Source organism: Primulina tabacum, chromosome 4, assembly GCF_025594145.1.
Source record: "Primulina tabacum isolate GXHZ01 chromosome 4, ASM2559414v2, whole genome shotgun sequence".
NCBI lineage: Eukaryota > Viridiplantae > Streptophyta > Magnoliopsida > Lamiales > Gesneriaceae > Primulina > Primulina tabacum.
In genome coordinates, this window is record NC_134553.1 from 7,444,754 (window position 1) to 7,516,842 (window position 72,089).

Here is a 72,089-nt window from a genome sequence, read left to right on the forward strand (position 1 = left end):
TTTGTGTGGTTTTGTGACACAAGTTGATTTTTATGAAAATATCTCTATCAATGAATTCAAACTCACATTATCTCTTCAAATTAATATCCACTTTCTTTAAATTAAATTACATATTTATCATAACTATATCTTTGTGATCCAAATAGTAATTAAATATAATAAATATCACAAATCCTAAAAAAAAAATTCTACTCCGAAATTTGAAATATGATTGATTATGTAGTAGTAGTAGTAAAGTGATTGAAATATTAAACTGGAGTATTAGTAATTTGTAGAGTGCAAGTATAATCTCCAAGTACACCCACCTTTATCTACGTGACGTTGAAGTTGGATTGTTAGGTTAAAATTTGTCTCGCATGCAATTTAGTCTTCATTCTACACCATATCAATTAGAGTTGGAGCCAGCATTGACTTAATTTGATTGATTATAACATGAGAATATAAATATTTTTATTTTTAATAAACTAATATTTAAACATAGTAAATAATCTTTTTTTGCTAATTTTTTTCTAAATCCTTTATATATGTAGTGATTTACTTAGTGTTCTAAACGATATCGCTTTAGACCACCTAGGCACTGGATGGATCACCCACCAGTGATTTCGAAACAAAATACACAAATTAAGGAGCACTGAAATTAACATAATATTTGCCAGTTTGTCGAGGAGTATGTCTCTTGTGAGACGGTCTCACAAATCTTTATCTGTGAGACGGATCAACCTTATCGAAATTCATAATAAAAAGAAATACTCTTAGCATAAAAAATAATATTTTTTCATGGATGACTCAAATAAGAAATCCGTCTCACAAAATACGATCCGTGACACCGTTTTTACATAAGTTTTTGCTTTTCTCAAGATATAAGGAAGGAAAACTATATGAAATTAACGAAGATATATGGTCTTATTCTAGCTAAAATAATTAGTAAAACGTTATTCATTCACATAATTATTATATATATTATATTGAAATCTCATTCGAAATTTGTATCGAATTGTAACTCAAGCTACCAACCCCCCGAATTAATTTGAAACGATTAATTTGTAATTATTGGTTTTTGTTGGTCTTTAAACGTGACACATTATGTTCCATTTGATTGATCAACTCACGCGGTAATGCATGCAGGTCAAGCACGATATATCGGGAGTTGGTGGCAAATTGACTGAGGCGGATTCGGAAGCTTCGGCTGGGGTCCTTGAAATAGTGGGCCTAATTTTTTTTTTATTTTTTTTTTCAACATAAAAAAAGATTTTTGTTCTAGAAGTCCACTCACCTACTCACAGTCTGATAATTTCAATTCATGACGTAAAAGTAATTTTTCATATTTGGCTATTGATCATAACTTATCTTAAATTTTGTTTTATTTTTTAAAAAAAACATTTTTATATTTTATTTTATAAACAATGGTGCATTTTGGTAAATTATGAGAATTAAATGGAGTACGTTTAGTACTATAATTAGAATTTCACATGTACTTGTATTGCATATGAATATGGTTGCAAGTTCGACCTTGTTCGAGCCCTTCTGGGCCAAACAATTTTCATTTTATCTGTTATACACGAATCACGGTGATAACTTTTGATTGGAGTAGCCAAAATATGTTTTATTTATATTTATAATTTTGTTATAGTTCACAAAAAAAAAAAAAAAAAAACTTTATCATTATTGGTGTAATGGAAAAACTTGTTTTTATCTTGATTGAATAAATTTAAAGAATTATATTTTAAAATATTTCTATAAAAAATGTTATTTCTGAGATGTACGAGCTGGTGGTAAAACAAAAAATTTAAAAGAGATTCGAGATATCATATATTTATTTCTTGCACTTATTGTATATGTATATGTTAGAGTAGGTGACCAACAAACTAAATTATGACTTGAGTTTTATTGATTCTTGCATAAAAAGCAATCATTATTTTAATAATATTTTATAATTTTATCAAATTATGATATTTATTTTATTTGTATACCCAAACAAGCTATATAGATAAAATAATTGAATACAGTTTAGTACCATACCGAGGCACAGAGGGGGCGCAGCGGCAACATCAAGGTCCACAACTCATGAAATTCATTATATATGTACTCTATATATTCTAAACTTATTCATAATAAATTCAATTGTATAAAATAAGGATAAAATTCACTCGAACTCAAAACTGGATTATGTGATGTTAAAGTCATGTTTCATTATTATGGACATAGAGATATCGAAATATACAGATGAGTGATCATATGATCAGGACTCATTGAACAACTCTCCATCAGACTTTCCAAGTGGTTATCACTTATCGAGTGAATTAAGTATGTGGTTATGGTTGTTGACTATTAGTCATTTAACATGGGACAAGATAGAGATTCTACATACTATTGCTGCACTTTGACTTGTTTATCGACTCCATGAGGGTCACCAGGTAATGAGATTGAGTGTAGTTTCGACATTTATAGAAGCCGATGCATTGTAGTCGTAAATTCACCGCTCAACTACGGGTATTAATATAATATGTGATATGATGATTTAATAGAGCAAGAAAACTCTGGCCAGAGTGTTGGGTGTAATAATTATCCCTGCTTGGTAGAGCGATCGAACCGTGGTGTTTGAGCTAGTGTGCGATTTAAAAGATTTGAGTTGCACAATTACTACCAGCTATAGCTTTTGGCCTAGTGGTAAGCGCTTGATCCTAACACAAAGTATGAGTTGTGCTTCAATGAAAATTTTTTCCTTAGTTACACACATGATGTCATTATGATTACTCAAAGATAAATCACATCGTTATCGAATTCATATGCAACTATCTATTTATCAATGGTTGCAGATTCGATCGGATATATGAGTTGAATGGATTTTACTGTACGGTAACAATAATCTATTAGTTCTTGCAGGAACTATCAATGATACCTGGAGAATCATGGGCGATGCTACTTGACATTTTTACCATGATCCGATATGTGCAATTAGACTTGAGTTTTGACGTTCTTCTTATCAACGAGTTGACGCACAAAATATGGCTAAAAAGAGTAATCTCGTATGAAAGATAAATGTCATCTCGAATCACACGAGTTGTTAACTCACAACTAGTTGTATCCCTAAACTATTGAGGGTCACATAAGTATTGGATTCTGTGATAAAGTTTAGATAGCTTAATTCAAAGAGTTGAATTCGATTTTTGATTTTCGAAATTTTTACTTTGCATCATAACGAGTTTTGCCATCGTGACATCGACGATGTTTGATCGTCAATTGAGATTATTATGAAACCATAATCATATATTGTTTGATTGATTAAACTTGGAGTTTCCAAGTCAAACATTGATTAGTGAATTTCTAATTAGCCAAATCATCCAAGGAGAAATCTAGAACGTTAAAGAATCTCATGGATTTATAAATATTTATCTAATACTATCAAATCTTCTCAAAAGTTGGTAAGATAAATATAGGAGATTTGACAATGGAGAGCCTCTTAGTTCTAGAATGATCTCTGTACAAGTGAGAGACGTTTAATATATATTATCAACAGTCGATAACACACAATACAATCAAATTTGTATATTTTCTTTCTTTGCTCTCCTCTCCAAAAACTCGACCACCACCACCTTTTGAAGGTATCCATGGCCGAGCACCTACCTTCCACCGTTATGTGGCATCGCTTCCCAGCCGTTGTACCGTCATCGGATTTCGGCGCCATCTGGTTGTTGATTCTCAACGCAAACTTATTCTATAGTTTCTAGTGCTAATTAGAATATGAACATATTCTTCGATCGTGAGCTTAATAGGGCGATTGAAGAACGAAATATGATATAGTTGAATGTTCATAGAAATTTACAAAAAGAGTTATCTCCGCTTAAAATTCGGAATAGTTGGAGACGAGCGTTAATCGCAAAAGATAAATAATTTAAACATCCTACATATGGATTTATAAATCATATGACACTCAAGTCAAGTTTTTGAATGCCAAAATCAAAAATTTTAAAATTTCGAAGTATCTTATATGCGAGAAAACGATACATCAAAATAACCACCAAATTATATTTAGTAAAAAAAATATTAATTACACGTTAAAGTACGAGGGACAATATTCTATTTGTCAATGTTAAATTCGACCCCGTTGAACATAAGTATTCAATGTAAAAGAAAAATCAATTGGTAAATATACTCAAACAAATTAAATTTATCTCATTTCAGATAAGATCATAAATATGAATTTAACTTTAATTTATTTTGCAAATACATGTTCCAAATTAACGCATCACGGCTGGATATTAAATAAGTAATAAAGTAGTGTCCAAGCTGGTAGTAAAGTAGGTGAATATTTGATTAATATCCAGGAGTTCGATTACTTCAATCAATATTTTTTCGGCTGAGCTTTTCACACAGAACTTGTCATGTGTAGTTTACCTTATTAATGTGGTTTGCAGGCTATCACGTTAAATTGAGAGTTTAAGCAGTGCATACTGAAAAAATAGTTGTCAGTTCTCACATCACAAAAAAATTTATATATATATAAATTCTACCAAAAATAAAATACAAGCATTTTTCCGCCCAAAATTCCTTTCCAAAAATAGTAAAGACATAATATTAAATATATTGAGATCAACAAAAATATTTACAAGACAAATTCAATGACTTCATATAATAATAATAATAATAATAATAGTGATAATAATATTAGTAGTACTAATAATAATAATCATCATCACCAGCAACGTCTATATATAAAAATCAGAAAAGTCTGTAAAAAAAAAAAGAATAATGTCAATCTTTTCCGCCAAAACAAAATTATTAAAACTATAAAGCAATATATAATCTATGGTGAATATGTAATTAGTCATTAAATTTCTGTAGAAATAAATCGTAGGCAATTGTACTGTGCATATTCCAAAACAATAAATGAGTGTTTTCGATTTCTGCATATATTGTCTATAATTATTATTTTTATTTTTAAAAGAGAGAAGTGATACATTGAAAAACAAAAATCTGCTAAAAATTGAAAATCACATAAACCATGACAAAAACATTGAAATTCATTAAATTGGAGAACACAAATTATGGACAATCGCACGGTATATAGTCCAAAACAAAATTATTATGTGTTTTCAGTTTCTGCATATATTATCCGCGAGTAGGTTTCTTGTGAGACGGTTTCACAAATCTTTATCTGTAAGACGGGTTAACTCTACCGATATTCACAATAAAAAGTAATTGTTCGTTTCACAAAATACGACCCGTGAGACCGTCTCACATAAGTTTTTGTCATTGTCCGCTAAATTTTTTAAAAAATGCTATTTTAACTGCACAAACTAGATAACAAAATAAAGATAATGATTAAGTTTAATTACAACAAGGCATCTTAAATTTTAATTACAAACTTTTCAACTTATTTGTCTGCTAACTCGATAAATTTCTTTAATGGAAGTAATTAAATTTTAATTACACTGTCGAACACCAATAAGTTTAAATTTTCAGATTATTAAAATATTGATGCTATTTTGCGTGTGTTTATATATATATATATATATATATATAGACACACACACACATATATCCAATAGCAAAAAAAAAAAAAAACTCATTGAGTTTATTTTTCAAATACACCCGGCCATAATATTATTTTCGCACATAAAATATATTAATAATCATCAGATTAGTTTGTATTTACGTTTGTGCTGAGAAAATTTCACGTTATATACACAGGATATAATCAGTGCACGACACGTGTGAGATAATTAAATATGTAATAATTAAAATAATTAATGGCTAATTAGCGCGTACATTTTTCCACGAGGCAATTAGACCTTTTGGCAGTTAGCATTTAGTAAAGGAGTTGTTGAATGAGCGCGCACATTCCCAACCTAATTTTCTGTACTTGGGGTTATCTTGTGGGAGAAGTAAAATTAATTTAAAATTTATATAAATTACGGACTATCGACTGACCATATATTTTGTATCTCACTTTAATATCCGTAATTGACCTCTTTGCTTTAAAAAATTTCGTCAAAAAATAACACATCTTATGTAACTGAAATTGACAATAACAGCCAGTCGTAGAATATAATTTGGATTCTGAAATAAAAATCCAATTTCATAAGAATAAGATTCTTAAATTTTTTCTCATTCAGTGTTTGCCTCGAGTTCTAAGATAACTACGTTGCAGTGGAATAATTGACCCTGCTACGAGAGATATTGATACATGATGTTTAAGTCGCGATAAGTTTAAAAAAAATTGGAATTATACTATTATTATCACCTATAATTTTTGATATGACAGCAATCTCTCGTTCACACAAATTGCAGTTAAAAATAAAAGACAAAAACTTGTGTGAGACGGTCTCACGGCTTGTATTTTGTGAGATTGATCTCTTATTTGAGTTATCATTGAAAAAATATTATTTTTTATGCTAAAAGTATTACTTTTTATTGTGAATATCGGTAGGGTTGACACATCTCACAGATAAAGATTCGTGAGAACGTCTCACAAGAGACCAACTCAAAATAAAATGGAAGCTAGTTATGTTCCAATATTTTAGCATGTATTGTGTTAATAATAATTAATTAAAAGTAATTAAAGCACCAATAAACTTAGTTTTGACATGTAAATTGACCGAAACGAGCAAGGAAATAGGGTAATTATATAAGATTTTTAAAAATATATTATTTTATTTTATTTGAACATCTAATCAGTTGTTCGTAAGTCAAAAATTATAATAATAAAAAATTTCAATAAAATAACCGATTGATTGAAAAACAGAACCTTTGAATGAACAAATGTGGAATTCCTTCTTTTTTTTTTCCTTCTTTTCTTTTTTTTACTTCGTAGTAACAATTATTTTTCCACATTCGTCAGAAAAATTTTACAACGACCCGGGCCCATAGACTTGACTACTGTGGATTTACGTAATCGGAGGAGACGCGGAAATAAACCGAGAAAAAGTCGATTATTTTTTAACATTTATAATATATATAGTTTTATATGTTTTTCACCCATCTTATTTATAGAATATCAATGGATCTGGGTATTAGACCCGCAATGAACCCGTCCCATCTAGAGCGGGTTTGAGCATATCAAATGGGTCATAAGACGGGTCGTGGGCACAATTTTTCAGACTCATTTGGGCATGTACGGGTCATGAGACCTATAATATCCGCTTCATATTCGGTCCATATATCTGCATATAAATACTTTAGGATTTTAGTTTTATTAATGTCTATTTAGGATGTCAATATTTTTTGGAAAGCTACTAACTATTTTTTATGTAATTCATTATGTCGTGAAGATACTTTTTTTTTATCATTATTAAGTGCGGTCGAAGACATGAATTAGTTTTCTATTGTATTATATTTAGAAGCTTCTTTGTTTTATAATTCAATAATGTGTGAAGAAAATTAATATTTACATTAAAAAAAATCAGGTATCACAGGTTACAGGTCTAAGCGGCCCCATTTTATATTCGGGGTGGGACGAGTCCGAAGAATATTTAAGCAAAGTGGACAAGTAATGAGTCAAAGTTTTCTTCATGACAGGTCGTCTTTGGTCTATCCATACCCATCTCATATCCGTCTCATTGATATATGTACTTGTTGATAATATGACACTGATCTATTGTATATAAAATTTGAATATATTCACATTAACAGATGAATGTCACATAATTATTTGACACGAAGATGAATAAGATGAGTCAGGTGAGTGAACATAGTACATACATACATGCAATAGAAAATTTGGATATGTTTCCGATCTGCCGTGGCTCATCAACCCCGTTTGCATGTGTCACCCGTAGATTTGAATCTCTCAATCAACTTAACCACTTTGCTTTCTCTTCCATAAAAAAAACTATATTAATTCACACAGAAATTCAAACAAAAAGCCTCAGTTTTAGTCTCAGGTCCCCCTTTCTTCTGCACCATATAATGTCTTTTTTTTTTCCCCTTTTTAACACCACCTAGCTCCGCGTTGCATGTCGTTTTACACAGATTCTCGACGCGCTTCGGTTCCACTCCTTTTTAAATCCATATATGCCTCTGTTTACTCTTTCTTCTCACCCAACACACTGATCCCATTTTCTGGTTAAATGGGAGGTACCGGAAAATATGATAGCCGATGGGATTCTGAAGCTGTGACCGCCAGGAATTCGGAAGGGTCTTCGCCGGTGGTGGAGTATTCTAGAGCTTCGTCAACGCACTCGGCCGAGGAGTTTGTGGAAGTGACGCTTGATCTTCAGGATGACGATACGATTATACTGCGTAGTGTTGAGCCGGCCACGGTTATTACCATCGATAGCAATGACGTCATTGCTGGGATCGCTGGGATTGAAACTCCGGTGCCTTCGTCGACTTCGAGATCGCCCACAATGCGCCGGAGCTCTTCTAATAGACTGTTTCAGTTTTCTCAGGAGTTAAAGGCCGAAGCGGTGGCGAAGGCAAAGCATTTCTCGCAGGAGCTGAAAGCGGAGCTGCGGCGATTCTCCTGGAGTCACGGGCATGCGTCGCGTATACTGTCTACTGCTGGTGGGGTCGGCGGTAACGGTTTGGAATCTGCGCTGGCGGCGCGGGCGATGCGTCGCCAACGTGCGCAGCTGGATCGCACCCGCTCAGGCACCCAGAAAGCACTGAGAGGTTTGAAATTCATCAGCAAAAGCAAGAACAACAGCGTTGATGCCTGGGAAGAGGTCGAGAAAAACTTCCAGAAGCTCGCCAGGGACTGCTTTCTTTACCGTGCAGATTTCGCACAATGCATAGGTTAATTGTTTTCAAATTCATAGTGGCAACAAACCCTCCAAAATTTGGAATTAATCCCAGAGTCTTTATGCAATTAATTAATAATTATTTATGCGCTGAAAATTTCATTCTGATTCAGTGGTGGAGTATATACTTTCACAGGGATGAAAGATTCCAATGAATTTGGGTTGGAATTATTCGATGCATTGAGCAGAAGGAGGAGATTGAAGTTCGATAAGATTTCGAGAGACGAGCTTTACGAATTTTGGTTGCAAATTACAGATCAAAGCTTCGATTCCAGGCTTCAGATTTTCTTCGACATGTATGCATTTATTTAGCTGTTTCCCATTCTCCTTTTTACTTAAATAACTCCCTTTACCAAAACAGGAGAGGATATATGTACACTTACATTGCAAGAATTCACAACTGGTTTCTTCTTTATTATCAAAAAAACTTATTATAGTTCCATCTCTAAATAATGATAATATATATATATATAATAAATGCACGTAAAATAACCAAATATTAAAATTGACAGAGATTATCTTAACAAAACTAACTAATTAAATTACCGGTTAATTTATTAATTTACAGTAAAAGTGAAACTGGAGAATCATCTATTATTACTGTTATTTTCTTTATTATTATTTATTTATATATTGATGCAGGGTAGACAAGAATGAGGATGGTCGGATCACCGAAACGGAAGTCAAGGAGGTAACGTGATTTATTTTATCTGATTTGATTAATTAATGAATAAATCATATTCAGTACTACTAAAAAGTAGGTAATGATTAATCTCTTTGTTTTAAAAATTAATTAATTAATGTAATCATGATTATGAGATACGTACAGTCTGGCAGATTCTTCACCATAAAAAAAAATTCATTGGCGCGTCGTACAGGTTTACGAATTTAGTTGTTAATTTTTATAAATAAAAATAATATTTTTCTATGAATCGATTTAGTTTAAATATTTATTTTAAAAAATGACATAAATAATTGTAGATACCGCGATTCTAGATTAAAGGATAGTAAAATCAGAGATGAATTTTGTTTTTATATCCGCAAGCTATAAATCCAAACAACTAAATATATTAATCATTTAAAATAATAGATTTTAAAAAACATTCTTCAAAATTTTGGGAATTTAAAATATGCAGGAGGGGGTAAGGCGTGATGGGCGACTGTATTAGGAAAAAATAAAAAATTTGGTCGTAACGACTCCAATTTATATTGTCCAAATCTCAAAATTTATTTTATTTTTCTGTCCAACACGTAATCTGTCGTGGCTAAAATTAATATTCCAAAGTGCGTCCATTAGTGCACAACACTAGTTTTGGTTGTCTTTGTCAACTTATTTTACGTTGAAACTAAACGTATCTTTAAATATTCCTCGAATTTGAGGGGTTGGTGGGTCTATAATTCCCAATAATTCGACCAAGCAATTAATTTCTTTTCAATTTTCAAGTATTTAATTTTATTTATTTTTTTATTGTAGATTATTATGCTCAGTGCTTCTGCAAACAAGTTATCGAGACTAAAAGAACAAGCAGAAGAATATGCAGCTTTAATAATGGAAGAATTGGACCCAGAGAGACTTGGCTACATTGAGGTTATTATTATTATTATTATTAATTAATTAATTAATTAATTAATTAATTAATTGAGTTTTCTAATTATGCACAACCACAACACTTGTTCTAACATAGAATGGAAAATGGTTACAACTAAAATTATAACATTTCACTTTTCTCATCATAAAGTTGGTCGTTAGATGACAAATGACTGACTTGATCTTACATACATGATTAAATTTTTTTAATTAATAATAAATAAACAAGTTCAAATATTTGATCTTTGAAGTTCATTTCCTTTGTTTTAGTCAAATAAATTTTGTATAAATTTAAAAGATTAAGTAAATTAATAAAAGCATATATAATCAGATAGAAATAGTCTATTGTTGGTCAGCACCATATACCTACTATATATTTCAATAACTGGTAATTCAAGTTTCAAGTTACCTAAAGTTGATGCTATGCATAAATAAAAATTAAATTTATACCTAGTAGCAAGTTCAATAAATAATAATAATAATAATAATAATAATAATAATAATAATAATGAAAATCTGGGTGTAGATTTCATATTAAATGTGTAAATGATAAATAAAGTTCAGATGAAGAAACTGATTGGTTAGAGTTTATAAAAATTTGGTCAAATCTTTGGTAGTGCAGCAGTAGCTTTCTGAATAAAGGTTTTATTACCTAATTCCTGTTGGTTGAGCTCAAAGAGAAGACTTGGTTCAGATCATAATATGAAAAACACATTTAAATGAAACTTCATTAATTAATTAATTTGTCATGCTCATGCCTAGGCGAATTAATGAAGTTTCTTTAATTAAGACAACTGTCATGTCTTACATTGGTAAGTTCTGAGAATCTCCAACTAAGGATATGCATATCTATGTATAATTTAGATGATTGACTGAAGTTTAAGATGAGTTGATGGACTATTTAAATAAATGTGCCGCTAAGATATAATTAAGAGTAATCCGAAGGAGATATTTAAAATGTTTGGAAATAAAAATTAATTTGTTTTCAAAGGAGTTGAGAAATCATGTGGTTTTTCTAATCAAGAACTTCTGGCCAAAAACTTGCGAGTGAACTTCAACATTTTCATCATTCGATATTCTCATGTGACCACGATGACTTTTGAGCTCACAGAATCCTTCCCATGTGGAGGTTTTTGTTAAAGGGCAGCAAATGCGTGTTTTCAGCACTCAACAAACGAACATCGAAACAGTTTGGTCCACAATAATTTCATCGACCCATTTAAGGAGAAATTAAAGCGCACGATCCATCTTTCCTGATCGTATCTCATGTATGTCGGTTGTGATGATTTTGTCACATGATGATGCAGCTATGGCAGCTGGAAACACTATTATTACAAAAGGACACTTACTTAAATTACAGTCAAGCCCTGAGCTACACGAGCCAGGCCATGAGTCAAAATCTACATGGTCTTAGGTACAGAGGCCGGATCAAAAGATTGAGCAACAAGTTGCTCTATTTCGTCCAAGAAAACTGGAAGAGAATTTGGGTGACAATACTTTGGATGATGATCATGATAGGGCTTTTCACTTGGAAGTTCTACCAGTACAAACAGAAAAATGCCTACCAAATCATGGGATACTGTCTCCTCACGGCTAAAGGTGCAGCTGAAACATTGAAATTCAACATGGCTCTTGTGTTATTGCCTGTGTGTAGGAATACCATTACTTGGCTGAGATCCTCTAAGGTGGCTTATTTTGTGCCATTTGATGACAATATCAACTTTCACCAGGTACACCCAACCCCACTTTCTTTAATTTCTTCTGTACGTATGTCATGTTTTACTTTGAGTCAAAGCAATATATCTTGTGACGAAATTACAATATGAAAAGCTCAAGGCTGAACCACACTTTTTGAAAAATATGAATTTTTAAAGATCTATTTAAGTGTAGGGGAAAATTAAAAATGAGGGGGCGATTGCATCACTTATTAAGGGCTGATATGTTTTAGCATTCAACTTAATATCAGCGGAAAACTTTGACATTTGCTATTTTCTGCTTTGTACATGTCCTAACTTATTTTTATTGTCTATTAGTAAAATAGCCCGTGAGGACGCGGATTACCCTTATAAATACTAGAAAAGATATTGTTTGGAAAAATATCTTAATGTCCCATACATCATGTCATTTGTGTTCTTAAATGAAAAATATGACCAAAGAGCTTGGTAGAATAAGTTCCCAGTTATTGGATTGTAGGAAACAATGTATGTGCCAATGTACAAGTCAAATTCACATAATAATGTTAGATCTAATGAAATCAAAACATGAATAATGATTATCAATCGAAATCAAAATCAGATAGTGGAATATTTTTACTAACATATTTTTTTCTATGTTCCTTGTTCAAAATTTGAAATTTGCAGACCATTGCTGCTGCTATTGTAGTTGGTGTCATACTTCATGTTGGTAACCACCTTGCCTGCGACTTCCCAAGGCTTACACACGTATCCGATACCAATTATACCCTTTATTTGAATGACGACTTTGGCGATCATAGGCCCACATACCCAGACCTTGTTGGAGGAGTTGAGGGTGTGACGGGAATCTTGATGCTGATCCTCATGATAACTGCTTTTATATTGGCAACACGGTGGTTTAGAAGGAGTCTAATCAAGTTGCCGAAGCCATTCGATAGGCTTACAGGATACAATGCTTTCTGGTATTCACACCACTTGCTTGTCTTAGTCTACGTCTTGCTTATCATCCATGGCACTTGTCTTTATCTTGTGCATGTCTGGTACAAAAAGACGGTGAGTAAATTTTCTTGATTTTTGGTTTGGAATGAAGAAGTTTGGAGCTTAACAATCTTGCATTTTTTCATTGGTTATAACAGACATGGATGTATCTGGCAGTTCCGGTACTTCTTTATGCAGGTGAAAGAATACTCAGATTCTTCCGGTCGGGTTTCTATAGCGTCCGGCTTCTGAAGGTGAGCATGAATATGACAGCTCTTGTTTTTTAAAATGTGTGATCAGTTAGAGAAATAGTGAAAAAAACCTCAACAGAAAACAATCCATTTATGATTTGAAAAATCAATCAAGGCTTTTTGTGAATTATATTGATAATAAGCCATACCAATGGCCCCCAAAGTTTTTCATTTTTCATTTTTCATTTTGTCATTTTCAGGTTGCTATTTATCCAGGAAATGTCCTCAGCTTGCAAATGTCAAAGCCTCCACAATTTAAATACAAGAGCGGGCAATACATGTTTGTTCAATGTCCAGCCATTTCTCCATTTGAATGGTAAAAATAACAATAACTGCAGTATCTATTAGACAGGGTTTAATCCACACCAAGAACTTATAGTCCTAAATTAGATTACTTTTTAAACTTCATAAGTTAGCAGAGAACTTGATACTGGCAATTTTCCATATTCCCAGATGATATAGACATCTGTGGAACAAAATGTACTGACATTATTCGGCATCACTTCGTTAATAACCAACCGTAAATTCTTTGTTGTTTAATATTAGCACTGCTCTATTTGGAAAATATCCAGGCATCCATTTTCAATTACCTCAGCGCCTGGTGATGACTATCTTAGCATTCACATACGGCAGTTAGGTGATTGGACACACGAACTTAGAAGGGTGTTTTCTGAGGCGTGTGAGGCGTCAGTTTCTGGAAAGAGTGGGTTACCTAGAGCGGATGAAACTACCAAGAAAAGGTAACGTTCCTGTGGGGCTAGTGCGTTAACATGTCCTTTTTCTCTTCACAAATCTGCAAACTGACCTGAAAATTGCCTCAAAATCCAGTTTGCCAAAGTTACTAATTGACGGACCTTATGGAGCTCCGGCACAAAACTATAGAAAATACGACGTCCTCTTACTTGTTGGCCTTGGGATAGGAGCGACGCCTTTTATAAGCATTCTAAAAGATTTACTAAACAATATTGTCAAACTGGAGGAGCAGGCTGTAAGTATCAGTTTGATTGTTGGAGTCCTCATTTTCGGCCCAACCATTGATAAACTTGGTTACTCTTTCCAGGATTCACTTTCAGATTTCAGCAGGTATTCAGATCAGAGTGGGGGATCTTTCGACCCTTCCTCTCTTAACAAGGTTTCACCAAAAAGAAAGAAACCTCTTAGAACCTCCAATGCTTACTTTTATTGGGTCACTAGAGAGCAAGGTTCGTTCGATTGGTTCAAAGGAGTCATGAATGAAGTAGCTGAACTTGATCAGAGGGTATGATACCATGTTAGCATCAGACTCTGCCACTGATATCGTTTAATATGCTGTTTATAAACTGTATGTCATAAACTTGCAGGGTGTCATTGAGATGCACAACTATTTAACTAGTGTATACGAGGAAGGGGATGCTCGTTCGGCTCTCATCACCATGGTTCAGGCTCTTAACCATGCCAAGAATGGGGTTGATATTGTATCAGGCACGAGGGTAAGTTTGCCATTGTCTCATCGTTTTTACATCATGGTTCTTCTGCAACAAATATTATGCTCTAGACTAGCCAATTCCATTATCTTAAATGACTCTTTTTCGTTATTGGACCTCTGGTTTTAACAGGTTAGAACCCATTTTGCAAGGCCTAATTGGAAAAAGGTTCTCTCGAAAATCGGCACCAAGCATGCTAATGCGAGGATAGGTTAGTATGCAAACATTATATTTAAGAAGCTCTTGATCAATAACACAAAACATTTATCAATTTGATACAATTGGAACAGGAGTTTTCTATTGTGGGGCACCAGTTTTGGCAAAAGAACTCAACCAGCTCTGCAACGAATATAATCAGAAGGGCTCAACCAAATTTGAATTCCACAAGGAACATTTCTGAGAGACAACGAATTTGAGTACATACTTAACTATTAAAAACCACACGCTCAATCCTCCACATTCCGTCCCGCTCTTGGCTACTCCTAAAGTCCATATGTAACTTCCATTATTTTATGGAGTATGGCGAAAATCGAGTAAGAATACCAAGAAAGGAGAAATAGAAGTGGCAGGAGTATATATATAATAGCCTTGATAGGAAAGATAGATATACAGAAGAAACATACACAAAAAGTCATTTATTTTGATTCAAAAAATAGTTTCTTAAGCCAACACAACCAAGAAAAGTGGTTGCCGATGGTTCGATAGGGAGCGATAATGACATACACGAAGCATCATGTGCGTGACAGAATCGGCAGCTGGCATTGCCACATCTGATAACATGGAATGTGAAAGTTCATTAAATCATATGAAGGAATTGGCCTACTTGCTATTGGGATTGGAGAGAATAGACATTTATGGAAGGGATGATGATTTTCAATTAGATTTTGCTGAATTGTTCCAAGAGTGACAATTTCAAGCAGTTTGTATCAATCCTGAGGTGGGCTGTTGCCGCTTATGATACTGAAGCTTTATTATAATTATTTTCCATGTTAGAATAGAAGAAGCATATATGTACATGGTAACTACAGATTTTCTTTATGTCTACTCGAAAATATATATTGAAGATTCTCAATTCATATGAAGAAGAGTTATTGCAACTTTGAAAGCGTCACGTCGTCTCTCTGTATATACATACAAAGGCATTTGAAAAATAGTTAGGCTAGCTAGTAAGAAATGACAGAAAAAGATCTGTTTCCATACTATATATATATATATATGATTATAGAAAGTGTGAAAAGAATGAAGCTTAGATACGGGGAAGGTATAAAATACTTTATGAATTTACTTTTACTTTAAAATCTGATTAAAAAAAATATTTAGACTCGAGTATTTTAAAATAAAGATATAAATATCATTTATAAGTTAATGAGTGATATCATTCCTGCATAAACACATTACAAAAATTTAAAATAAAAACACACATTTTACTTACCCTGTTTTATTTATTTTGTGACGTAAGAACTCGCATTCGTTACCTTTCGGTGCGAACTGAATAAACTCCGGATTAACGTAATAGCTTGTAAACTACGTAATCAAATAAACCATATTGCACAATATCTGTGTTGTCCACATTTCAATTGTCAACACATTTAAATATATTTCCCGTGTTCAAAAAAAATATAGGTTGACTTTAATTATTATGATGAGAAACATTTAATTTTTTTATATAAAATACAATACTTTTCCAAACATTTTTTTACAAGTTATTTGTCGAAAAGCAAGCATGTATATATTTGATGAAAAAATATGGCATATTTTCAAAAAAATCGGCAACTTTTAAACTTTATTAATGGTTGTTTCATATTAATATCAAAATATAGAAGTAGGTCGACTGAAAATGTTTATTACTACATTTCCTTCAAAGATTGAAAGAGAGCAGTCTTAAATTGAATCATAACCTAGCCTAAAGCGGGAGCTTCGACTAATTACTATATTAAATATGTTCTAAATCAAATAAAATATTTTTAAATTTTATTTGTAATTTAAAAAATTGATAAAGTTCCTGTAAAATATATTAGATGTGTCCTATCAGCTAACATTAGATGTAGATTCCTTTGGAATTTTCCTTCAAAGCTATTTCATAGTCAAAGTTTTGCAACTCGATTGTTTTGTTGTAGAGATCGATGTACTACGTTAACATTTGAAATTCTACGACTTTTGCAATGTCACATTATTCTTTGCTTATATATATATATATATATATTGTAAGGCCCGAGATTTTATTACTGTGATCTGAGATTAATCTGAAATGATTTATTTATTAATTGAGATGATTATAGACGGAACGGATCAGACCGAGAGAGCCGAAAGAAGATTTGACATTTTGTGCAAGAAAAGTCCCCGCGCACATGCGCGACATGTATGGGCGCACATGCGCGAGGAAAACAGAACCATGCGCGCACATGCGCGGCTTGAATGCGCGCACATGCGCGGAACGTCTAGAGAGTTCGGCGCACATGCGCGGCTTGAATACGCACATATGCGCGGAACGTCCAGAGAGTTCGGCGCACATGCGCGGCGGAAGGTGCGCATATGCGCGAGTAAGTGGATGCACGAGACAGTAGGTCTCGCGCATATGCGCGACGATGGGCGCGCATATGCGCAAGCGGTTGAGACACAAGCGCCGAGATAATAAATCTCGCGCATATGCGCGGGGCTTAGGCGCGCATATACGCGAGAGAACTGCCGAGACACGCGCCAAGGAATTGTGTCTCGCGCATATGCGCCGATGGTGGTCGCGCATATGCGCGAGACGTGCTGCACAAAGGAGTGTGCCACGTTTTCTTATCTTGCATGTAATATATATATACGTATACAACCGATTCCTTCTTCAGAATTAAGGTAAAGAATCGAGAAAAAGACTCTGAGGTAGGATTTCGATTTGGGATTGAAGAGTTTGGAAATCCGTCCGTCTGATTTTAAATCCGACTTCAGCACCGAGTTCCTATCAACGCAGGCTACAACTGGACGTAAGTTTTGTTACGTTTAGACATGAATTGAAATTATGATATTGTCAGAATTGAATATGAATCAGATATGATGTTTCTGCTACAGTAGACATTGTATAATTGAAGTCAGATTAAAGAATAGACTGTTTACACAATTGTTATGATTTTCGAAAGATATTGATTGGGATGTGATATCAGAGTTGTGTTGTTACTGATCTTAAGTGTACAGATATTGAGATTATGAATTGTACTGATACTGATTATGAATTCTGATATTATATCTGTGATGTTGAGATTGACGGGGATATCGAAACTGTATTGTTATGCCGTCGAAACATCAGTTGATTTAGAGTGATCAGATTCAGTAATGATTTCGATGATATCGTTGATATGAATTAGATTGTACCTTGTTCAGATATGAATCAGATTATATACTGATTTGAGTATTGATCAGAACAGGTTTTGAATCGAATTATATACTGATATTGTATTTATGCGATTGTCATTGCCAGACTGGGTATGGACAGATTGGAATACAAGACTTCGTCTTCGTCAGACCGGGAAGACAAATGTATAATTCATGTTTTGTTTAGGGAAGACACAACTCAAATGAGATTCAATTTGAGTTTCCCAACAAAATCACATACTTGTTCTGTTTGTACTTTATATTGATTTATATATATGTACTAAGATAGGAAGGTCATTGGTAGATATGCCAATTTTCTAAACGTTCGGTGATATCGATGCTTCGGATCAGATTCACTCCGATTGTAGATTTCGATACAGACCAGACCGAAGTTTAGGAATAAGATGTAACGCCACCCCGATTGGGAGAGTAGGTGGGAGACCTGTTACATCTTATTCACACCGGGATCCCTAGACTTAGATACGAGTCAAGTTAAAGAGTAAGAGTCAGATTGTTTTATCTGTATTCACTGATGTGTCATAATTACTGATTATGTGTTATGATTTGTATTAAACACCATGACATGCATGTATACATGTTTTATACTGGGATTTATTCTCACCGGAGTATCCGGTTGTTGTCTTGTTTATATGTGTGCATGACAACAGGTGGGACAGGATCGGGATCAAGAAGATGATGAGAGAAGATGAGTTAGAGTGGTGATTCCGGACTTATTGTAGACTTGGTTTAATATTTGAAATTTAGTAGTTGAACCTTAGACTAGTTTGAATAATTGTTGTACATTATTGTACTTTTATACTGAGATGTATATTAGTTAAATTCCATTACGTTCCGCACTTACATTTTTAAAAAGAAAAATTTTTAGACCATGTTTATCTTAATTGATAATTAAATCCCAAAGATGATTAGCGTCCGGGTCCCCCCACACACACATATATATATATATACACACACATATCAAATAAAAGGGTATAATTTTTATTTATTTATCAAATAAAGCATTCACAAAAATTCTCATAAAACATATTTTTAATTAAATAAAAACTATATATATATTTATATATATATATATACTCATATCAAATAAAAGGTTTAATTTTTATTTATTTATCAAATAAAGCATTCACAAAAATTCTCATAAAACATATTTTTAATTAAATAACAAAACAATCAAAAATCCATATACATAAAAGTGAATAAAGAAATTAAAAGCTTCTAATAAAAGTAAAAATTTTAAAAGAAATGTCGCGTTAAGTATCGTACCTTTATTTTCACACAGCATATATGAAACTAGTGTCATTGCCTTCTAGAAGTCTAAAAACCCAAAAAAAATCCACGCGTTAATTTCACAAAAAATTCAATCTTTTTTGTAAATTTCAAATCAAACTCTAATTTTTCCAAGAACCAGCCTTAGTTTGTACCATACTATATATAATTTGAAAGAGAGCCACATATTGTATACAACTTCATAATTTCATTTCCGCACATACATTACTCCTGTAACGTCCAATTTACTTCAATCGGACAGAGAAGAAAAGCAAGACAGAAAATATGGCGGATCCCAAGCAACAAGTATACCCGTTGGCCGCGGCGACAGTGCCACGAAGCGACGAAGAATCAGCCACGAATTACCGGTCCGAACAAGCCATGAAGAAGAAGAAAAGAATGAAATGCTTGGCTTATATTGCTGCTTTTGCTGTGCTTCAGACGATCGTAATCGTCGTGTTCAGCGTTGTTTTCCTACGCTTCAAAACGCCTAAGGTCCGATTGGAACAAGTCACGATTGCGAATATAGGGAATGGCAATATTGTTAGCCTTTCTGCTCGAGTTACGGTTAAGAACACGAACTATGGACGGTACAAATTTGATAGTAGTTTGGCTACTATCAAGTCGGGGAACGGCGTCGTCCTCGGACAGCTCGCGATCCCCGAGGCACGTGCCGGAGCACGCTCTACTAAAAGGATTTTGGTGGTCGGGGATTTAGCTTCACCTACTGGTGATTCCAATGGTAACTTGGCCGTGACTATTGCGGCGAATTTAAGAGGTAAAGTGGAAATATTGAGAATTATAAAAAGGAAGAAATCGGCTGATATGTTATGCACTATGACTATCAACTTGCCCACCAATTCGGTTCAAGATTTGGCATGCAAGTGAGACAATCGGCCTTCCATGTATATTTATGTATCTTAATTATTTCATTCTGTGATTTTATTTTTCATGTATTTTGTTTTGTACTATAGTACTTGTCCCATTTTCATGTTTTGTCTTCTCCTAACACTGCACGTTTCGAGGTTGGGAGAATTTTGTACCATGATATGATGATTATTACATTATTCTTTATATTATAAATAAGTCTTTACTTGCGAACCTAAAATTATATATATTATTTCCCATTCCGCTGTCGTTAGCAAACAAACGGAACGGGAAATTCAACCATGTATAAGAAAATTAAAACAGATGGCACACAATTATATTGTTGATTGAGTAGCTCTCTTGTGAGACGGTCTCACGAATTTTTATATGTAAGACGGGTTAATCCTACCGATATTCACAATAAAAAGTAACACTCTTAGCATACAAAGTAATATTTTTTCATGAATGACCCAAATAAGATATATGTCTCACAAAATACGATCCGTGAGACCGTCTCACACAAGTTTTTGTCCAGTTGATTATTTGGTTCCCTGCACCGCCCCATAGAGTATTCCACACCGATAATGATGCAAAATTAATCTAAGCCCCGTGTTTTTTGATGGAACCTTCATTTTCTAAATTAAATATCAGTTCCATTTTCGAAATGTGTCATTATCATAGACATTATAACATGCCACTTCAAGATTTTTATATACAGTGTATACTATATATAAATTGAAAGAGAGTAGTTTGACATAAAAATACTAAATAGATGGAGATTGTGTGCAGTGTTGTAACATGTTAACACAACATGCATCGGAATTATCTAATTTATCACACATATAAACTTTCATGAATAAAATAAGATATAATAAATCATGCACAAGTGTATACACTTGTGTGTTACCTCATGACAAAAAATTCACTATAAAAACTTATAAATTTACAAAACCAATACTCATGATAAAGAAAAGCTAACCCCTTAACAAAGTGAGTAATAAATGATCTACATCGAAAATGATTCTAATTTACCTCGCAAATTAGAAATTTAAGTTTAGAAAAAAAATTCAATGAGAGTTCGATTCTCATTTATTGCAAGGAGTGCAAAGTATTAAGAGAAAGATTGTTGGAGTGCAAAAGTTGTCCTTGATTGGTAGAACAATCCAAACGTGACCCATGTGTTGTTGTACGGTTTAAAAAATTTGACTTGTACTGTTACCATAAACTATACTTTTTTGTAAAGTTACAGGAGCTCGATCCTACAGTATACTTTTCCACATGCTATAAAAGTAATTATAAAACATGGTAATATTTTCAATACTCTTAAACAGAAATACAGCAGATGCAACGCTAAATACTTATAGATGATTAAAATAAAAAAATATATTTATATTTAAATCAATTTATGTCTTAAAATAACTATTTTCACACTCATTTTCATTATTATCAGATATTGTTTGTTCATTCCTGTAATGAATAGAGTAATGATTAGCAGAGTTAGGTTCCAATTGAGCTTCCATTTAAACCTCGGTTTTCTGGGCCAAAATATGTGTGGTCCTGGGCCTACATTTGGACATGGGTTTACCGGGCCTATGTGTTGTCGTGGGCTTCATAAATATATACTTTTATATGAATTGTTTGAGCAAATATTCTATTACTTTAAGCTCCATATGGTAAATATATAGGTAACTGACGTTTATGCTTATTGCTTTAGCGTGAATATTTTTGCAAAAGCAATTAAACACTACCGCACTTGCATGGGTACGTCACTTTATATATATCGTTTGATTCGTGACACAAAATGATAAAAGAATTTAGTTTTTTTTTTTTTAATTTAAATTATCGTAAAAATTCAACGTCGCACCAAATGGTGCCGAAGTAGATGAAAAATTATCGCCGTAGATCATAGAATTTCTACATTTGGATTGATTGGATTCATCCTCCGCCTTAGAAAATTTGGCGCTAATGTATGTACTCAAGGCTTTGTTCTATTTGTCCTCTAACGGGATATTTTGATTCTAATTGGAGGTTCTCACTGGCTGGTCTTGGTCTTTATCAAACATAATACGGAAAGTCTTCCAAGTACCAATCACTAATTAGAGCTATAAATTGCAAAACCTCTCATATATAGTAATCTCCTCCAGCAATACATTTCGTTTTCTTCATCTAACCTAAGAGAAACCATAGCAAGAAGATAAATATGGCGGAGGAAGGAGAAGAAAGCATTCTAAAATCCCAACGAACATCCAAAAAATACCCCAAAAGCGACGAAACAGAACCAGAGACCAGTAAACCCTACATTCCACCGCCCCAACACAAAGAAAGTAGCAACAAATGCTTCGTTTACATTCTCTTCGCAATCGTTTTACTAAGCATCGCTTTCCTAGTTTTCGGCCTCGCCATGCTACGGATCACAACTCCGTCTATTCGGCTATCATCTGTCACGATAAAGAATCTTAACTACAGTTCGTCTCAGGTAGTAGCGTCACTGAACATGACGGCCGTCGCTGAAATCCGTGTCCAGAACAAAAATTTTGGTCCCTTTAAGTTCGGTGCCGGAAACATGACTGTTCTTTACGGGAACATGAATATTGGCGTGGCTAGTATTCACGGGGGACGAATCGGAAGTAGGAAGCATGAAGGGATAAACGTGATAATGGATGTGATCAAGGGAGATTTTGCTGATAATAATGCTAATTTTAGTAAAGACTTCGATTTGGGCTTGTTGAAATTGATGGGTTTTACGGAGCTGCGAGGTGAAATTCAGGTTATGAAGATCATGAATCGACATCGCACTGCAGTTATGAGTTGTAGCATGGATTTGAATTTGACGAGCCAAGCTGTGCAAGATTTGTTGTGCCAGTAAATTATCTATCTTCTCCATTACTGTATAATAAATATTCATTTTCCGATTCCAAATACATATTACAGTCGCTTGAAATTCTGTTTTCCTATAATAACGTAAAATTTTATTTTTATTTTTTTCGAGAGAAGTGGAATATAGATCGTATATATATATATATATATATATTCGAACTCAACCAAATTTTCCTATGAATTGGAATCGAAATTCTTTGGATATCTTTGCATTCGATTTTAGTTTGATAGATATAAATCAAATAGCTTTTCTCTATTGTATCCACGCACATTCAAGTTTACCTTTGCAAATTAAAGAGATTGCAGTACAAATTAATAGTATGTTTAATATGATTTACAAGTAATGAGAAATACACTTTAAATCATTTTACATATGCATTTTTCCTCCTATATATAATTTAAGTTGATGACTGACACAACTGTTCCTATGATCACCTAGAATATGATATTTGGATTGTTGTGGTTGAAAACACAACATCAAGTTTTGTGTACTTTTTACATGAGATTATCAGTTGATCATCTAATGAACCTCACACAGTGTCAGATAAATTTGAAAAAAATGTCAGATGAAACGAGAAAAATGTCAGATGAAACGAGATGAACAGCTGATCATCTTGTGTAAAAAGTGAACATCACTATATGCTATGTTTTCAGCCACAGCATATATACAAATCCTAGAACATGGGGTATGGATTTCTTGATATTTTGCTCGTTGGGACGAATGTCGCTAGAATGTTACTTTCCCATTTAATTCGAGTACTATAGCCTTATAATTACAACTCATAAGTGGTCCAATTTTAAGATTTAAGTAACATAAATTATTGCGAATAAATATAAAATAATAAGACTAAGAAATAAGACGGAAATATTAGTAAACTTATATGCTAAAATAAGAGGATTTAATTCGAACTTAGATACTCCTAAGTTTTTAAAATGTAATTTCCAAAAGTTGGTGACCATAACTACTCACAGTTTGGACTTAATATACGTGCCGTGCATCAAAGTAATGGTGGATACGTAATAATTTACATAAAATATTGAAATTTTTGTATACAATTAAATATTAAAAATCCAAAATATGATAAAGAAGCGCAAGTCATATTTTCAAATATTAGTTTTAAATCAGGGTTTGATCTTTATTGCAATCTTCGTATATTCGTCCTTATTAAGATTGAGACTTGAACATATTCAATCTCAAAAGCTAGCTCAAGATGGAAGATGATTGTCAAAGCTCATCTATGTAATTCCCAAGGATTTTATCCAACCGATTTGAGACAACTAACATATTCACTTCACGCCCAGTAATGAATAAGAGTGTAAAGTTTACAAATCTCCCAACTATGTGCAGAACGAGTGTCCCAATTATGGGTAGTCTAATACCTAATGATGTAACCTGAGCTCTGATATCATGTTAAGAATGTGACTTGAACCTAACTCAACCCCAAAAATTAGCTCAAGAAGGATGATTCTCCAAGCCATTATATGCAACTCACAGAGATTTTATTCAATGTACTCTATATATGTTCTGAGTTCGAAATTTTACTAAAATATGGTGATGGAAAATTTTGGATTAAAAAATATATAAAAATATGTAAGTTAAATCAAAAAGATAAACCACGTACTGGCATACTAATTAGATGCATTTATTACTACTAATTATCTTTAGAAATGTATTTGTGTTAAATAAATAAAATACAAGTCCTTCTAAGAAACTATAATTAAAACTATTAACTATCTTTAGAAAAATACTAGTGTTATTAATTTAAATACAAAGTCCACTAGAAACATTTATAACTACTGACTATTAAATTAATCACAATAATTGAATATTTGATATTATCTTTTAGCTGCTAAAATTATTGGTATATTGGCGTACCTTGTCCCCAAAAAAATACTGGCATCCAACTAGGGATTGACAATGGTACGAGAAAGGGGTGAGTTTGTCAGCTTTATCATCGTCCTCGTCTCTGAATTACATCTCCGCCCCCATACTTATCTCGATCTTCGTTTCAAAAATATTAATGAGACAACACGAGAGCGGATTTGAAATTTTTTCAAACTAAAACTTATTATTATGTATTATTATCAGAGATAATAATATTAATGTTATTAATTTATTTAAAAAATTATTATTATCTTATTATTAATACTAATAATATTATTAATTTATTATTGATATTATTTTCGGAATGGATTACGTAATAATATTATAACCCATCCGAACTGCTACGGAGATCCGTACAAAGTTATATTCATTGGACAATGAAGGCCTGTTACCTCAAATCTGCCCAAAGCCCAATATCGAGTAGGGCAGGTCCTGTGACCGGTTGGGCCCCAAACCTTGTCATTTAAATTTGAAATTTTTACGTATTCATTGTAGATATTATGAATTTATGATTTACATTATTTACGTGTTCTTTATGATGTGAAAATCCACAACTACTTTTATATTTCAGTAGATATTGGATAAACCCCGGACTAATGCAAGTTATTAACATGTTTCTTTTATATTTCAGTAGATATTGGATAAACCCCGGACTAATGCAAGTTATTAACATGTTTCTTTAGATGATGGGAGAGAGGGTCTCAGACCCGAGACATGTATATCACAATTTTTTGGGATAAATATGTGGACTATTTGGGCCAAATTGATTGGTTTTTATAATCTGCTAAACTCTTATCGACATAAAACCCAATCCACATAACCCAATTCACGTTTCTACGTATCGCTTCGTCTGTTGACTTTGTGATCTCCCCCCTTTACTTATTATTTACGTTCTTCCTCTTGATTTTACACTTAACAAAGTCTGAAGTCCAAATTCAAAGACGTGTAAACAGGGATAGAAATGTTGTGCTCAAAGAAAAAAAAATTATTAAATTAAATTTGACTTACATATTTGGTAAACTCATACACTAATAAAATATATAAGATATAGTTTATATGGCCAAAAAACATTGCATAACAATCAGCCATGGCTGAGTATATGAAAGAGCAAGAGAAGAAGCCGTTAGCCGCAGAAACCGACCAGATTGGCATAGAAGAAATCAACCCCTCCCCTGTGGAACACAAGTCCCGGCCCAATTGGAAATGCATCATATGTTGTGGCTGCTTATTTTCTTGATCCTAGGGATGATCGTGTTAATCCTTATGTTCACCGTCTTTCGAATTAAAGAGCCCATTTTGAAGATGAACTCCATGAAGGTTCAAGGTCTAAATCTACTCGGAAATACGAGTTCACCCCCAATCATGAACTTGACAGTTAAAGCTGATATTTCAGTGGAGAATCCCAACTATGCATCATTCAAGTTTAGCAACGCTACAACAAGTGTGTACTACGATACTTATATCATCGGTGAGTTTGTGAGTCCAGCAGGCCGTGTTGAGGCCAAAAAAAGTGTTCGAACAAGCGTCACAATCGACATCTTGGTCGACAAAATATTGGAAGTGCCACAGTTTCGGAGCGATCTTGGTGCGGGGATTTTGCCTGTTAGTACTTTTATTGGAATCAGAGGAAAGGTGAAGGTTACAGATGTTTTCAAGAAACGTATATTCGTTCAAATGAATTGTACTATGAATTGGAATTTAAGTAGCGAGGCGATTCAAAATCGCAACTGCAAGACTCGAGTTAAATTTTAGTGCAACTAAACTAAGTGTTATTTCTTGACTATGTTCCCTTTGAATGTTCGTTTTGTGATTGTCTTTCCTGACGTTTGGGAAATCTTGAAATATAGAGAATGCATTAGCATCATGTCAAAACTATCTAAATAGTGGTGTTGCCAAGGTTTGATTAACTAGTATTGATACCTCATGGATGAGCCCACTACCTCTGGTTCATCCTAGCTCAAATGAAAGACAGGCCGAGCATTGGCACAGGTATTCTTCTATAAATACCAGGATCGGATGTATAACTGATTCATTCGATATATTATTTTTCAGCAGCACCCTTAGCTATTCCCTCTTATATCTTCAGTCTCTGACTTGAGCGTCGGAGGGTCTACGTCGGTACACCCTCCTGGCCCTCTTCTAACGGTCTTATTCGTGATTTCAGGCTCAGGACAATCTCGAAACCTGCGTCTGGACTAGTAACACTTGCTGGAATCGGACTCTAAATTTCTCGTTAATATATTATACAGTCACTTGGTTTTCATTCGAATTTTAAATAAATTGATTCTTTTCTTGATTTTTAGTATTTTCCTTCAAATTTTTTCCAATATTTGACATTTTTTTTATCCCAATATAACGATATGTCATTTACCAACAAAATTCAATTTTTCGGGGGAGGGGTTGTTGGGATAATAGACTACTGGACTCTAAATTTGTCGGTTGGGTCGTTAGCGATTCAAGAAGCTAGCTACGGCCCAAACACTAGATATAACACGATTCAAATTTTTAAAAAAAGCAAGCAATGAAACTATTTTTTTTACCATATTTCTAAAACAGAAAGTCAATTTTAATTTAAATCAGCAGTATATTATTTATCAAATAAACATATATTTATTTTCTTCAAAAAATGAATTATCAAACAATTAAAAAAATAAGTAACAGAAAAACATCGTGGCACATAACAAATATATACAGGCAACGGCTTCACCCAATTTCTACTAACCGATTATTTAAATTAATGTTAACGTACGAAGATTCGAATTATGGTTAGTTAGGACAAATGATGGCTTAAATATAAGTTGTAGAAGAAGGTGTCTTAATGACGAACTCAATGAATCAATTCATTAATTAATTAGACATTTAATATCAAACCAACAAGTTGAGCACAAATATTAGTCATGTTAGTTCAAATAATTGGACAGTTGCCTCACATGTACTTGCAATTAATCATATCTTAATTACATTGACAATGAATTAATGAGTAGGTCTCTTGTGAGACGATCTCACGAATCTTTATATGTAAAACGGTCAACTCTATCGATATTCACGATAGAAAGTAATAATCTTAGCATAAAAAGTAATTTTTTTTTTGGTCACCCTACTGATATTCACGATAGAAAGTAATAATCTTAGCATAAAAAGTAATGTTTTTTCATGGATGACCAAAACAAGAGATTCATCTCACAGAATATGACCTGTAAGACCGTGTCACACAAATTTTTGCCCTAAGTTAGTTATGGAAATGTAACGACAGCACACAGGAAATGTGAATGAAATCCAAAAAGAGATATTTCCTTTTCCTGTTACGAAATGAAGGTCACGTAAGAGAAAAGAAAATAAAGTAGATGCACGAAACATGGATCGTGATTGACATAAATGCGAATGAAAGATTTGGTTGGACATATAAAGCACAACAAACGCATGCATGAGCTGATTGCTCATCTTTCGATGAAAGAACGACGATAGCAAGCTACTATATGTTTCCAGTTTTAAACAGCAGCACATCCAGGGTCACGCATAGTAGCTTAATTAAACCAGTTTAATACGAAAGTAAGTGTAAAACAATGTTTTTAGTTTGTATTATAATTTTAATTATATCAAGTGATTAATAAATTAAATAGTACATAAGCATGCAATTTTTGAGAATATGTGCATAAATTTTCATGTATCAAATGTATGAAACTCAAAATCACAAATTGTGTGGAGTAGAATTTTTTTAGATCTCTATTGATTCAAGTGTCATCCTTTAGTTGAAAAGAAATGAAGGGTACAAGACAAAATATATTTTGATGCATTTAGCAGTTAGCTTGACGGTTTGAGTTTATAATGTAGCACATATTGATCCTTGAAGATATGATATAGTGTCTAAGGCGTGTGTTTTGAGCAATTTAAAATATGAAAGCTTTAAGTGTTCTAGAAACTCTTAGAAATATGAGATTTGAGAAAATAATCAAACAGTTGGGTAGTTTTTCGGTGATCTATTCTCTTTAAAGTCTACACATATATAGTTGAAAAACTTCAACGGTTGAATTTGCTTTTCAACAATCATCTGCATTGTTTATCTGACAAAATGGACATGTCTTTTACAATTTCAATGTTTATCATTAAAAGCTCATTAATATTCCTTGTGCTTTTGTGACAGCACCTTGCTTTTAAAAAGCTGACAAACCATATATTAAGACATATTTCTGTCATTTGAAAGTTGGTAAGATACCATATAATCATTTTAAATATATCAGTGATTGAACGGCTTCTTTGCAGTATCCTTTTTGAAATTACTCATCTTTTTGGGCATTGCAGTCAATGTCATGTGTTCAATTCTCATTGATGGTCAGAAGTACAATTATTAGTTGGGATCAGAGCCAACATCACGAATTCGATTCTCATTGATTGCAAGGACTGCAATCATATGGATAGAGATTGTTGGTGCACTAATTTTCTCTGCTGAGTAGAACAATCAAAACGTGGTTTTTGAGCTGTTGTACGGTTTAAAAGATTTGAATTACATCATTATCACCATCTATAGATTTTGGTAAAGTGAAAAACTTCGGTCACACATAACATTTTACCGTTCGATGGCATTTTTCTCAAGATCTTGTCTCTAGCACATTCTTGAAAAAAATTCAAAATTATCTTTTTGGACATTACAGTCAATGTTTTATGTTCGATTTTCATTGATTGCAAGAAATACAATTATTAGTTGGAAGATTGCTGGGTGCAATAATTGTCCAGCTGGTAGAGCAATTAAAACTTGGTGTTTGAGCTATTTCACAGTTTTAAAAATGTGAGTTGCATTTTTACCATCATCCATAGCTTTTGATAAAGCGATAAACGTTCGATCCTATAAATTTTTTTTTTAAATAAACTTTTTCCATCACCAAAATACCTTTTAAATTTTATTCTTAAAAGACATGATACTAACTAACTATACAAACACAGATACCGTATAATAGTTAGCAAATCAGAACCATAAGAGAGATGAATATGAATCGAAAAAACCATACACAATCACTATTCTTATTTTTTTTTTAAAAAAAATCATATTCTAAAGAGTGGGAGGACTCGAACCTAAATCATTATAATGAGAAACAAAATGAAATCATTAGAACCAAAGCTCGGTCTCTACACAATCACGACTCTTATCATTTTTTTCTATCATATTTATATCATGTCACTATACTTTATCGTTATAATAAAAGTTTCTTGGTTTTTTAAAATATTTTAAAACATTAAAAATATAATACTTGAAAAAGGAAGTGGGAAAGAGCAGGAAAGTTATTTAATTTTTCTACTGTTTTCAATCACGGCTCAACCTTTTCCCCACGTCTCTGCATTTCCATTTAAAAATATTTATACCCTTTTTTGCACCGCTTTCGCTTTATATTCTATTTTTTCCCCCAAATTAGGCGTTTTTGTTAAGTAAAACGTCAGGTGAGTTGGATAAATTTTTGTTTTATTTAGAAAACATAATATTTTGTCATTTCGGAATATGGAGTGTTTTAGGATATGATTTGATACAAATCGAAAAAAATATTATAATAGAACATAAAGAAAAGGAATACTTATTTGGGTTTCCAAAAAAGTTAGTTTCTTTATTGAAGAATTTTGAGGATGTTCAAGTAGCCACAAATTCTTTATTGACAGTGCGTGCAGTCACGACCATGGAGGATGACTTGGGATATGTTGGGAAATGCGCTCTAGAAATCTTTAATGATTTGAAGACATCGGTGGTTTCAGAGATTATCCATGAATCTAGATCGGCTAATAATATAGCCCACATTATTGCACTTTTTGCTTCTTCACTCCCTTCATCTTTTGTTTGGATGAACCGTGAGTTTACTTCTTAGTTGGTTGAACTTGTAAAGAATGATTTTACTCAATAAATTGCAAGTTTACCGTCAAAAAAAAGTTAGTTTCGATATCAAGTGAGATGGTAGTATCGGTGCCATTAATTTATTAAAAAAAAAAGAGTGACCGAATATAAAAAAAAAATTATAAAAGTAAATCTAATCATAAATATATATATAAAAAAATAATTAGAGGAAAAAAGGATTGATTATCTCGGTTCTTCGTAAACAATACAATTTAAGTATTTAAATCATATAATAATTCAAACTTCGTATTTCAACTTTCAATCACTCTTCATAATTAACGTAGGAAAGCACGTGTCAATGAGTATTAATTTGTCATTAGTTATGATTCTCATTAAATTAAATTTAATCAAATTCAAATCAGTACTATAAAGCTGAAAAATCATATTACTTTATCCAAAAAAATAAGTATATTTTATAAGATTATTGTGACAATGTCCGAATCAGACAAATTGGCGTTCAACGAAGCATACAAGAGAAATGATTTATTGTGCGTACACTAATTTATCACGCTTCCTGCCTGCTCAAACTTTAATAAATAAGTCTAAATAAAAATCTCAAGTCTCATCTTCAACGACTTAATTGCATTGGTACTGCTTACAAATATTAATATTAACTTCAAATTTTTTTTAATAAAAAAGTATTGTTGGATTGATGAATATATAATTTATTTTGATCTGCGTAAAAATCTATTTTCATTGCTTGATTTTTATTTTTTAGGCGAACCATTTTACATTTAAGACATGGAATCGAATCAGCACATAAATATACGTATAATATTAAAGATCTTTATTCGTGAAACAGATCAATTCTACTCATATTTTTACGAAAAAAATAATATATTTTTATAATTAATCCAAATAAAATATATGTATTAACTGAGTTTTTGTGATATTATAATACTTTGACATGGTTTCTATAGAAAGAGTAAGCATACGTAATAATTCATTAATCATTCCTATTCAATTGAATATCGTAAATCGAGGCAAACGAGGATCTCAAAAGACGACATAACCTACGTGCTTTTTCCCTACTTCCAAGCACTTTGAGTCTTTGACCTCAGTAATTTACATTTTACACTTTATTTATTCTATATAATACGGATAATTTACAACAATATAATAATAAGATTTTTGTTTTATCTAAGCTAAGATGATTCTAAGTTGTCTTTAGTTTCTTCCCCAGAAAATTATGAAGACGACGTTGAAGACGAAGAATCCGTTGACATAATTACAGATTTCTCATACGATGGATCACTCACTGAGCGAGACAATGCCGAAGATTCCACATCTGAAATGTAATTTAATTATATCGAGGGTATTAATTGATTAATTCAACTAAAAGTTTAGAGAGCTTGGGATACGTGATCAATTGGAAATTACCTCTTGTTGCGTTGAATGATTTCTTGCAATGGAGAATGGCGCCTTGAATGCCGTCATGGATTTGCAGCAACGAGTCATCATGGCGGCTGGAAGCCGTATTCCTAGGATGCGGGGGCGTTACGATGGCGGAAGCTGACCTGCTTTTGCCTAGGTGCTTACGCACTACTTTTAGCCCTGCTTGCAGGTTGTTATTTATCGAAGCTTGTTTTGGGTGAGTATTCACGCTGCCGCTCGACGACGAGGCTTTTGTCATCTCCTCTCCTTTCGCCGCCGGCAGAGAAATAACTCTTTCTCTCTTGGAAGCTCCGGCTGAAAAGTTCAACGGCCCAGAAAACTTCAACCTCTCCACATAACGTTTCGAGACGCGAACGTACAAAGGCTTCACCATTTTTATGTACTTTTGCACCATTTCTTTGGTCAATTTTTTCTCTTCTGGAGCCGCCGTTGAATCAGAATCTTCTTGATTATTCTTCGTACTTTTTTCGCCATGCTTACTCTTTGAGCTATTATCTCTGGTAAATAAAGAAACAAGAGGCATTCTTACTTCCTCAGCTTTACACATCACGGTGAGAAACTTACCGCTCAGTGTACTCTGCTTTACTTGACCTTCCCGAGGAGAGGACTTTCCATGCCCATTAGCCTCAAATTTCTCCATATTCTCGACATTTTCAAGAATCCCATTTACAGATTTTGACTTCTTGAGCTTCAGAAGAAGCACCCGGAACTTGGTTGCTGATTTCAGTAGAAAAACAGGGAATCTGGAGTTCTCTTCCGAACCATTCAAAATAACGCCAGTCGGTTCAACCGAAACCAAATTCCCTCTGAAAAGAAGTTCTTCAGAAGGGGAAAGAGTGAGGTCATGATTCTGATCAGAACTAAGAGAAATGTTCACCTCCCCTTCTTCTTCTTCATCATCATCATCATCTTCATTTTCACTCTCTGACAATTCTTCACCACCATATCCACTTTCCATTTCGTTTCCATTTGAAGTCTTCGGGGATCTTTGGAAAATTTCCTCGGATTTTTCTGACGATTCTTCTTCGGTGTCGCTTTCATCTTCCGGCAGGGCTAACTCCAGGTCAAAATACGGCCCATCCTCTCCGTCTGAAGAGTCGGGACTTACGGCCGCGGTAGAAGTGAATATGGTTTTCGTGGCGGCGCTTGGATGGACAATAGTGGCTTCTGCAGTGATGACGCTGCCTCCACTTCCACCGCTGGTACGCCAGTATTTGAGTAGACTGAAGGCTTCCATGGTTGGTAGAGCCAGTATAGTGATGGAGGAGGGTGAAAATAGCTTTCGAGAGGAAAATAGAGTAACTTTTGAAGGTGTATAAAGAGACTTAAAGACAACGACTTTAAGATGGGAAGGAAGCTGGACTGTGGAGCTTTAATGGGGATGGCTCACAGATCAGACAAGCGGGTGACAGGGATGGTAATAGTAAAAGTGCTAAGGTGCGTCTGGTAAAGTCCATGTTCGACCATATAGTAAATGGGAATCGGGAAGTTTTTCCAACTAAAATTCGAAAATCCAACTAAAATTTTAAACGACTCCAAGCTTGGGGAGAGGTTTTCGAAGACAACTTATCTGTTCGAATTATTATTTTTAATCCTAATAAACGACCCTAGCCAATTGCACAATATTAAGTTTAAAAATAAAAATTTTAAATTTATTTTATTTAATTTTTTTATCAGATTTTTATTATAAAATACTAAATTATAATAAATAATAAATCTAACTAACTAATTCAAGGTACGCGTTTAAGGATGTACACGACTCACCAACTCGACACGGTTCAACCGAAAAAATCAGGTTTGAGTTTGGGGTTTTCGGGTTCGGGCCTGATCGGGTTGTACCCGATAGCTGACCCGAAAAAAATGATCGAGTTGGGTTGCCTAATTTTAATTTTTTAAAAATATAATTAATAAATATTGTGTATATTTTTATATACTGTATGTCTAAAAAAATATTTATTGTATATTTATAACATAAATTTTCATAATTTAATATTTATTTTGAACATTTTATTATTTTTTAAACAAGTGTTTATTTGATTCAGTAAATATACATTATTTTTCTACGATTAGACTTTCAAATTTAAATCATATATATGAGAGATATTTTATTATTATGTGTTTAAATTAAAATATATTTTTTGAATTTTATTTAATTTTCTTTGAAAAAATTTAAAAAAATTCAAAATCGAGTTGATCGGGTTTATCTTGTTGATTCGAGTTTGGGTCCGGATTCAGGTTCAGGTTCAGGTTGTGTATGTCTCACAAAAAATGACTCGCGAAACCATCTCACAAAATTATTATGAATTAACATTTGTTTTGTCATCATCCCAGTGCACTGATATAAACCTTATCAATATAGGAGGATGTAAGTTCAAACTCATGTTAAAATACATCCCAGGCCAATGTAATCCAGAAGAAATTTTTTAACATTTGCTTCTTTTTTTTGTCTTTTGTACGAAAAATAATACTTGTGGCGCAATGCTTATGATGTTATTATTTTGCGTAAATGACATTTAATTCATACTCTCTCATTTGGTTAACGTGGGAAGAAACAAACAAATGAATAAAAAGTAAATCTTTTTTAACTTGATAACTGAAGTAATGACACACATAATTACCACAAATCAATAAATTTTTTTGAAAACCTTTTTTCCTGAGAAAATGATTTAAGTATCCTAAATATTGGAAGATATTTTTTTTAGAATCTTGTACAGTTTTCATTAATTCGCTTGACCCCAGCATCTTCGTAATACCAAACACAGCCTTAATGAACAAGAGTACAATTTTGTCTTTGCTTTAGTAGGAAATAAGTAGTGAAAGCGATAACAGATATACGAGCTTTCTTTTTTACATAGCCGTGGGGCTCGCTGTACTGTAAGTTTAGCACTTATGTAGCATTACGATAATCGTTAATGCATCTTCTTCTTAAAAAAAATTGTTAATGCATCATAATTCAATATGTCAAGCTCACATATAAAGTGAATTCATTAAATTTCAAAAGTTACCTTCATGAAAGACTAAAAAACTCTCTTTTCGTATGACGTTTTTATGGTCAACACGTTTGATAGACTTCACTTAACAAGCACAGTTCGACTTTGATTATGCTTTCTCGAACTCCTTTCGAAGTGAGGATTGTTCTCTCTTGAGAAATGACGTCAATCTTCTCGAAAGAATGTCTAAAGAACTTGTTGAGATGCAATAATTGTTCTTGTATAGAGAGATGATCGAATTTTGATGTTTGAATTGCTATCCGGTTTGAAAGATTTGAATTGTAACATTAACACCACCTATAACTTTTGATATAAAAAAAAAACAACAAAGTGTCTGATCCTATAAAACTCAATGCTTAAAAGCCATATATCTATATCTATATATATATATATATATATTTTTATAAAAAAAATAGTAGTCTGATCCTATAAAACTCAATGCTTAAAAGCCATATATCTATATATATATTTTTATAAAAAAAATAGTAATTTGAATGATAACTCGACCTTCCTTAACTACAGGTACGTGGCCAATCTCAGCCCAGTTGGTCATGCAATGTACGAGAAGGGAGTTGGTAGCTACCACCATATTGATTAATTACAAATTTAATAATGAACGAATATGATGAATGGGGGAGGACAAAGCTTTTATTAGCTAGCTAGGAATCAATAAATTCTGTAAACCTCGCAACTCAAATAACTGTACGATTGAAATAAAGCAAAAAAATGATGCTCATTAATAATTTAACTTCACATCGAATTACGTATACTAAAGGTAACATGTTTGGATCGGTGGGTATCCAATCCAATTTTTATTATATTAGCTAGGTTACACGTCCAATAAGGTAGTTCATAGTTGGAATTGAATTAAAATTACCTCAATTCATTTAGTTTATTAAAGAAAATAATTCGACATTTGTTAATTTTATTATTACATCAACATTCATGAAATCTTAAAGACAGATGAAACTGTATTTTTAGTCTTGTAAGTTGACATATTTTAGATTTTAGTCATGTAATTTGTTAATGTTTGATTTTAATCCAATAACTTAGGTTTTTTTCACTTAGGTCATTTTTGGCCAAAAGTCACTAACCCAATCGTATATTGTTTATTTGATGATGATACTCCCCTTTCTAGCTTATGTAGTGAATAAAACTATATACACACATAAAAATAAATCTAAACAAAAAGAAAAAGGAAATATAAAGTAAAACGACATTCAATATTTTAGAATGAGAGGAAAAAAGTTTGTTGTTTCCCTTATGTCATGCATGAGCGTATCGGTTCAAAATAAGCAATATTTGATAGATTTAGTAGTTTCTTACGAAAAAAGATAAAAAAAAAAATAATCTTTGTCATTGGATGAAAATCAAACATGACAATTTTGAATTAATTTGATACTAGTCTGGATGGTTCAATATAAGACACTAAAAATTTGATAGTTTAAAATCATAGCTCGCATGACCCAATTTTCTTGGCTCCGTCACTGTGCGCAAGTATCATTTACTTCGGTGTTTCATTTATTAGTATTTGTAAATTTTTTTAGACTTTGAATTTTAGGAGATACAGATTTTGTTTTAAAACATTTTCCATGAGATTCTTGTCACGCCCCAAGACGGGGGTTGGTTGACACCCGCGTTGCTCTCAAATTTACATTCAAAAACAACAAGCCTCAGAAGTACAAAATTTAGAAACCAATCTTTTATTCATAATACTGAATAACTCAATGTCTGATACAAACTCAAATATTTTACAGCGGAAATGTAAAACCGAACATAATACTGTCTTAACAGTTGCAGCGGAATCTAATTACATAAATCAGAACTGAGAAAAATAACAGTCTTCTTCACCAGTCCCATAACTGATGATGTTCTTCTTCTTCTTCTAACAATTCTTCCTCGCTCTTATCTGAGATGGATTTGGTGGATGAGTGATATGGTTGTCACTCAGTAAGCGGGGGCGGAAATAACTCCCAGTTTTCGAAATCATTTTCATAAAGAAACAATAATATGAATAATATACAGAAATTCTTATTTTCATAACAGAAATCAGTAATCAGTATTCAGTAATCAGAAATTTAACAAGTAAGCACTGAGCACGTTCGTGAATTTCATGGCTAAACTGATATCAGTCCCTTATATGTTCTCTCCTCTAAGGGGTGAGGCCAGTAATCGGTAATCAGTAATGTTCATAATATATATTCCTACCATTAGTTCACTAAGTTTCAGTGCTTCAAAAATCAGAGATCAGAAATACTTAAAACATGAATTATCAAACCGATTTCAAGATATTTATACATAAGCCCACTTACAGTAATTTGCTAGAGTTTCGGTTGAAGTCTACTGGAAATATGGTTGCTCTCGCTACTGGATTTTACAGCTCGAACAAGGCACTCTCTTAGCTCGAAAATTTAAGTAATAATCTCAAGATTTGTGTAACACCAATTCAGAAACTTGAGGGTGTTATTTATAGGCCAAAATCTGACTGTTAGACTCCCTATTAATGGCCATAATCTGCATTTAACAGCCTTTATGCCATTGTAAATGCTTCAGTTACATGTAGTTCAGCAGATAGAGTCATTTTTTCTTGGGGTTTAGGTTATAGGTTCAATTCTTACTAAGGTCATTTTTTTATTATTTTCTATAATTTATATATATATATATATATATATATATTAATTATAGAAAATTTTGAATTAATTTGATACTAGTCTGGATGGTTCAATTTAAGACACTAAAAATTTGAAAGTTTAAAATCATAGCTCGCATGACCCAATTTTCTTGGCTCCATCACTGTGCGCAAGTATCATTTACTTCGTGTTTCATTTATTAGTAGTTGTAAAATTTTTAGACTTTGAATTTTAGGTGATACAGATTTTGTTTTAAAACATTTTCCATGAGATTCTAATGGGAAATGTAAGGATGATTAAAGAAAATAAGTTGGTTGAAGGGAATGAAGAGAAGATTCACGAGGCTGCTGAAAGAAGGGAGCGCCAAAGAAATAGAAATGTGACTATAAGATTCCTAGATTATGATCGTTGCAATTTCAGAAACAGTACATAACATTTTCCAACAGTCATATTCTTGTGTTTAATGTATATACAAATCTTGGAGGTTATATATATACATCTTGAAGATCAAATACAAGTTTTTGAAGGAGATTCAAAGTATGATTAACTTACATGAAGAAATTATGTAAAATAAGAGCAAGTCCAAGAAGGAGAGTCTAAATAGATATATTAGCTCAGCGAAACATTTGGGAGTATATACAATATAATGAATTAATTTTCTCACACACACAATCACTCACATATACAAGATATACGAGTTTCAAAATTTAATTGAGTGATAGTCTTCACACAAAGACATTAAAATCCGTGTTTGTAGTTTTGGTATAAAAGACGTTAAACATTATGCTGATTGTGACATTGCGACTTATAATCGAGAGTGTGCTAGGAATTTCAATTAGACAATGGATATGTCCTAAATTGAAATTGGCTTGTACAACATGTTGTATAAATCAAAGTCTTCAGTGAATCCTTCCAAGGGGAAGAAGGGTGTGACGTAGGAGTTATTAATCTACGAACATTTATAAACAAATTTTCGCATATTTATTTATCACATTTACTTATTTTGTTGCTTTTTTGATAGGTATAGTTGAAGCATTTTATTTATATTTCAAATATTATAATATTATATAAAAAATATTTGATAAAATGCTTCAACTAAACCGTTCTTATTATTTGAACTTGCATATTTTTAAATACTTTTCAAAATGTTTAATCAGTTTTTAGATGGATTATTTTGAGTTTTTTCCGCTTGGTTTTAGAACCAAACTCGATTTAATTTCTCGATTCATTTTTGAACATTTCCAAAACGATATATTGTAGCTCTTTTAATCGCAAAATCTTTAAGAGTTTATTCAGTCTCCCTTTAAATTCTAACACGTTCCTAACAGTAATTATACATAAAACGAAATATATTTGCTATAATTGTTTTTACCATCCATTCTATTAAAAATTGGCTAATAACTTTTCCCCCCTTCAAGTTTCTTGAGGTGAAATCAAAATCTAAATTAAGAGATTATTTGCACATTAAACACCTATATATGCACTACTACTATAAAGGTACTTGTATAAGATAAATGTATTCCGAATTGAGATAAACACTGTTTCAAATATAAACAAATATTGTTCTTATTTCAAATTCAATTAATCTAACGATATCTTGATGTATATGATCAAAAGTCTTCGTGAATTTACATTTTCACTACTCAGTCATTGCATGTATACACCTACATTTCATAGACATATATAACTACACATGCATTTGGATTACCGATAATAATAATTAACGGATTTCAATAAATAAATACCTACTTAAATATTCAATTTCCAAACAAAAACATGATCATTTTGATCACAGTATTTAATTAAATTACACACAGATATGTAAATCTTACCGAAAGAAAATTTGTTTTTATTAATCCACCTCAATAACTTCCATTTTCTTGATTCGCATTACAGTTTACACGTTAATGGGGACAAGCTTAAACCATTGAACTTGAGGATTTTTATCACAAGTTGGAGTATCAGCTAGGTCGTCTCCTAGACAAAGGCATTTCTTAGTGACAATTGTGGCATCAGCAGCATTGTTTTCTAAGCACAAATAACTCCCTTGGCCATTTTGGGCAGCTAGATGAAGCCTGGGCCTCGAAGCGATCTTCCACTTGCTGCTATTCCTGGTGCAATCGTCGGAAACATGTGCAGTAGAACCATCTTCAGCCACCACTAGGCACTGTGGACTCCCCACCAACTTGATCGGACCATCGTCTTGGTGTTCCCATCGACTTGCAGTGGTGCATTCGGATAAAAAAATGTAGGTTTCGCGGACTTGAACACATTGGCCGGTTAAAGGATGGAACATTACGTAAGACATTGGATGTTTTGGATCAGAATCTGGGAATTAGAAATTTTAATGATGATGAGGTCGTGACATATGTTCGCCATGAACTGTATTCGACATATATTTGCATATGTTAATGTACCATCTTTTAAATGTTACTATTTTATTCTAATTAATTTTTTATATAGTATCTCGTCAAATATGAGTTAAACCAATCAATTACCCGAATTACTTACATTAATTCGAATATGGTTAAAGAACTTGAATGATACCTTGGTTCACCTGTCTTGCAAGTTGCAATCTCTTCACGAAAGAAAGATTCTTAGGACGAGCCCAATCAAAATCCAGAATCCCATTAGGTTCATACATATTAACTGTTCCTTCCCTAAGCATATAGCTTCCATGAATACCCCATAATGCCCACTCAATATCATTCTCCACTATAGCCGCCAAGAAGCAGCTCATATACCTGTTATCTGCCTCACTTGCACCTGTTTCATCTATACCCCATTCACTCAAGAACAAAGGGAATGAATTGTTTCCTCGGATCAAGAATAGGTAACTGTCCTCAGCACCTTGTAGCATATTTGCGCATACTAAGTTAGTTTGAGCCTCCCATTGTTTATCTGAGGTTCCGACCGTGTACCAATGTGCTTCAAACACTATTTTGTTGGCTATAGTCGTCCCAAATCTTTTCGATTTTAGAAATCCTAGGGTTGTGTCATAGTTTAGACCAGAGATAACTACGAGAAGATTAGGGTTTATTCTGTTGATGAGGGCGGCTCCTTGTTGCATGTACTTGTACCAATCCGGCTCGTTTTGTCTGTCACCTCGGAGCTCATTTCTTATGCTCATTGCTACAACCTAAAATATATATTCACGTTTTCAGAATTAAATATCTGAGAAAACTCTTCGAGACAAAGTTGCTCGTATCGCAATTGGGAAAATTGCATGCCTTATATAGCCTTTTAAAATTCAAATAATCTCTCCTGAAAACCCTTTTCGTCCACATATTTATTGTTGAAATCCCCTTTTATATATATGACATAAATTTAACTTGCATGTTTGAAAACAAAAAGGGGTTGTTACTCAAATTCTAACTTATCACATGATATTTTATAGCACATTCGGAATTCTATGAGGATTTGGAATTTTATCTAGAAAAATGGAATTAGATGCTAAAGTATAAAATAAATATATAGACATAAAATTACGCACATTGCACCTTCGGGATTTTATATCCCGTGTATCTTTGATCGATCTACTACATAGTTAAATTCTCGGAAATATTTTAAAAAATTCAGAATAATCTTATGAACTCACCGCGGGATTACCCTTGTACATGGTTGCAACTGCCTCCAATCCCTGTAACCATTCACTAGGATCAAAGTTAGCATCCCCGAAGAATCCATTGCCATCTCCTCCATTGCAACACCAGTTTGGCTCGCTGATATGGTTATCCACCACCAGAATCAGATCATTCCTCCCAAGTTCATCCACCACTGCTTTATGAACTTCAATCACATTCATGTTCAAAAACTGTGGATTGTTTTTAGCAACCCCGGCTTTCGCGTCTTTTAATCCTAGTTTATCAAGTGATTGTGAAACTGTGAGGTTACCATATTCAGGTCTTGTGATCATGAATGTAGGCCAGGTGAATCTCACACAGTTGAACCCGGTCGCCGTTATCTGTGATACTATGTAATTTAGGGGCTGTTTTTCGAGCCCTTCCGCGAAAGTTGGTTTTAAATGTGAGGCCCAATTCACGCAGGCGAGTTTCACCCGCTTTCCTGTTGCTTCATCTACTATCCATCTGGAGTTTGTTGAAAGAGGGAACGAATTGCAGAGTGCCGCTGTTTGCAGAAGAAGAAACACGAAAATAATTGCTTCTATGAACTTCATGATTTTGCAAAGAAGTGTGTTGTATCGGCCGGGTAGCATTTTTGCGTACTTATAGCACATGGAATTCAAAGGGTGTGATTCGAAAGTTAGGTGCATTAACAAATGAAAAAAGTTGGTAGTATTGAAGATTAGGTGAAATCATATTTTTCTTGAAATCAGTCTTCTGTTTCAAAATTAATTCAGGACTATCATATCATATAACTTCGAGTAGCTTTGCAAATTCATAGATCAAATATCTTTTTGGCGTTCTTTCTTCTTTTGAACTTGCATCGTATAATCCTCTTATTGCATGTTAGCCCATAAATTATATGGCGAACAGCTATATCTGTAACATCTCACATATATTATATATTTTACAAATATGTAATACAGTTGTAGAGTAATGTATAAATTTAAACACAAAAACTCATGTGAGACGATATCACAGCTCAATTTTGTGAAACAATTATTCTAATTGAGTCACCAATTAAAAAGTATTACTTTTTATATCGAAAGTATTATTTTTTATTATAAATATAGTCATGGTTGATCCGTCTCATAAATAAAGATCCATAAGACCGTCTGACAATAAACCTACTCTTAGTTATAAGTGTAACATATAATGTTATAACACCCATAGAAACATGTGAATTGCTGAACTTCAAACGTGAATGGATGGATGCTCACATTTAACCAGCAGCCTTTGGTCAAAATAAGAGTTTTAATTTGGAAAAAGAGGAAAATGCTTAACGCGCTTTGATACGAAGGCCAGCTCCCGACGGATAGAGTACTACTTTCATTTCATCATTTCAATCATCTCAAAATTTATCTTCTTAATATAATGAAATGTTCATTAAAAAAAATTTGTTGTTTATGTTATGAGGTACTTTAATTTTATCCAATCACCAAGAGAAAAATCAACTAATTTTAATTTATTCTTATTATAATATTATATAGAAAGGCTGTACCCACAGAATATTATAGTGACATATTTTCTTGATTTGTGGACCAACATAAGATTATAAATATGACGTTAACGAGCGAGACGGAATTCCTTAATTATACTAGAAAAGAATGTGATTCATGTAAGGCTAAATTCAGTTGATGTTAATGTCAAAACGCTGGTCTGAAATATTGAATAACACATGGTCAGAATGTGCGCCTAATTATTACCGTGACATACAACAATTTGAAGCACTGTGGTCGTTTTTTAGATGATTTTTAATGTATATAATATAATAGCAGCTTTATTTTTGTCCGTGTAAAAATGCTTATGAAAACACTTCTTTTTATCTAAATGTTTCATTTTTCAAATTTGCATCTATCATCTTTAACGCATTTCCTGCTGTCATTCATTTTTTCGATGATTTTTCATCAATTTGGAAATTTAATTTAGAATTAAACACATGTGCACACATGTTAGAGTAGATGCCCTGCAAGCCAACGGTTGGCTAGGGAATTTATTGACTCAAGTGAAATAAACAATCTTTATTTTAATATAATTTAACTTTTAATGGTTTCGTTATACTTTATTTGTATACCCATGCAAACAGCATAGATAAAGTCCTTGATTATACTTTAATACAAATGAATCGTAATTCGATGTTGAAACTCATTTGTAAACAGTGCATATTCTAAATTCGTTCCTAGTCGATTCAGCCGCCTAAAATATGGATAAAGGTCGCTTGAGCTCGAGACTATCATCTGTGATTTTGTGTACTGCGTTTCTTGGTAAGGACATAGAGATGTCCAAACATACAGATGGGTAGTCATATGATGATTATATCGAACAACCCTCCCTCGGACTTTCCAAGTGGTTATCATTCATCGAGAGGATAAGTCCGTGGTTATGATTGTACACCATTAGTCCTTACGACCCGGGACAACACTGAGGCTCTATATGCTAGGGCTGTGCTTTGACTCGTTTACCGGCTCCAGGAGAGTCATCAGGTGGCGAGGTTGGGTACAGTTGCGACACATATAGGAGCCAGTGCATTGTAGTCGGGGATTCACCACTAACCTACGGGTGTGGATATCCTATGTGATCTGATGAAATAATAGTGCATGAAATCTCTGGCCAGAGTACGAGATGTACGTTGGAGAAGGAGTTCTCCAAATAGTACACGCGATGCCACTATTATAGTTATTACATAGTTATCGAATTAATATGCAACCCTCGATGAACCAATGGTTGCAGATTCGATCGGGATATATGAGATGAAGGGACCGTACTGTACGTTAATCATAATCGACTGGTTCTTGCAGGCACTATCAGTGATACCTAAGGGATCATGGGGCGATGCTACTAGACGCTCTTACCATGATCCGATGGGTGCAATCAGAAATGAGTTCTGACATTCTTGATCAAGGTGTTGATGAAAAGAATGGGGCTAACTAGGGTAAGCCCGAATAAAGGATTATGTCCTGAATTACAAAGAGTTGTGAACCCACGGCTAGCTGTATCCCTGAACCATTGAGGGTCACACAAGTACTGGATTGTTTGTTCCCGTTGACAGAATAAATTCAAGAAGTTGAATTTGTATTATATAGTAAATTCAAGGAGTTGAATTTATAAAATTTGAAAATTTAATTTATTAAATTCAAATGTTGGATTTATTAAATATTAAATTTTCGAGGTGATAAAAATTCAAGGAGTTGAATTTATAATTTAAATAATAAATTCAAATGTTGAATTTATAATATATTTAATTTATTAAGCTCAAAAGTTGAGTTGATTAATTAATAAATTAAATATGATGGATAATATGTTTAATGTGCTTGTAGGGGTACAAGTCCAACATATTAAATAATTAAAGTTTTAATGGGCTTTGATTAAATTAATTAAACTAGTTAGACTAGCCCAATTAATTAAATCAAGCACATTAATGTTAATTATGTAATTAGGGTATGGATTTACTATAAATAATGTATTCAAGTCAAAACCCTAGCCCTACCACCACAAAAGTTTCGAGACACCCACTTCCGAAAAAAAGAAAATTTCGGCCTCCTTGTTTTTCTTTCCAAGGTTGAGCCGCCTCTCCTTTTAGTCTCCAACGTAAAATATCTTCCAAATTTCTAGTGAAATTTGGAAGAGGATCACACAATTCAGTCGTGGACTTGATAGGAGGATTTCATCGAAGAAAGTTCGTAGGGAATCAACAAGAGCTAATCCGTTAATACCGGATCAGTTGGTGTCCAGTGATTTATTCACCAAAGGTATATTTTTCTAACGCCCTATGAATTGTTGTTAAAATCATACGAGCGCCCAAAGCAAAACACATCTTGAATGTCAAGATCTAAAATTTTTAAAACTTCCGCTGCGTTTGGGCGTGTAAAAAACAGAGATCCAACAACACATCCCTCCAATCTTATTATTACCCGCTACTTACGTTTCCACTAGGTCACTTGAGGTACCAAACCGCTCAAACTTATCAGTATTCATAGGCTTTGTCAGAACATTAACTATGTTATCATTTGTATGAATCTTTTGTATATCTGCACTTCATTCATTTACCGTTTCTCGAACAAAGTGAAAATGAACTCCAATGTGTTTAGTCATAGAATAAAAAGTTTGATTCTTTGCGATGTGCAAGGCACTGTGATAGTCACAAAACAAATAATTTTTCTCTTGTATATGTTTGATATCAACTACTAACTCTTTAATCCATATTGCATCTTTGCAAGCTTGAGTCGATGTCATATATTCGGTCTCCGTTGTATATAACGTCATAATTTTTTGCATTTTTGAAACTCATCTTACTGCTCTCTCTGCCGGTGTAAATACATAATCAGTAGTCGATTTTCTCTAATGAAGATCATCTGCATAATCTGAATCGATATAGCCCTTGAGTGTAAAATCCGATCCTCCAAAACATAATGCAGCATTTGAGCTACTTTTAATGTATCTAAGAATCCTCTTAATCGTACTACAATGCTCTCGTTCAGTATTCATCATGTATCAACTAACTGCTCTAACTGCTTGAGCATTTTCCAATTTTTGTACAGATCATGGCGAAAATAGATGATTTCTGAATGAGGGGAGCTCATCGTCCGTATAAAACGCATATGGGAACTTGTCTTCCCGTCTGATTGTTTCATTTGTCAAATTTGCATGAACGCGTTTCTTGATGCCATTCATTTCTTAGCTTACGGCTAGCAACGAAGCACACATTATGTGTTGCTAATAATAATAAGAAGAATGCTTTTGTAACTTTTTAGTAAATTATTTTGAAACAAAATCAAATCCGAAGTTTAAATGCCGACTGAAATATAAAGATATTTTTTGACACAATGTGGTGAAATTGTAGGACCCGAGAATCATTTGATAGCATATAAAATAAATTATATTTAAATTTCATGTGTCTCGTTTGTTAAAATATAAATATTTATAGAAATTTCAAACGATACTTTTTATAAGAACGAGACGTTGCATTAAATGTTACCTTGTAAATGCCTTAAACAAGCTGTCCATGAAGCCCATCTCTTAAATAATAACTCTCTTGTAAGGCCCAAATACTCCAATCCAGATCCATTTCCGCCAAGTAGCCCAAAAAACACCCCAAGAAAACATTATGGCTGGGTTTGAGCCATCAAATTTAAATTCATACTCTCTAAATAAAATGAGTTTATGGTGAATAAAGTCAAATCTACTGAGAACGAAAAATTTATTTCTTTCGAGGAAATAAAAAAGAGAGAGGATATTTTCGGATAAAATCTAATTAAAATATTAAAACTAAAATTAGCAGTAAGAAGGCTAACAATTTATTTATTCATGCAATTCCAAATAAATAAAATTAAAATTATATGGATAACCGCTAAAATTTTTGTGTTCTCTTAATTTAATTGGCCGAACTCAGCATCAAGTCAAAACTTATCAGTAATCAACTTAGTACGACAGTGTTCCATATTAATTAAAGATATCATTTTCGTTTTGTGAAAATAGTTAATCCTAAAATCTAACAACCGAGATAACCGCAATTGATAAATCGAGTTTTGTTCATTTATTTAGACTAAATATGTTATGATAGCAATTATGGATTGTTGAATTCATGGATAACATTAGAAAATCATATATCAAATTAAATTGTCTGATTAATCAACATACAACTTTCATATAAATAAATTATAAACCAACAAATACTTGAACAAAACAAGAATATTAAATTAAAGCACAAAAAGCCTCACACTGATAAGACTGAAATATCCATCGAATCATAAATAAAACTTGGTCTAGATTTCTTGAGAAGCTATGAAAAATTCGTGTGCGTTCTTCTTGTTCTTCACGTTGAAGAGGTGGAATTATGTCCAATTTTTGTATGCCTCACGTTTGCTTCTTCAGGTGTAAATTATTGAATGGGTCCAAGGATAAAAAGCCATCAACCAAAGAAAACTTAATGTAAATAAAAGATCAAAAAAAACATAGATTTTTTATATAATAAAACTCTATATTATATTTATTTCACTCAATAACAAAATTTTTATACAAATACTTTTCATAAGTCAAACACTATAATTAGGAGTCTAAAATCTGGCATTTTCTTCACAAATTTCAAATTTCACTGTTTGAAATTCTCGCTAGATCCAGTTGTCACATGCAGCTGAAGAATAGTCACAACGCGTGACCAGTGACCACCCGGTCATGCTTTGTGAAAAATCCACGTCTGAATTTTTTCTGCTCCAAGTCCTCCATAAAGTTCATATTTACAACTTTAAATGTAATATAAAATAACATTTTTAGCTCATGTTTATCCCAAGAGCATAAAAATTCTTCTTATAACAAAAATAATAAAAGTGTATCAATTAAACACGTCGTAAATGTCAACAAATAAGAAATACGACAAAAAAAAATACAAACTATTAATTCTATATTATTCACTCCCAATTCACTAACAAAAAAGGTGCCGTGTTCCCACCCTCAACCAAAAAACCAGCTTTATTTTGTAAATCTTGAATTACACTCTTACAAAACCTATTTAATGGTTCATTCAACCACAAATTTGTTTGTCCCTCAGTAAATCAATATCCATGAGTATCATAAACTAATTTCGTCGAAAATTTAAATTCAATGACTTTTTCTTTAAAATGTAAAATCAAGATCGTAATGCAAGCAAAAAATGATCACAAGAAAGTTCGGATTCACTTTGAATTGCTTCTTGTTCCCTCTTTCCCGCGGGCTGCTTATCGAGCCCTTCTGCCAACATGGGCTCTGGGGTGGGCTCATCTATGATCCATCTCGAACTAGTTGGCAGAGGGAGTGATGAGGAGTTGCATAGGAGAAAAGAAGCAACAATTGCACAAAGTTCCTTTGCATGTTTCAAGTCAAAGTTCAGTTAAAACAAACCACATATGTTTAAGTAGAGGCTATATAGGAATGCACAACTATTAAATTAGGTTGTCTGTGATAATACTTTAATGTCGACTAGTACGTTTTAGCAACAAAAAACGATTTTTTCATTTCATTAATCCAAAAGAAATTAAAGTCACTCCCAGACTATAGCAAGAGAATGGTGGTTAAATGATTCACAGCATCAAGATTACTTACTCTACGGAGGCAACATCCACGTACATTAATTAAGATGTGCCGAGGAAAATAAAGCTAAAGGTGGCCTATAGGGTGTTCAGAAATCGAATCAAACTGTAAAACCAAACCAAATCAAACTTAATGATTTGGTTTTATTTTCAAGGAATCGCGGTTTGGATTGGTTTTACAATCCATCAAACCATAAAAATTTGTTTGGTTCAAATTTTTGGATAAAAATAAATCAAACCAAACCGATCCAAACCACTACATTAATATATAAAAAAAATTATGTACTAAATTTTATTAATTTAGTATGATTTTTCTTGAATATAAGTATATTTTGTTTGATTTTTATATTATATTATATTATTTGTGAGTTTTGTGACAGTCCAATATAAATCATTCGTATTATGTTTACATCCAAATAGATGGAGCATATTTGGTTGTCTTGATGGGTTTCAAAGCTTTTGTTTAAAATATTTTATGAAATGAAGTAGATATTTAATTTTATTTTAAAAAAAAAAATTAAAGTTATTGCACAGACTAATTGTACAAGTTTCTATGTTTTAACCAAATGCAGCCTTCGGTTCAAGGCTAACTCGAGCTTTTAGAAAAGACCCATGGGAAAATATATACCAAATACATATGTATAACCACATCCTGTACATCAATCTCACCAGTAAATCATCAAATTGTGGGACAATTTCCAGAAAATTAACAGAGGAAAAAACCAGACGAAAAAAGATCATTTCCCAACCTCCAGTGGCTTCAAGGGAAACTGAAGCAACCATCCATGATCCAGCTCTTCGGTACATGTATAATTTTGGTCATGAATCCAGTGTTGATTCTATTTTCGCCGTCTATTTGCGACCAAATCTGGGTTACCTTTCCTCATCATTGCAACAAATTCATCATAGTTTATTCTCCCATCCTGTCATGGGACAAAACGATAACTGATATATGATTTTTCTCATAAAAATAAAGTTTATTCTTTATATTCTCTTACATCTACACAATTAAGCATAATTTTCTCGTCATTTTCCGACTTTCTGAGAGGTAAATAAATCTTGACCTCAAAACTTGCTCCAGTGTGTAGCAGAGTCGCTGTCTACATAAGAGATTATTGAAGGGAAAAGAAACTTTTGGGAAAAGAAAACTTTACATTGTCTGTGTCTACTTCTGCAAGGATTTCTTTAATCGTTTTAGTATCGCCCATGTTGTATTCTTTCAGCGCATGCTCGAGTTCTTCCATCGTGATATACCTAATTTCAGAGGCAAGTATTAGAAAATTGTGAATGCTACTATCCAACACAATAAGCAGAAAGGTGGATGCAAGTGTTACCCGCTTTTGTCCTTGTCAAAATATTCGAAAGCTTTGTACAGATGGTCTTCCCTTTCGACTCGGTTCATGTGCATTGTCGCTGTTATAAATTCAATGTAATCTATTGTTCCATTTCCATCAACATCAGCCTGGAAACACACCTCATGAGTTCTAGCGGCCAAACCTTTCGAAAACTAATTGTCGTGATTGAAATCAAGAAGCATCTTACAATGTTCAGAAATTATGATATGTGGCATTTTTACTGCAAGAAAATATACTGAAGAGAAGAAAATTGTCACAAAACTGCACCACCACAGATTCCATACCCAAAAATGTTGTCTGCAATCTTTTTCACGTACCACGAGAAAAATTTGAATGTGACCCCAAACTAATAGTGATAATAAGACTTAGCGCTACTGACAATAAAACTCAAATCTTTACAGCTATATAGCACATCCTAAACATCTCAATTGAATCATCATGCCACGGGCAGCTGAACAGAAAAACACGAAGTATTGCCAAAACAAACAATTCTCTATATCAGGATCAAATACCAGTTAAATGAACTTAGTTGGTCAACTAGAACTTCGTTGCATAGTTAAGTAGTAAGTTATAACGTTAGATTCAGTTAGTGGCTTTAACTCTAATAGCAATTTGAAACCGCAACATTTGTCACTTAACCAAAGTTTGTAGCTTTTAATAAAACCGAATCTTCAATCTTGAACAATTGTAAAGCACCTATGCCGACCAACTTTCAATAGTTATCACTCACAATGAGATAACATGACAAGTTAATCAACCGGCAACCCAAGAGTGAAGTTTATGGCCCTCTATATAGCTTTGATAAATAAAATCAGATGGGTACCGCTTCCATCAACTGTCTCGCTTCTGATTCAGAGAGTTTGGTACCCAGCTTTGGTAGACCAGCTTTTAGTTCTTCAAAAGTAATGGTTCCACTGTTATCCGTATCCATGGATTTGAACATCTCCTTCAAGCCAATGATTTCTTCTTCAGAAAGATTTTCTGCAATTACCTAGAAATTGCAGCGGCTTAGAATTAGTCGGAAGCACATAAAAGTGCAGTCTGGTATATGAAGGATATATTTTAACCTTGAGAGCTACTTTCTTGAGCTTATTCATCGCTCGGAACTGCTTCATTCTACTTAAAACAGCGATGTCAAGAGGCTTATCAGATGCATCTCCATCTTCTCTCATCCATGGATGGTCTGTAATTTTTAAAGTTGGACTTTGTTATATAAGTATGGGACCATTTTGATAATGATATGAAAGAACAATTAAACAGAAGGCTATCTTTTGCTTCATTTATCCCGAACAATTTCCATTTCTAGAGCTGAAACTAATCACTGCCATTTAATTTTTGTTCTATTCCCCAAAAAATATATTTTCTCGTCATTTTCAAATCTCCAGACCTGATAATTACTTTTCAGCCACCTTATCATCATTTCCAAAAAATATTATTTAATGCCTGCTCAAAAAATAAATTTAAAAATTTTATGGTACTTAAAAGAGCAGACATATCGGATGTGATATTACTAGCCCTCACATTCAAACTGTGACATATAAAGTAAAAAGATGGCTCACTGAAAAAAAAATCAAATATACAATATATTCTATAATTAATTTCCGATAACATATTTACAAATGTTACCAAAGATTTGTATGAATTTTTCTATATAGTCTATATTGCAAACTTTGAGCTCAATTCATGACTACGGTGGATTTCAAATATTTCAAAGAAAGAGATATACGAGTATTCATCATCTTATAGAACTTCGGTACAGATTATAATATGCGAGAAACGATGAAGAATAGCCTTGGTTCCCATTTCCACTGAATAGACATTTTAACATTCTGAAGCAACAAAGAAAGACACTTACTTAAGACTTCAACTGCATTCAGCCTATCCTTAGGATCAGCTTGTAGCATCTTTTTCACAAGGTCCTTGGCGCTACTTGATATCAATGGCCAAGGTTCAGATACAAAATCAAGGTGACCATGCAAAACAGCTTCAAATATTCCCTTCTCGTTCTCTGAAGATACAATTGAAAACATCACCAACATATCACAAATAGACAGGAATTCCTGACAACAATCCTAATAGATGAATTAGCTTTGTGCTTCACTCGTCAGTCAAGCATTTCCATTCTGCGCCCTGTACCTTCAAATTTATGAGCCTATTTTAATAACTAAATAAAAAGTGGCTGAACATATATAAAAAACGATACCTCCCCAGAAGGGTGGAACTCCACTGAGTAAAATATAGAGTATCACTCCAGCACTCCAAATATCAGCCCCGGAGCCGTAATTTCGACGCAACACTTCAGGAGCCACATAGTACGCACTACCAACAAGATCCTTGAATACTTCTCCTGCAGTCGGTAGATAGTGAACATAGAATTTAGCATTTCCGAAATAAATTCAATAGAACTACTTTCGCGACAAATCTGTTTTGCCTTGGATACATGATTCAAAACATTAAGCAATAGAATATAAGAAGAGAATCTTTGTCAACAAAATATTTAAACATTTCGTATAAATTATTTTTAAGTGGTCTTTCGGTGTTTATTTGACTTATCCTCGATATGACCTGTGTTTATCCATGATCGAGACTATTCTTAAAACATTAAATTCAACGCTGGCTTTCTGTTTGCACAAGGAAGAAAAACCAAATAAGTGTCTACTTTCTATCTTAACTCCTGATCGATCAAGAAAATATGGAGAGCTACCTTTGTATTTAAATTTCAATCAAATTACGCCTAACCAATCGAATTTCCGAATTTTCATATGATAGTGCTAGTGTACATTTTTTTCTCGCATAACTAGTAATGATATGAAAGACCTAGGATTAAGCTCATGAAAACTAAGGTCAACGAATCACAAGCTAGCTCCAGGATAAAAAATTTTCCATTATTGCAATTGATTTCAACCACAGCATTGCTTAAACCACCCAAAAAGCTCTTTTCCCGTCAAAGAAGGTGAAATAGCTCAGTATGTAATCCTTCACAATTCTAAACTCGCAACATTTATCATCTGACTAGATAAAACACATTTCTCCATGCATAAACATCTTCATAGACAAAAAAATATATCACTTGGTCATAAAACACTACCTTGTTTGAAAAACACGGACAATCCAAAATCAGTGGCCTTGAGCGGTGAATCCTCGAGAGTACTCAAAAACAAGAAATTCTCAGGTTTCAAATCCCTGTGCATAACCCCCATGGAATGACAGGCGTGCACCACGGTCACAATTTGCCTACAAAGCCCCGCCGCCGCGCGCTCCGAGTAATGTCCCTTAGCAATAATCCGATCAAAGAGCTCGCCGCCGCCACATAATTCCATCACCAAATGCACATTATGCCGATCTTCGAATACTTCTTTCAGCTCCACGATATTACGGTTCCCAGTAAGATGGTGCATGATCTGAACCTCACGGCGGACGTCGGCCACGTCATCTGCGTTCAGGAGCTTCCTTGTAGCGATCGATTTGCAGGCGTAGGTCAAGCGCGTGGCGCGATGTGTCACGAGATGGGTCACCCCGAATTGACCCCTGCCAAGTTCCCGGCCAAAAATATAGACGGAATGGATATCCGACATGGGTCGTCCGAGGACGCGGCCTGGTCCGGCGGGGAGGGGATGGCGAGGAGGTGGTGGCGCGTCCAAAGGCAGGACGGTGATGGCGGGATCTGCCCCGCCACCGTTCGCCGGGGCCGGTGGTGTGACGGTGGTGGTGTGAAGGCTGCTGCAGTTACCCATTGGGCCGGATTTACGTTGACTGAAAAGTCAAAACAATTCTCTAGCGAGAGAGATAGAGGTCCCCTAGCTTGAAGTTGGAACGATTTCACTGATGGTAACTTACGCTTGTTTACGGCTTTTTGTCTGAATATCTACGACGAAATGACTCTACTGCCCCCGCGTGATTGGCAAATCAATCCGTTGCTCGATTATTACTTTAACAAAAGGGGAAACTTCCATGGAATTCCCAAAATTTACATTAATCCAATTTTAGCTCAAAATTTTTAAACAATCCATCACGTTTGTAGGGTGGTATTACTTTGGAATCTTCAAATCCACACCCACCTGTGACCTGTGGCATGTTAGCAAAAGGAAAAAGACGAACACCGCTGCGTTTGCCGGGAGTCGAACCCGGGTCTATTGCTTGGAAGGCAATTATCCTAACCGTTGGACTACAAACGCGACTTGCAACTGTCTCATTAAGTTAATTATATATATATATTAAACATTAGTTTTTTTAAAAGATGGAAATTACGATTATATTAAAACCGTATCATTCCAGTCGAAATTCTAATTTTACGTAAATTCAGTAAAGATCGTACTCAAACAACATAAGGTTCCACCAACAAATGAACTCGAGGACGGTCCCTTCTGGATTTGAATATTGACGTGGGTCAGGCACATTTTTTTTAAAACAGCATTTTAAGGATACGACACTCCAAGGCATCCAATTCCAGCATTAGCATATGGTGAAGAACATAACGTTGTCTCAAAGCCATGCAACACATTTCTAACACGGTTTCAAAATATTACTAACAACGATTTTGCACTAGAGAAGCCCTTAATAGTGTGAAATTGCGACGTTAGACGTATATTACACTACAACACAGACGTGTCATTTCTGAAATAGATTAAATGTGAGAACTAGCAAGCTTTGGTTATGGAATTTGGAAGCTTCATCTGTGTGGTGCAAGAAATAACATGAAATTTGTGGTCTTATAGCTCATGTATTCAAAAGCTTGTTATAGATATGGTTGTCTATAAATTTTGTTCTTTGTTTTGAATTTTTATCGAAGTAAATTGTCATTATCTCAGCTCCAATATAGTGAGCTATCGGAAAAAATTCACATTCTATAAATAAAAAAATTTAACAGATATTTTATAGGGAAACGATTATGAAGAATAAACAGTAAAATTTTTAGATTCTAATTCTCTACTGACCATTCCACATTATTGTTAAGCATCTTTTATCCAAGGTTTCTGCCCCATTCTTTCTTCTATTATTGCTGTTTATTCTTTTTCCAATGTTTCAAATCTTGTCTGCTCATGCTTTTCTAATCCTACTTGCATCACCCACTCAGCCATATCCCTTCTTTAAATCGAATTTGCCTTGTCTCACTTGTTTCATCTTTTTTCCCCGTGCCTTAAAGATGGCAGCACCTCTATTTTAGCCGACGAAGATCAAGAACTAGAAAAAGAGAGTCGACTAAGAGTTAAAATTCAGAAGTGTTCGTATTTCTTCATTGGAGAATGAATGGCAAAAAGGGTAGTGTTGAAATCAAAATGACTCCCATTGGGAAAGATAAGATATCAGATTCTAACAGAAATTATGTAGACGGAGTTGACTTTTTTTTGTGCAAAAGCTTCATTTTGAGTGTTTGGGAATTCTGCAAAGAAGATGTTGATAGAGTAACATTTTCTCTTAAAGTCGGCCTCGCGGTTCTTGCTGTATCGCTCTTGATATTATGTCGAGATTCTTACAAAGTTTTTGGCACCAATATTATCTGGTCTATCCTAACTGTTGCCATCATGTTTGAATACACAGTCGGTGTGTATAACATTGCATAAAATCAGCTCAAAAGTTTTTCAAATTTTGTTATTTTCTGAGTACTTATTTGACCATATTCCATGCATTTTTTGACATGAATGCTAGGTGCCACATTTAACCGAGGATTCAACAGAGCACTGGGTAGTCTTCTGGCTGGAGTCATGGCTATAGCCGTTGCACATATTGCTTTAAGCACCGGCCAAGTTGCTGAACCAATCATAATTGGTTTTAGCATCTTCATTGTTGGCAAGTATTTTTCAACTCTTAATCCCCTTCGCCTGTCGCGGAGTATATTAGTCTAAGAAACGTTGTTTTAACATTTTGTAGGAACGGTAACATCATTCATGAGGTTATGGCCATCCTTAGTTCCATACGAGTATGGATTTCGAGTAATACTTTTCACCTACTGTTTGATCATCATTTCTGGTTATCGAATGGGAAGCCCGTTCAGAACAGCCATGGATCGGCTCTACTCTATCGCCATTGGAGTGATAGTAGCAGTATTAGTTAATCTGTTGATTTTTCCTATATGGGCTGGGGAACAGTTGCACAAAGAACTTGTCAACAACTTTGCCTCAGTTGCTGATGCACTTGAAGGTATTTCAAGTTATGAACCACCATATTTATGCATACATCCAAATAATGTGTGCGCGCGTACTTGCAACCTAAAATAGTAATGCCCATTAGTCGGGGACACCCAGGATTTTGGTGGAGTTCGGAAAATTACCTTTACTCACGTTTGTTAAGCCTGCCCTGTTATAAACAGAAGGTGTCAAGAATCCAACTTTTTTTTTATATGAAACATATCATTAATGGTAAAAAGAGAGTTAAATTACAAGTACACTGGGCATAAGGGGAATCAAGAAATCAAATCCTTCCTAATACATTCATAAAAGAACATTAGCTACGTCCTACCAATTGTCAAGAATCCAACTTTTACTACTTGTTATTCGCTGTTTGATTAATTTTAATCGTTAATGCTTTGGGCATTCGTTGTATTTTAGAATGTGTTAGGAAATACTTAGAAGACGATGGATCAGAACAACCCGAGTTCACAAAGACTGTCATGGACGAGTTTCCAGATGAACCTGCCTATAGAAAATGCCGGTCAACTCTGAACTCGGCCTCACAATTTGAAACTTTGGTATTATATTTGATCAGATGATCTTTTGTGGATGGATGAGGTTAAAAGAAATATAATCAGCAAATGCTCACGATTTTTTCTGCATCTGTTTTCTATGACTATCTAGGCCAATTCTGCTAAATGGGAGCCACCACATGGAAGGTTCAATCACTTCTTTTATCCATGGTCTGAATACGTGAAAGTGGGTGCGGTCCTACGTACGCTATTGTGCATACGAGGTCATGGCACTTCACTGTGTGCTACACACTGAAATTCAGGTCTCAGAACATTCATCTATTGTAAATTTTCACAATGACGACATTCGAACATGATTGAGCTCGAGCCAAATCTATACAACACGAATTCCTAAAACCTAAAATATGTCTGAAACAGGCCTGCCATATATAAGAAACACAGATGATCATCATGTCAATGATTCTCCTTTAGTGGCTTTCCTTTTTCTTTTGTTTTTGACGATACCTTTATTGGCTTTTGATGATGCACAAAAGCCGAAACATAAAATAAGGCCTTTCTAATTACCTACGAACATAAAGAATCAATTCGACAACAAAGGAATCAGATTAAAAAAAACGAATCAGTGGTAAGAATATATTCGGAAAAAGAGTAGAGATATAAATTTTGTAATACTTGGTAGGAAAAACCCAAATTTGGAGAACTTTACGCACAAACCGTAGTAAGAAGCTGTGACTTTTATGAAAATTTCATTATTAACACTAATAGCTAGATGATAATTGATAAGTTCGCGACAAAAAAAAAAAAAAAAATCCTTTTTCTCATACATACTATTTTCTTTGTATCAGGCCCATTATAACCTTAGAATCACATTCCAAAAGGAGATCCAAGAAGCATCAAGCGTGGCAGCAGAGCTAGTCCGGTACCTAGGCCAAGATATAGACCACATGCAATGGAGCCTCAAGTCTTGCCTCCTTAAACGTGTTCACAGCTCCATAGAAAAACTGCAAAGGGCCATTGACATGCAGTCGTATCTCCTAGCATCTACATACGACCCACCGGATAATTTGTCTATGCAACAAACAAAGCTAACTCATGCATCGTCATCGACCTTTTCTGATCTTGATACGAAAAGTTTAGAACAAAATTTGGATACCCCAAATCAACTTCTGGGAACTACGGTACGCTTGCAGGTCGAATCGTATCATGAGATGATGAGGAAGCAGTCGAGAAGGCAATATTCTTGGCCATCAAGAGAAGTTGATGCTTTCGAAGACGATCGTGGCTTTAACAAGGATTCGATTCCTAAAATGCAGGAACTAGAAACTACTACAAATCTGTCACTTGCAACTTTTGCCTCGTTGCTTATAGAATTTGTGGCGAGGCTAGATCACTTGGTTGAAGCAGTAGATGAACTCTCGAATATGGCTAAATTCAAACAAGGTGATGCATAGATATATTCAGGCAATATATTTACTATAAAAAAGATTATGGTTGTTGAAATACAAAAATTTGTATTACGTAAAGTAAACAAACAATATATATAAACTCAATATCTTGTTCCACCAATGGCATTGTGTGTTAAATTTATTATTATTATTTTTTTAAGAAAACTCGATCTAAAGAGATATAAGTCGATAGTGAGTTTGCTAAATTAATAATTTTGTCAAATTAAAGAATCTCAAAGATCAATATTCTGACCCAAGTTTATATATTGGTCATGTATAGAACGGGAAAAACTTGCAATTTATACCGATTCCAGATTTATTCTGCCAAAATTTAGTTTGTTTTATAAATTAATGTAGATAAAAAGAAATCAATACTTAATAGATTTATAGAAATACAAAGAAATTCACATCACATGCGAACAAAATGAAAGTATCAAATGCACGTAAACCAATTAGCAAGAGTTTCATTTGTCCTACCAACATCTCTTTTTGGACAAGTTTATCACACAATTTATCGTCGTTCAGTCAGTCCGGACTAAGGATAGTAATTGCGGATTCTCAATTATTTAAAAGAAAAAAAAAAAACTGAAAGTGTCAAACAAGATCGTCTGATGACTCGTCTTATTGAAATCTTAGAAAAGATTATCCCTAAAAAGTTAGTTGTAATTAAAAAAACCTATCTAACTTATTTAAATTTAAAAGATCAGTCGACACGTCGGACCCACATAATAAAGCATAATCTTGTGGAACTTTGCTCCGATTATCATGTCTGCAAAATTACATATGATCAAACTGTTCCAAAACAAAAAACAAATTCTGCTGTTCAATTTTATTTTTCCCTTTTTACTCTTGATTAATTAAAACTAGCTTCTCTTGACATGTGATATATATGCACACATATTAATTTTGTTTGTGTCAAATAATATCTGTCTGAAACTTTTTTGTGGTTTATCAAAAATAACATCATAAGCCCAAAATTAGTTATTTTATACAACTCGGTTATATATTATGATATAGTGTAGATATGTTAATCATAGATAAACTAAAATATTATCAAAATATATTTTTATGATATTTTAAACTTGAAGGGAAATATAACTTCCGTATTAAATTTTTTTCTCAAAGATTAATGTTTCCTTGTTGATATGATTTTGAATATTTAAATATGATTTTAATTTTCTAGATAATGTGATAATTAATGTGATAATTATACTAAGATTTTTGTGATATGATATTTTTGTTTAAAAAGAGTTTGTTTCTAATACAACTCTTACTTCCATATTGTGTAGGTTTCCTCGTGGATAAATCCTATGGTTATAAATAAGAGGATTCATATATCATGCAAAGGGAGGCAAAAATTTGTGTGAGAAAGTCTCACATGTCATATTTTGTGAGATGGATCTCTTATTTGGGTCATCCATGAAAAAATATTATTTTTTATACTAAGAGTATTACCTTTCATTGTGAATATCGGTAGGGTTGACACATCTCACAGATAAATATTCGTGAGACTGTCTCACAAGAAACCTACTCGCAAATGGAGGTGATTTACGCATAAGCATATACATATTATTGCACATTTGCACGCCGTGAGCTTTAGAGAAAATAATGTACAAGGTTGCTGCTGATCGAAGAGTGCTGAATTCATGTGTTGCCGTGATTGTTGGAGACATCTGCAAAGAACATCTGTGAAGGAGTTGGCTGAAGATTTGTTTTTGTTGCTCCAATTTTTGGCTTCATGTTTTTGCTTTGTTAATTATGTTTTAGTGTTGTTGGTTGTTTTAGAAATCATTTTATTTTCTCAACATGTTGAGAAAATTGATTTTTGATTAAAATCACTAGTGTTGATTTTTGTACTCGTTGGTTTTCTAGTTTTGCCAAGAGGCACCGATACTTGTGCAAATTTTAGTCTGGTTTATCTATTTACTTAAAGTTAATTTGTGTTACAAACTTTTATATTCCGCTGCATGTTGTCTGAAATGTCGTAACATTTCGCACAATACTTAATTCTGATAAAACACAAATTTACTGTCACATACGATTATACTCATTGTTACTGTCAAACAAAATAGGTCTCAAACCTTACAAAACTAAATGAAGATGAAGTATTTTTTTATTATATATTTTTTGTTTATCAAAACCTATATCATGATTTCAAAAATAATTGCTCTAGACATCTCATATATCGTAATATAATATCGATTAAAGATTAGTTATTTTTATATAATTGTAATTTTAAAAAAATAGTTTACCATGTATGTCAAAGATAAACCCTATGGAATTTATAATTTATTATTCTCTCTAAGATTGTGGGTTATAAGCGAATCGAGCCGGTTGACGAACATTTCAAGTTGTCTCGATCAATATTTGATTCGTATTTGAATTTATCGAACTCGTACATGTTCTAACTCTTTTTCAAGCCGAACTCGAGCCAAAAGTATTTTGTTCGATAATTCGCGAACCGCTCGCAAGCTTTAATATTTTATTATTATAATATAATTATTTATTAAATATATGCATTTTCATGAGCCTTCCGAACGTTTCGAACTTTTAAAATTTCATTCTCGAACCTTACTATCTGAACAATAGTTCAAATAGCTCGCGAATAGGCTTGAAGATTTAGAGCCGAACTAGAACTTTAACATCATTTCGAGCCGAAATTGAGCCAAAAGAATTAAAACTTCGAGCTTTGAATTTAACTTGAACTCGAATATAATTAACTCGAGCCGAATTCGACCTTAAATTTTTATTAATATTCAGTTCGATTCGGTTCGTTTATACCCCTATGATGCCTGTTAGCCGATCGGTTGTAAAAATAATTAGATGTTTATTATTAATGAAAGAAAAAAGAGAAGAAAAGATCTCTTAATGGTCACATATATTTTTTTATGATTAGAAAAAATTCGGTAGAATTTAAAATTATTTTTGATAATTTATAATTATTATGTGATCTGTTCATCAAATCACCTTCTAAAATTTGAAATAAACATTGAAGAGCTTCGAGCCAGTTTCAGGAAACAAAAAATTAAAATCAAAACCAATAAAAACTGAAATCATAGCATCGATCTTTGACACACAAAAGCTTTAGGCAACATTTGGTTGGATGATAAAATAATGAAATGATTAAGAGAGAAATGATAAAAAGAATGATTGAAGTAGAAATATAATATATAATGATAAAATAATATTATGTTTGGTATGATGGTTAAGAATGAGCTAATTAATAATCTTTTGATGAATTGACAAAATTGTCCTTCCACTTTTGCGGCGGTCGGCGACGGTGTGGTTTCCGGCACCGCCGGCCGGCAGTAGGAGGGGGTGGTCGGCAGCGGCGGTTGGCGATGTCGGTGACAGACGATGGCAGGCGGCGACGACGATGGTCGGCGGTGGCAGGCGGCGGCGGTGGTCGGCGGCGGGAGGCGGTGGTCGGCCGACGGTGGGGTAGCCGTCCGACGGTCATTGGGCGGTCGGTGGAGGGAAGTGGTGGTAAGTTTGGATTTAGGAGAAGGGTAAAATTGGGAAAATATGATGTATTAAGAGTGAGATAAATAATCCTAGGGGGTGATGAGTGATTATTTTAACCCACCTAATATAACATAATCATTAATATGAGGGATTGACTTGGTTAAATAAAAAACGTACCAAACATGAGATTAAGTGGGTTTAAAAATCATAAACACACCTAATCACTCCAACCAAACGCAGCCTTAGTTTATACAAATTCAAATATTCGACTTATTCATGAATTGAGGTTAAAATTATATCTTATTTATTAATTTGTTTAAAGATGTTCACAATATTCTGGACCTAGCTGGAGTTTTTATATTTGACAGAACTCAAATCATTGGATGATTTAGAGTGGAAAACGTCTTCAATAACCGAAAATATTATCTCACATTTCAAAAACGAGTAGGTCTCTTGTGAGTCGGTCTCACGAATCTTTATCCGTGAGACGGGTCAATCCTACTGATATTCACAATAAAAAGTAGAGTGGGTCTCATGTGAGACCGTCTCACGGATCCTAATCTGTGAGACGGGTCAACCCAACGATATTCACAATAAAAAGTAATACTCTTAGCAGAAAAAGTAATACTTTTTCATGGATGACCCAAATAAGAGATCTGTCTCACAAATACGACCCGTGAGACCGTCTCACACAAGTTTTTGCCTAAATATTAATACTCTTAGCATAAAAAGTAATATTTTTTCATGGATGACCCAAATAAAAGATTCGTCTCACGAAATACGACCCGTGAGACCGTCTCACACAAGTTTTTGTCATACTCTAATTGGTAACAAATTTTTTTTTAACAATTTCTTCTAATTTCAGTTGCGATAACCTCAAAATAACATGTCATAACCTTAAAATCTCCATATCCTTGTAATCGAATTGCAACGCGTAAGTTTATTGATTATTAGCATATTCAATAAAATGATATATGTATTATATAATAACAAAAATATATCATCCATTGCACTTAATTATATGTTCATGTTGGAATATTATAAGTTTTAGAGTTTGACAAATTAATCCGTAAGAAAAATGAAGAATCCAACTGATCGAACAATCGAGCAATCGTAGCTGAAGACTTCGTTTGAGCTGAACTGGAAAATTTTTATCAACTGAATAATCCGTAACTGATAGAACATCGATAAGTTATAACTGATAATATCCAGGTGAACTGATCGGTTGATCAGTTGACTTTTAATCAATTGTTCATATCATCAGTTGAAGTATCAGCAGACAGACTCACATGTCATATCAAAGCTGTGAGAACCCGAATTTCCAGCATTAGCTAGCATTTTTGCAGCAGCTAGCGAAATTTCAGTAGCAATACAAAATTTCCAGCAGAAGCTAATAAATCAGAAGCTGGTATATTTCCAGCAGATTAGAATCCAGCAGCAGACAACAGGTAAAATCCAGTAGCAGAAGAGCGAGATTCCAGCAGACAGTTACTGATTCAGCTTATGACTTGTAACTGAAGCATTTAACATGGAATAAAGGCTGTTAATGTCAGATTATAGCCATTAAATGGGGAGGCTAACAGTCAGAATTTTGCCTATAAATAACACCCTCAAATCTCTGAATTGGTGTTATACAAATCATGAGATTATCACTTGAATTTTCGAGCTAAGAGAGTGCTTATTTTCGAGCTAAGAGAGTGCTTATTTTCGAGCAGTAGAAACTAGTAGTGTCACGCCCCGAGATCGGGGTTAGTTGACACCGGCGTTGTTTTACAACCACACAATTGAAAACAACAAGCCTCGTAGTACAGTATAAACCAAAACCAGTTTATTACTCATAATCAATCAAAAGATTGTCTTTACAACGTAGATTCTTAAAATGATAAAAATAATATGCAGAAGCTTTTACAACTTACTAAGCCAAAACTAAAATAAACTTCTTGAATCATCTTATTATCAGCCGCAAAACTGGTCTTGCTCATCCTCCTCGATTTTCTTTTCTGATTTATCTGGGAGAGTAGAGTAAGGGGTGAGTATTTTGGGAAATACTCGGCAAGTGGGGTCCGTTCGAGCACAATATAACAACATGCATAATTTCGAAAATCACATGACTTGCACTTACATAGCATCATTCATATCACATGCATAACATTTACCAGCACTGAGATTCATCAACTTTCTATGGTTTACTGATATCAGTCCCTAATTTTTACTCCTCTAAGGGGGCGAGGCCGTATAGCGGTTATGTCCCCCACCGCGTAAGGGTACGTCATGGTTGGGATTCCCACCCATATACAGTCGAATCCTCACAGTGCCCAAAACCGTATGACAACCAACACAAGAACGGAGTAGAAGAAGAATTGTACTCGATCGCATTTTCGAAAACGAAATAAATATTCATAAAAAAAATTTTATCTTTAAAACACGCCCACTTACCTTAGACTGGAAGAAAACGTGAAGAACTCTGAAACTATAGAAGAATCATGCAACCAACCGCTCGAAAACGCAGCAGCACATCTACCAAAAAATCAGCCGTCTTGAAAAATTCACTGCGCCTTATTTCACCGTTGGATCGGACTCAAAATTTTACAGTACGTTCACAAGTACGTTAAATATATTATGAACGGTGAAGATCGGGTTTGGAAGTCATTTAGGCCTGTTCATACAGAAAAACCGTAGGTATGCTGAATTCCCGCCTAAAATCTGAGCAGTTTTCTTTCAAAGGCTATAAACAAAAAACTAACTGTTGGATTTTGTTGAAATTTGGATATGTTATGTGAAACATACCAAAGCATATTCTGAACGGTGAAGATCAGATTCCAAGCACCCGAGTGAGAGAAACGAATTTCTGAACTTCGAAAGAATTTTGACGACTCGTGCAGAATTTTTGGGAGGAATTTCGAAAATTGAAGAGCAAAATTTCTAAATTTGCTTGCTAGAATGAGGGGTGAATTTTGAATGAGAGTGTCTTCTTATTTATATGGGTGAGATGAAAATCTTACCATAATTCGATTGTACTCTTTCCAAAATTTGGAGATGCTCCTTCCATAAATATTGATTTGCTTCCTTGTTGAGAAAAGCTGCCTTGTACGTAATATTTCTTCCAATTTGATTGATGTCCAGCCTTATTTCGAAATTAATACATGATTTGCACTGGAATTTGAATTTCATGTATTTATTGGCTTGGAATCTCCAATACCATGTATTATTTAATATTTTCGAATTTATTATAAATCGAAAATAAAGTCTTATACATGTCTATATTTAATTAATTGCATGTCCAAAAATTTGGGTTCTCACATCCCTCCCTCCTTATTAGAAGTTTCGTCCTCGAAGAGTCGGCTTGACTTTCTAAATGGTAGGGATATTGCTTGCACATTTTCTCTTCAAACTCCAAAGTAGTTTTCTCATTATGTGTGTTTGATCATTGCACCTTGACATAGGGAATGATACATCATCTCGGTACTTGGTCTTTTTATCCACAATATAAATAGATACATCTTCATATTTCAGCTATTTCCCCATGTTACCTTTGATCATGAGCGGTTCAATTTCCATAACATGGTCTGGGCTCGAGGTGTATTTCCTTAGTTTGGACTTCTGAAATACATTATGGATTCTAGACATATCTGATGGCAATGCTATTCTGTAAGACAACATGCCAATCTATCCTGACTTTTGAACGGTCCTACGTATCGAGGATTCACTTTTATAGCTTTATTAAATCTAAGGATTCCTTGCATTGATGAGACCTTTATATAAGCCTTTTCACTCACTATGAATTCCACTTGTCTTCTTTTAAGATCAGACTAACTCTTTTGCTGGTCATATGTAGCCTTGAGTATATCTTTGATAATGACCAATTTTTCCATTGTCGCTTGGAATAGTTCTGGCATGTCATGGATGTCTCCTTTATTTTGTCCCAGTACAGTGGTGATCGACACTTTCGTCCGTAAAGGCTTCAAATGGAGTCATCCCAATATTGACGTGATAATTGTTATTTTAGGCGAATTCTATCAGGGGTATATGTTCACTTCAATTACTACTGAAGTCTATGACACATGCCCTTATCAAACCCTCTATGATTTGAATCATTCTCTCTGTTTGACCATCATTTTAAGGGCGATAAGCCGTATTAAGAGTGACTTTTGTTCTCATGGCTTTTTGAAAGCTCTACCACAAACGTGACACAAATCTTGGATATCTATCCGACATTATGATTGTTGGCACTCCATGTAGCCGCATAATGTTATCCAAGTATAGAGTAGTCAACTTGTCAATATTATAATTCCTTCGAACAAGTGGAAAGTACGTAGATTTTGTGAGTCTATCTACGATGATCCATATCACGTCTTGACTCTGTATTAACTTCTGAAATTCTACTACGAAATCCATGGAAATATGTTTTCATTTCCATTCTGGAATTCTAACTGTTGCAGTAATTCTCCATGTCGCTGATGATCGACTTTCACTTGTTGGCATACTTGTCACTTAAATATAAACTCGGCGACATCTATTTTTTATTCTGTTTTGTCAGAAACTTTTTTTTCAAATCTCTATACATCTTTGTACTGATGGTATAGATCTGGAATGTTGACTTATGCGCCTCTAACATTACTTCTTATCGAAGATTTTCGATGTCTGGCTCACACAATCGTCCTCTCATCCCCAAGATTATGTTTGGGTCCACTTGAAAATCTGACGACTTTATTTCCTTGGCTTGTTCTTTGAACTTCTCTAGTGTCATGTCTCGACTCTGATTTAGCTTGACTGCTTCTAGAAGACATGATTGCACAGAGAGTGATGCTAGGGTTATCTTACCCATGTTTGACTCAAAGTATTGGCTACCTTATTTGCCTTGCTGGCGTGGTAGCTTATTGTCAAGTCACATTCTTTGAGTAACTTTATCCACCGTCCTTGTCCCATTTTTAATTCTTTTTGAATGAACAAATATTCGAGACTTTGTGGCCAGTGAGTGAATACTTCACACTTGGCATCGTAGAGATAGTGTCTCCAAATTTTCAAAGCAAAATCACTGCTGCCAACTAGAGATCGTGAGTAGGGTAGTTTTGCTCATGCGGCTTTAGTTGACTAGCCTGTCTTTCATGAGTACGCCTCTGAGATCTTTCTTTGATACTTCGTTGTAGATGGTAAAATCCTTGTCCTCAGTAGATAATACCAACATTGGTGTAGATGCTAGCTTCTCCTTTAATGTTTGAAAGCTCTTTTACATCTTTATCTTCAGTTGAATTCATAGTTCTTTTGTGCGAGTCTCATTGGTGATACGACTACTGAAGAGAAGCCCTCAACAAATTTCAGCTAATAGTCTAGTAATCCAAAGAAGCTTCTAATTTTGGTTGCATTCTTATGTTTCAGATAATCTAGAATTGCCTCTACTTTTTTAGTTCCACTGATGACCTTATTTTGAATGCTGACATTAGGGTGTTCTGCTTTGACCTTTAGCTGATTATAGCTTGACCTCAGGTCGAGTTTGGAGAAGACTGTAGCTCATTTAAGTTGATCGAAAAGACCGTCTATTATTGGAAGAATATATTTATCTTGATTGTGATCTTATAGAGTTCTCTATAATCTATACACAATCTCATACTTTAATAATGCTTCTTTACAAATAGGACCGGGGCTCCCCAAAGAGATGCATTTGGCCTAATCCATTTTTTTTTGTCTAACAACTATTGGAGTTATTATTTTAGCTCATTGAGTTCATCTGGAGCCATTCGGTACAGTTTATTGGAGATTAATGCATCACTGGTACCAAATTTATCTCGAACTCTACTTCTTAGTCCGAGAACATTCCAAGAAGCCTTTCTGGAAAAACGTCTGAAAATTTTCGTATTACTTGAATATCTTCCAATTTCAGCTTATCTCCTTCTTGCACTTTGTTCACCATTGCTAGGTAAACTTATTCTCCCGATATTATGGCTTTCCAATTCTAAGTAACAGAAAAATGCATTTCTGTTCCTTGGCATCGCCATGGTATCTGATTTCTTCTTGGTTTGGGGTTCAGAGTTTGACATTTTTACTCTGGCCATCTACTATCGCACGGCTCTTAGCTAATCAGTTCATCCTTAGGATGGCGTCGAAATCTACCGAAGTGAGTTGAATTAAGTCGGCACTGAATATATGCGAATTGAAACTAATTTTATCTTATCTTGAAATTACCCCAATTATTATCTCAAAACTTAAAACACATATAGAATATTGAAACTTAACTCAGTATTGATCTATAGCTTATTGACTTAAATCCCGAAAATTATAACCTAGTCGTTACCTCAAATAATTATTCTTTTACTAAATCTTATTTTCATCAAGATCACGAGCCTATCACGCTCTAAAACAAATGAGTTCATTGAATGTCATTCTCTTTGAATCATTTTTAGTACCATAAAAATCAAAACTTATTGTACTATACTTTCCTTGATACCCATCAATATCTCATAATTTATTGTTTTTTTACGTAAGGTCGTAGCCTACTTGTTATCCCAAAATAATATAAATTCCTTAACCTGATGATATTTTCTCACAAGATATTCCAATGTTCTACATATTTAAAGTTAGCGCTTAATATTCTTAATAACCCAAACATATTGCTCACACAATTTACTATCGACACAAAATCAACTTCTATAGTACAGTACCCAAAACTTATGATATAATCCTTATATCAACTTTTCTCATATTAGTTTTCATAAATAACTTATCATCCTCGAGTCAATTTTTTTTCCTTAAATCAGAAGCTTAAGTCAACTTATCTCTAATAGATATATTCCCAAAATAAATACAAATACTAATTGTCCTCATAATAAAATTTCAAAAAATCGACAAGTAGTTCAAGAAACACGTTGAACGAGATTTTCGAGAAAGTTTCCAAAAGTAGAAAGTTTGGACATTGACCCATGGATAGAAAGAATACGTCGAGAGGATTCTAGAACAGTCGACGGAATTAAATTCTGAGTTTCCTATGAAAAGTTAGGAATTCTACGAAACTTTCCTAAAATAGCAAAAAACGCGATTTCGGAGGTCTAAACGAAAGATTTTCTTGTTTTCGGACCACGCCTCACATCAAAGTTGTGAATAATACTTGTTGGGAGTTCCGAAAGGGACTGCATCAGCCTTTTGTCATAACCTGACAAATTTTTCTTCCCAACTGGATTATGAACCTGGCGGCTCTGATACCACTTAAATGTCACACCCCGAGATCGAGGTTAGTTGACAACGACGTTGTTTTACAACCACACAATTGAAAACAACAAGCCTCGTAGTACAGTATAAACCAAAAACCAGTTTATTACTCATAATCAATCAAAAGATTGTCTTTACAACGTAGATTCTTAAAATGATAAAAATAATATGCGGAAGCTTTTACAACTTACTAAGCCAAAACTAAAATAAACTTCTTGAATCATCTTATTATCAGCCCCAAAACTGGTCTTGCTCTTCCTCCTCGATTTTCTTTTCTGATTTATCTGGGAGAGTAGAGTAAGGGGTGAGTATTTTGGGAAATACTCGGCAAGTGGGGGCCGTTCGAGCACAATATAACAACATGCATAATTTCGAAAATCACATGACTTGCACTTACATAGCATCATTCATATCAGATGCATAACATTTACCAGCACTGAGATTCATCCACTTTCTATGGTTTACTGATATCAGTCCCTAATTTTTACTCCTCTAAGGGGGCGAGGCCGTATAGCGGTTATGTCCCCCACCGCGTAAGGGTACGTCATGGTTGGGATTCCCACCCATATACAGTCGAATCCTCACAGTGCCCAAAACCGTATGACAACCAACACAAGAACGGAGTAGAAGAAGAATTGTACTCGATCGCATTTTCGAAAACGAAATAAATATTCATAAACAAAATTTTATCTTTAAAACACGCCCACTTACCTTAGACTGAAAGAAAACGTGAAGAACTCTGAAACTCTAGAAGAATCATGCAACCAACCCCTCGAAAACGCAGCAGCACATCTACAAAAAAATCAGCCGTCTTGAAAAATTCACTGCGCCTTATTTCACCGTTGGATCGGACTCAAAATTTTACAGTACGTTCACAAGTACGTTAAATATATTACGAACGGTGAAGATCGGGTTTGGAAGTCATTTAGGCCTGTTCATACAGAAAAACCGTAGGTATGCTGAATTCCCGCCTAAAATCTGAGCAGTTTTCTTTCAAAGGCTATAAACAAAAAACTAACTGTTGGATTTTGCTGAAATTTGGATATGTTATGTGAAACATACCGAAGCATATTCTGAACGGTAAAGATCAGATTCCAAGCACCCGAGTGAGAGAAACGAATTTCTGAACTTCGAAAGAATTTTGACGACTCGTGCAGAATTTTTGGGAGGAATTTCGAAAATTGAAGAGCAAAATTTCGAAATTTGCTTGCTAGAATGAGGGGTGAATTTTGAATGAGAGTGTCTTCTTATTTATATGAGTGAGATGAAAATCTTACCATAATTCGATTGATACTCTTTCCAAAATTTGGAGATGCTCCTTCAATAAATATTGATATGCTTCCTTGTTGAGAAAAGCTGCCTTGTACGTAATATTTCCTTCCAATTTGATTGATGTCCAGCCTTATTTCGAAATTAATACATGATTTGCACTGGAATTTGAATTTCATGTATTTATTGGCTTGGAATCTCCAATACCATGTATTATTTAATATTTTCAAATTTATTATAAATCGAAAATAAAGTCTTATACATGTCTATATTTAATTAATTGCATGTCCAAAAATTTGGGTTCTCACAAGTAGTAAGAACAAGCAGATTCCAGACTTCTACCGAAACCTTATAGCAAATTATAGTAAGTGGGCTTATGTATAAATATCTTGAAATCAGTTTGATAATTCTTGTTTTATATATTTCCGATCTCTGATTTTGAGGCACTGAAACCTAGTGAAAAAATGGTAGGAATATATATTTTGAACATTTTTGAATTCTGATTTCTGATTCTGGCCTCACCCTTTAGAGAAGAAAACGTATAGGAGACTGATATCAGTTTAACCATGAAATTCACAAACGTGCTCAGTGCTTACTTACTTGCTAATTTCTGATTTCTGTTCTGAATATTGATTCATGTTCTGAAAAGAAGAGTTTTCTGTATATTATTTGTATTACTATTTATGTTGAAAATGATTTCGAAAACTGAGAGTTATTCTCGCCCCCGTTTACTGAGTGACAACCATATCACTCACCCACCGAACCCATCTCAGATAAGAACGAGGAAGAATTGTTAGAAAATGAAGAGCGGACTCAATTTTGGGGATGATAAAGAAGACTGTTCTAAATTATGTTTCCGTTGTATATGTTAAAATGATGTTATGTTTGGTTTTACATTTTCGCTGTAAAACATTTGTTCTTTGAGTTGTATCAGACAATGAATATTATGAATAAAAGACTGGTTTCTGAATTTTGTACTTCTGAGGCTTGTTGTTTTCGAATGTAAATTTGAGAGCAACGCCGGTGTCAACCAACCCCCGTCCCGGGGCGTGACATTGAAGTGGTATCAGAGCAAACCAGGTTTCATAATCTGGGGAGGAGGAACTAGAAATAATTAGTTCTGATAGACTTCTGAAAATAAGTCCTGAAAGTTACCGAGATAGACTACTGAAAATAAACTATTGTAATAGACTACTGAAAATAAGCTACTGTAATAGACTACAGAAATAAGTGGAAAAAAAAAATCAATAGGCCAAAATCAGTAGACCGGAACCAGCAGATAACCGAAAAACAGTAGCATCAAAACCAATAGTCTGGAACTAGAACCAGCAGATGAAAATCAGTAGATCGGAATGCAGCAGACTGATTTTAACAATGCTAGAAAACAACAGACTTGACTGCAGTAGCATCAGAATTTCAGTAGGAAGTGAATTTCAGTAGGCGCATGCAGTAGGCCTTGCAGATTGTATGGAAGTTGAGGTGTTTTTCGCACAAACTTCAAACGACCATAACTTTTGATCCAGGAAGAATTTTTACTATTAAAAGATACGGTTAGAAAGCTCTCGACGAGAAGAACCTAACCTAGAACCAAAATTTCGTTCTAGCACCGCCGACGAACCCCAAAATCCTTCGTTTAAATAGGGATATCATCATTTTCGTAAAATTTTTCAAATTTTTGAAACTTTGAAGAATTTTCATTTTCAAACAGCTCAGTATTTTTGCTCCAAATTTGGTACACTTCATGTTCTTGATGTGAAGGATTTTTAGTAAATTTTTTCACGAGATTCTGAGACCAAAATATTTTGAGCTATTTCTTCCATTGAATTTTATAGGCTGTACTGATTCTGTTCATTCCAGTAATTGTCTATAGGTCGACTTGTATTCTTGAGATCATTTTTGAAACTTCACTCTCATGTTTTGGATGTAGTATATGGCTGACCAGAGTAGCTACATTAAGAGCTTAGAGAAGAAGCTAGAGAAACTAAAGGAACATAACTACAGCCTAGAGCTGGACAAAGATGAATTAGAGCGTCGAGCAGAACACTTAAGAAGTGATTTTCAACGATATGCTCACTATCTGCATGAGGCAGAAGAGGGGAATAGGAAAGCTCAAGAGGAGTTCGAAACCTCCCAAAAGACTGTTGCAGAGTTAATCGAGT

General features: G+C 33.9%; 7 protein-coding genes, 1 non-coding gene and 1 pseudogene across 9 annotated transcripts; 5 read left to right on the forward strand and 4 right to left on the reverse strand.

Moving 5' to 3' along the window:
• The first annotated feature begins 7,783 nt into the window (after window positions 1-7,783).
• Window positions 7,784-15,784, forward strand: LOC142542907 (respiratory burst oxidase homolog protein A-like). 2 transcript variants are annotated; one of them, XM_075649808.1, is made up of 14 exons: window positions 7,789-8,736; window positions 8,878-9,037; window positions 9,384-9,432; window positions 10,216-10,329; window positions 11,637-12,059; window positions 12,690-13,076; window positions 13,160-13,255; window positions 13,453-13,568; window positions 13,825-13,992; window positions 14,081-14,240; window positions 14,313-14,510; window positions 14,593-14,721; window positions 14,848-14,926; window positions 15,006-15,780. In XM_075649808.1, exons 1-14 carry the CDS (start codon window positions 8,070-8,072, stop codon window positions 15,113-15,115), a joined length of 2,856 nt encoding a protein of 951 aa, XP_075505923.1. In that variant the 5' UTR covers window positions 7,789-8,069; the 3' UTR covers window positions 15,116-15,780. The 2 variants fall into 2 exon arrangements, with proteins under 2 accessions (XP_075505922.1, XP_075505923.1); XM_075649807.1 differs by having other exon boundaries at window positions 7,784-8,736; window positions 14,081-14,510; window positions 15,006-15,784.
• A 3,737-nt stretch (window positions 15,785-19,521) lies between these two features.
• LOC142541513 (late embryogenesis abundant protein At1g64065-like) lies at window positions 19,522-20,451 on the forward strand. Its single transcript, XM_075648038.1, has one exon. It carries the CDS (start codon window positions 19,642-19,644, stop codon window positions 20,242-20,244), a length of 603 nt encoding a protein of 200 aa, XP_075504153.1. The 5' UTR covers window positions 19,522-19,641; the 3' UTR covers window positions 20,245-20,451.
• Window positions 20,452-22,309: 1,858 nt separating this feature from the next.
• Window positions 22,310-23,164, forward strand: LOC142541514 (late embryogenesis abundant protein At1g64065-like). Its single transcript, XM_075648039.1, has one exon. The coding sequence runs from the start codon at window positions 22,424-22,426 to the stop codon at window positions 23,087-23,089; it is 666 nt and encodes a 221-aa protein (XP_075504154.1). The 5' UTR covers window positions 22,310-22,423; the 3' UTR covers window positions 23,090-23,164.
• Window positions 23,165-26,072: 2,908 nt separating this feature from the next.
• On the forward strand, window positions 26,073-26,737 carry LOC142541785 (late embryogenesis abundant protein At1g64065-like). Its single transcript, XM_075648248.1, has 2 exons — window positions 26,073-26,133; window positions 26,229-26,737. The coding sequence occupies exons 1-2, from the start codon at window positions 26,073-26,075 to the stop codon at window positions 26,735-26,737; spliced, it is 570 nt and encodes a 189-aa protein (XP_075504363.1).
• Window positions 26,738-31,777: 5,040 nt separating this feature from the next.
• Window positions 31,778-33,625, reverse strand: LOC142542908 (putative membrane-associated kinase regulator 2). The gene is made up of 2 exons (XM_075649809.1): window positions 32,238-33,625; window positions 31,778-32,145 (listed from the first exon to the last, which is right to left on the reverse strand). The coding sequence occupies exons 1-2, from the start codon at window positions 33,487-33,489 to the stop codon at window positions 32,045-32,047; spliced, it is 1,353 nt and encodes a 450-aa protein (XP_075505924.1). The 5' UTR covers window positions 33,490-33,625; the 3' UTR covers window positions 31,778-32,044.
• A 6,067-nt stretch (window positions 33,626-39,692) lies between these two features.
• LOC142542909 (glycosyl hydrolase 5 family protein-like) lies at window positions 39,693-42,065 on the reverse strand. Its single transcript, XM_075649810.1, has 3 exons — window positions 41,471-42,065; window positions 40,420-41,011; window positions 39,693-40,200 (listed from the first exon to the last, which is right to left on the reverse strand). Exons 1-3 carry the CDS (start codon window positions 42,047-42,049, stop codon window positions 39,770-39,772), a joined length of 1,602 nt encoding a protein of 533 aa, XP_075505925.1. The 5' UTR covers window positions 42,050-42,065; the 3' UTR covers window positions 39,693-39,769.
• A 7,104-nt stretch (window positions 42,066-49,169) lies between these two features.
• On the reverse strand, window positions 49,170-53,878 carry LOC142542910 (calcium-dependent protein kinase 1-like). Its single transcript, XM_075649811.1, has 8 exons — window positions 53,000-53,878; window positions 52,115-52,258; window positions 51,767-51,919; window positions 50,979-51,094; window positions 50,735-50,902; window positions 49,891-50,018; window positions 49,711-49,810; window positions 49,170-49,479 (listed from the first exon to the last, which is right to left on the reverse strand). Exons 1-8 carry the CDS (start codon window positions 53,643-53,645, stop codon window positions 49,396-49,398), a joined length of 1,539 nt encoding a protein of 512 aa, XP_075505926.1. The 5' UTR covers window positions 53,646-53,878; the 3' UTR covers window positions 49,170-49,395.
• Window positions 53,879-54,014: 136 nt separating this feature from the next.
• On the reverse strand, window positions 54,015-54,086 carry TRNAG-UCC (transfer RNA glycine (anticodon UCC)). Its single transcript has one exon. It is a non-coding gene; the product is annotated as a tRNA-Gly (tRNA).
• An 849-nt stretch (window positions 54,087-54,935) lies between these two features.
• On the forward strand, window positions 54,936-58,070 carry LOC142541515 (putative aluminum-activated malate transporter 3; annotated as a pseudogene).
• The last annotated feature ends 14,019 nt before the right edge of the window (window positions 58,071-72,089 follow it).

Bases quoted from the DNA above. Each gene is read 5' to 3' on its own strand.
- LOC142542907 (XM_075649807.1), top strand. From the start codon at position 8,070: ATGGGAGGTACCGGAAAATATGATAGCCGATGGGATTCTGAAGCTGTG. The intron at 9,433-10,215 runs GTAACGTGATTT...TTTTTATTGTAG, and splicing joins CCGAAACGGAAGTCAAGGAG to ATTATTATGCTCAGTGCTTC. The intron at 14,722-14,847 runs GTAAGTTTGCCA...TGGTTTTAACAG, and splicing joins ATATTGTATCAGGCACGAGG to GTTAGAACCCATTTTGCAAG.
- LOC142541513 (XM_075648038.1), top strand. From the start codon at position 19,642: ATGGCGGATCCCAAGCAACAAGTATACCCGTTGGCCGCGGCGACAGTG.
- LOC142541514 (XM_075648039.1), top strand. From the start codon at position 22,424: ATGGCGGAGGAAGGAGAAGAAAGCATTCTAAAATCCCAACGAACATCC.
- LOC142541785 (XM_075648248.1), top strand. From the start codon at position 26,073: ATGGCTGAGTATATGAAAGAGCAAGAGAAGAAGCCGTTAGCCGCAGAA. The intron at 26,134-26,228 runs GCATAGAAGAAA...TCTTGATCCTAG, and splicing joins CGCAGAAACCGACCAGATTG to GGATGATCGTGTTAATCCTT.
- LOC142542908 (XM_075649809.1), bottom strand. From the start codon at position 33,489: ATGGAAGCCTTCAGTCTACTCAAATACTGGCGTACCAGCGGTGGAAGT. The intron at 32,146-32,237 runs GTAATTTCCAAT...ATTACATTTCAG, and splicing joins ATCATTCAACGCAACAAGAG to ATGTGGAATCTTCGGCATTG.
- LOC142542909 (XM_075649810.1), bottom strand. From the start codon at position 42,049: ATGAAGTTCATAGAAGCAATTATTTTCGTGTTTCTTCTTCTGCAAACA. The intron at 41,012-41,470 runs GTGAGTTCATAA...TATATATTTTAG, and splicing joins TGTACAAGGGTAATCCCGCG to GTTGTAGCAATGAGCATAAG. The intron at 40,201-40,419 runs GTATCATTCAAG...TCTAATTCCCAG, and splicing joins TGCAAGACAGGTGAACCAAG to ATTCTGATCCAAAACATCCA.
- LOC142542910 (XM_075649811.1), bottom strand. From the start codon at position 53,645: ATGGGTAACTGCAGCAGCCTTCACACCACCACCGTCACACCACCGGCC. The intron at 52,259-52,999 runs GTAGTGTTTTAT...TACCGACTGCAG, and splicing joins GTCCGTGTTTTTCAAACAAG to GAGAAGTATTCAAGGATCTT. The intron at 51,920-52,114 runs GTATCGTTTTTT...TTGTATCTTCAG, and splicing joins AGTTCCACCCTTCTGGGGAG to AGAACGAGAAGGGAATATTT.